Genomic DNA, 72,089 nt, shown 5'->3' with positions numbered 1-72,089 from the left:
AGAGAACTTAGAGACCTCTACAAGTCAAATTAACTATGGAGTATTAGAGATCTCGATAAGCCAATATAATTATCGAGATGTCAAGTCCTTTATATGCCTAACTGGAGATCTCGAGGTAAAATCTCAAAGTACTACTTGTAGACTAGTTCAATATCCTAGATTAACAATCAACAACCAATCCAACCAGTTGGATTTGAACGAGATACGTCCTAAGTCCAATCATGTATGAGGATTTAGGAATAACTTTTATGTAATCTGTTTTGATTTCATTGATATTAATAAAAGACTTGTTTTGTTTTTATTGCGGGCTCTATCTATTTTAAGTGTTTAAATAAGATATACCACAGTTTAGAGTAAAGCTTTTTATGGATTGTGATGAGATCATAATAATGAGACCTAAAAGTTGATAACTCTAAACTTAAATAGTTCCTGGTCGTAGGATTACTAACTGGTAATTAATAATCCGCAAAGATCGGTACATACAATGCTTGCTTCATTATGAAGGATGTCTGTTCTCATAGACATTTGTGTGGTGACACTATAGCTAGTATGTAGGTGCTTATTATAGAATAAGTTCACTGAACATGACTCACACAGCTGAACAACTGATGGAGTTCACTCACGTGTCAGCAGTTGTTCACATAGTGATAGTTGTACAAGTATCCTTAGACTTGAGGTCATCATAGTCATCTTGTGTACACTGAACTATGCTTTGGTTTAGTTCTTAGTCTCCAGGGACAATTATAAGGGCTCTACTGGGTATAAGAATTTGTACACGAAGATAGTGTATGATCAATAAAGGATCTACCCCTTCCAGTGAAGGAAGAGAATGTTCAATGCTGATCCACTTATGCTAGTTCAGGAATCTCTAGCCAGAGTGAATGAAATTAGAAAGGAGTTTCTAATTTACATTAAATAGAACTAAGCATAGTGAATGGGAAAGCAAGCGATTAAATAAGATAGGCTTGACACAAGTTTCATGCCTTGTATTTAATCGTGACATTGCAGGGTAGAAGGAATTGATTGTACGATAACTACTCACTGAATAGGTTCTTGGTATTCTAAGCAGCAAATTCGTATTATCCGGATAATCGCGATATGCTGAGAAGTATCCCTCACGATGTAGAATAAATATGATTAATTAATTAATCATATTTAATGAATTAGAGAATTTATATAAATAATGATAAAATAATTTTATTATTATTTATTTCTACTACCGGCTTAATATTGAACCTACAGGGTCACACCATAAAAGAGAATGATTTAATGGTGGAGGAATTAATTAATAATGGATGATAATTATTTATTTATGAAATAATTAATTAATTGGCAAATTTAATAATTGATTAAATGAGATTTAATTGGTTAAAAATTAATTAATAAAAGTTCTTAATATTATTAATTAAGAATTTAATTTTTGGAAATTAAATCAAGAGAGAGAATTATTTCTAAAGTGTTTAGAAAAAGGATTAATAATTAAAAGGTGTTTTAATTATTAGTAAGAATAATAAAGGGTTAATAATAATAATATTTTATGGAAAAAATTTCAGCTGAAAATTTTACCTATAAATATACTATTATAAATCCTATTTTTACCTCAACCTAAAAAATTTACAAAACCCTAATTCTCTCCACCTCCTCCTTCATTATATCGATTTCTTGGTGTATACCGGTGGAGTGCTTCACACTTGAGGAGCAGCTGCTAAGGATCTCCACTCGTTGTTCTTGGATCGCTTTTAAAGGTTAGAAATCGATCCCATATGTTTTAATCATGATTTGTATACTTTTATTTGGATTTTATATCAAGAAAATTGTTTTACCATGCTTCTGTGATAGATAAAATCCTACAATGGTATCAGAGCATAGGTTGTATGCATATAGATCTGTGAAAAAAATTTCAGAATTTTATGTGCTTGTATGAATTAATTATGATTTTTACAAGTTATATCATGGATTAATTATGATTGATTAGAAATTGTTTCTCAGAATTATTTTGACTGTAGATCTGGGTTCTACAAGTGTTATAGATCGTCTGGGTATTTTTTTCATAATTTTATGATGTATGGATTAATTGTTATAAATTTTTGAAGTTGTTTTAATTAAATTCGTAAATAAATATATATATATATATATATATATATATATATAATCTGTTAGTATATATATATATGTTTATGCTGTTATGTTTTTAAAAGAAGAGCACTGTTAGTCTGCATTGATTGGTGAGGCACAGCCTCCAATGGAGAAATCGGCAGCAGTACAAAGGCGGCGGGGACAGTCTGAAACGGGCAGAGGAGCGCGCGTCTGGCATGCGCGCGTGGGGCACACGCGCTCCTGTGTCACGCGCAGTGCGTGTCAAACACGCGCGGGTCAACGGTCAGCCCTGTGCTGACGTCATCAGATGACGTTATACTGACGTCAGCTTAGGGTTTAGGGCGCGTGAAGCGCGTGTGCGCGTGGGGCGCGTGGACGAAAGTCAGACACGCGCCTGACAGCGCGTGTGCGCGTTATGGCGCGTGGGTTTGCTTCTTCGGGCGCGTGTGGGCGCGTGCTTGGTCATAATGAGGCGTGCTTGGTACCGTTGGATTCGTCTTTTCGAGACGCATCTAATAGTATATTATATGATATTTTCTGAAATTGTTTCGAACTGTTTATAGCTAACAGTAGTGTTTTAAAGCTGTTTTTGACTATTTTAATTGCTTTTAAATGCCTCATGTGATACATAGAGATGTATAATGCTTAGACCAATATGCTACATGATGTAACATGCCTACCTTTACGTTTATTCATGCTTATATATGTGATATATGCTTAGTTTATCATGCGATGATAGATTTGGGTGAACTTAATTAACATAAGGCGTTTATTAGACAATCTAGTATAGTGAAATTGTTTCATGACCTTAATATAAATATTATGAATACGATCATGAGATTCTTGTGTTTATGAAACACGTAATTGAATATGAATTTTCAATATTGAGAAAAAGGATGATTCTGTCAACAACAGATTTCTATCTGTAAGAAAGGGTTATTAAGTGACGCCTCTTGACAATGCTCCACCCGATCTGGGAATCATCTGATTATCAATTATTGATTTGAAATATTTAATTTTAAAAGGATGAATCTCTTTATAATATGATTATGATTGTAACGTAATATAATCCCTCTAAAATTAAATAATATCAAGTAGTAATTGGCCAATGACACAACGGGCTTGTGTCGGTCATAGCCTTCCAACATGATAGAAAGTGGTTCTTATTTTTAAATCATTGTCATTTCGTGCTACAGCCGAGGACTTTGATTTCGAAATAAAAAATACTTGTCTATTACATAGAGATGTGTACATTGAATTAGAATCTAAAGGTCGTTACGTGCTACAGCCGTGGGCCGTTGGAGACTGATTTAATTGTACGAAATGTTGGGTTAGACTTGACTTGGAATATTGAGTTTGTCGTGCTACAGTCGTGACTCAATTATTCAAGAGGCTAAAGTTATATTAGGGAATAACATAAGATGTAATTGAAAAGAGTTGTCTTCCTATTGAACATCACATGACGTTTCGTGCTACAGCCGAGGTTGTGTGATGGAATGTAGGATCTCTATTCCCACTAGCATTATGAATGCTTAATTTTCACTTAGGGGTTGTATAAATTAGATAAACTAGTGGGAGCCACTTATGAATAAAGACCCGATTCATATAGTGTTTTGAAATGAAATAGAATATTTGCTAAGTGTTGTTATGTGTTTATCATTTACAGATTTACTATATTCGTTATGTCTTCTGCACTATCACTCCGGAGCATTCTAGATGCTCACAAGTTGACTGGTCCTAATTTAGCTGTTTGCTTTCACTGTAACAAGTTGGGGCACTGGAAGAGGAACTGCAAGGTTTACCTTGCAGAATTGAAGAAGAAGAAGGGTAGTGAGATTACCGCTTCTGATTCAGGCATGTTCATGATCGAAGTTAATATGTCACTAGGTCAAATTTCTACTTGGGTATTATATACCGCCTGTAGTTTTCATATTTGCAATTCGTTGCAAGGACTAAAGGGAAGTAGGACTCTTGAAAAAGATGAGGTGATTCTACGTATGGGTAATGGAGCAAGGGTTGCGGCCATATCTGTAGGATCATTTAGTTTACATATGCCTACGGGCAAGACTATTATTTTGAATAATTGTTATTACGTTCCCTCTATTGTGAGAAATATTGTTTCTATTCCTATGTTGGATATGGATGGTTTTTCATTTATAATTAAGAATAATGAATGTTCTATTCTTAGAGATAATGTTCTTTATGGACGTGGAATTTTAAATAATGGTCTGTATGTATGTGACGTAGAGCATGATTTACTTCAGATTGCAAACTAACAAAAGAAAACGAGATAATGAAAATTTGACCTATTTATGGCACTGTAGGCTAGATCATATTAGTGAAAATAGACTGCGGACATTGCATAAGGAAGGGTTAGTTGACCCCTTTGATTTTGAATCATATCCTACATGCGAGTCTTGTCTATTGGGTAAAATGACCAAATCTCCATTTAGTGGACATGGAGAGAGGGCTGCAGATTTGCTAGGATTGGTACACACAGATGTATGTGGACCAATGTCTACGCAAGCCATGGGTTGATTTTCATACTTCATTACTTTCATAGATGATAAATCTAGATTCAGATATGTGTATTTGATGAAACACAAGTCTGAAGCCTTTGAAAAGTTCAAAGAATATAAATATAAAGCGGAGAAACAAACCAAACACAGTATTATAACTCTTCGATCAGATCGAGGTGGTGAATACTTGAATGGAGAGTTTCTAGATTATCTCAAAGAAAATGGTATAGTCTCCCAATGGACTCCTCCATATACTCCACAGTTGAATGGGGTATCTGAAAGGAGAAATCGAACTTTGTTAGACATGGTTCGGTCCATGATGAGCTATGCGAATCTTCCAGTATTTCTATGGGGTTATGCATTGGAAATCTCAGCATATTTACTGAATAAGGTGCCTTCCAAATCTGTTCCTCAAACTCTATATGAGATATGGAAAGAAAGGAAACTGAGTCTTAAACACGTTAAGATTTGGGGATGTCCAACTTATGTCAAGAAAGTTGACCCAGATAAGCTGGAATCTCGATCCGTAAAATGTAATTTTGTGGGAAATTCTAAAGAGACTTTGGGGTATTACTTTTACACCGATCATCGGGTGTTTGTCTCCAGACATGCTACCTTCTTGGAAAAGCAGTTTATCCTTGAAGGAAACAGTGGGAGCAAAATTAAACTTGATGAAGTTCAAGAAGCACAAACTACTACGGATCAAGTGGAAATACCTGTTCAGACTGAACAACCTTCTGTGGAACAGCCCATTCGTAGGACAGGGAGAGTGTCTCGCCAACCTGAGAGGTATTATGGCCTTGTCATTGAGAATGGCAATGAGTTGTCAATCATTGATGATGACGACCCTGTGACCTATAATGAGGCTATGAGTAGTGTTGACTCAGAGAAATGACATAGTGCCATGAAATTCGAAATGGAATCTATGTATACCAACCAAGTATGGACTCTGGTTGAGGCGCTTGAAGGTGTTAAGCCTATTGGGTGCAAGTGGGTATAAAAAAGAAAGATTGGAGTAGATGGCCAGGTGGAGACCTATAAGGCCAGGCTCGTGGCAAAAGGATTCAAACAAAGGCAATGGATTGACTTTGATGAAACTTTTTCGCCTGTAGCCCTGTTTAAATCAATTCGGATTTTGTTTGCGATTGCTGCTTACTACGACTATGAGATCTGGAAAATGGACGTGAAAACGGCCTTCCTCAATGGGGAACTTGAGGAGGAAGTGTATATGACACAGCCAGAGGATTTTCTTTCCAAGGGAAATGAACACCTAGTGTGTAAGCTGTTGCGAACCATATATGGTTTAAGGCAAACTTCTCGTAGATGGAACATCCGTTTTGATGAGACAATCAAAGAGTTTGGTTTTATCAAAAACATAGATGAACCATGTGTCTACAAGAAGGTTAGTGGGAGCGCGGTAACATTTTTTGTATTGTATGTAGATGACATACTTCTTATAGGAAATGATATACCGATGCTGCAATCAGTCAAAGTATGGCTATCAAAGAACTTCACCATGAAGGACTTGGGAGAAGCATCCTACATTCTCGGTATGAATATCTATAGAGATAGATCTAGAAAAATGACAGGTGTTACCCAAGGTACATACATCCAGAAAGTGCTTAAAATGTTTAGCATGGAAAACTCCAAAAGAGGTCTTATATCGATGAGCCATGGAGTGTCCCTTTCCGAAAAAATGCCTCTTAAGACACCTGAGGAAAGAGAGCGTATGAGTAAGATTCCTTATGCTTCAGCAATAGGATCTATCATGTACGCGATGTTGTGTACAAGGCCTGATGTTGCTTATTCAATTAGTGTGATGAGCAGATATCAGTCCAATCCAGGTGAAGACCACTGGAAAGCAGTGAAAAACATCCTTAAGTAGTTGCGAAGGACTCAAGACATTTTTCTTATTTTTGGTGGTGAATCTGAGTTGAAAATAGAGGGTTATATTGACTCTAGTTTTCAATCATAAAGTGATAGCAAATCCATGTCAGGGTACGTGTTTACTCTGAATGGTGGTGCGATTAGTTGGAAGAGTTCCAAACAGTCTACAACGGCTGACTCCACAGCGGAAGCAGAATATATAGCTGCAAGTGAGGCTGCAAAAGAAGCCGTTTGGATGAGGAAATTTGTTTCTGAGTTGGGAGTTGTTCCTAGCGTTGAAGAGCCTATTGTGTTGTATTGTGATAACAACGCAGCAATAGCACAAGCCAAGGAACCTAGGTCTCATAAAATTCCAAACATGTCCTGCGGCACTTTCATCTGATTAGGGAGATTGTTGAAAGAGGAGATGTCAACGTCGAGAGAGTTGACACACATAACAACGTAGCAGACCCACTCACAAAGCCACTTTCTCAAAGTCACTTTGATCGTCATAAAGACAAGATGGGTATTAGATACCGGAGTGATTGGCTTTAGCACAAGTGGGAGATTGAAAGAGATATGTCCTAAGTCCAATCATGTATAAGGATTTAGGAATAACTTTTATGTATCTGTTTTGATTTCATTGATATTAATAAAAGACTTGTTTTGTTTTTATTGCGGGCTCTATCTATTTTAAGTGTTTAAATAAGATATACCACAGTTTAGAGTAAAGCTTTTTATGGATTGTGATGAGATCATAATAATGAGACCTAAAAGATGATAACTCTAAACTTAAATAGTTCCTGGTCGTAGGATTACTAACTGGTAATTAATAATCCGCAAAGATCGGTACATACTATGCTTGCTTCATTATGAAGGATGTCTGTTCTCATAGATATTTATGTGGTGACACTATAGTTAGTATGTAGGTGCTTCTTATAGAATAAGTTCACTGAACATGACTCACACAGCTGAACAACTGATGGAGTTCACTCACGTGTCAGCAGTTGTTCACATAGTGATAGTTGTACAAGTATCCTTAGACTTGAGGTCATCATAGTCATCTTGTGTACACTGAACTATGCTTTGGTTTAGTTCTTAGTCTCCGGGGACAATTATAAGGGCTCTACTAGGTATAGGAATTTGTACACGAAAATAGTGTATGATCAATAAAGGATATACCCCTTCCAGTGAAGGAAGAGAATGTTCAATGCTGATCCACTTATGCTAGTTCAGGAATCTCTGGCCAGAGTGAATGAAATTAGAAAGGAGTTTCTAATTTACATTAAATAGAACTAAGCATAATGAATGGGAAAGCAAGCGATTAAATAAGATAGGCTTGACACAAGTTCCATGCCTTATATTTAATCGTGACATTGCAGGGTAGATGGAATTGATTGTACGGTAACTACTCACTGAATAGGTTCTTGGTATTCTAAGCAGTGAATTCGTATTATCCGGATAGTCGCGATATGTTGAGAAGTATCTCTCACGATGTAGAATAAATATGATTAATTAATTAATCATATTTAATGAATTAGAGAATTTATATAAATAATGATAAAATAGTTTTATTATTATTTATTTCTACTACTGGCTTAATATTGAACCTACAGGGTCACACCATAAAAGAGAATGATTTAATGGTGGAGGAATTAATTAATAATGGCTGATAATTATTTATTTATGAAATAAATAATTAATTGGCAAATTTAATAATTGATTAAATAAGATTTAATTGATTATAAATTAATTAAGAAAAGTTCTTAATATTATTAATTAAGAATTTAATTTGTGGAAATTAAATCAAGAGAGAGAATTATTTCTAAAGTGTTTAGAAAAAGGATTAATAATTAAAAGGTGTTTTAATTATTAGTGAGAATAATAAAGGGTTAAAACCCTATTTTTGCCTCAACCTAAAAAATTTACAAAACCCTAATTCTCTCCACCTCCTCCTCCTTCATTATATCGATTTCTTGGTGGATACCGTGGAGTGCTTCACACTTGAAGAGCAGCTGCTAAGGATCTCCGCTCGTTGTTCTTGGATCGCTTTTAAAGGTTAGAAATCGATCCCATATGTTTTAATCACGATTTGTATGCTTTTATTTGGATTTTATATCAAGAAAATTATTTTACCATGCTTCTGTGATAGATAAAATCCTACATGATTGACAAGTTTACAAAAAGAAGCGAGTGTGCAAGATCAAAAAAGGCTACTAAAGAAGCTCAAAAGAAGATTGAGAAGCCTGCTACTGAAACTGAAAAGATATTGAATGATGAAAAGGAAGAGAAGCCTGAGTGGAAAATAGAAAAAAGAATAAAGGTGTGAGCTGGTCGGAGGGCAAGTAAAATTTCAGAGGAGAAGAGTGAGCCATCTCAATCTGTTCCTTCAACTCAATCAACTATTCCCAAAGAGGAACCAGTTGAAACCAAGGTATATCCCGAGGTAAACTATCATGGTGAACCAATAATTCCTAAAGAAGAACCTATGGATTGGGAGAGTTTACCAATCCTTGATTTGAACATCCTCTTACCAACCAAGAAAAGAAAACCAAGAAAGAAGAAGAAGCCCACCCTATCTCCACTAAAAGCCATCTGAAAACCACAGAAGCCTATTGTCAACAAAAATGATCAACTATTCATCTGTAGCATCAAAGAATTCTCTGTTATTGAGCTCTATTTGGAAGAATTAGAAAAAGTGAGAGGAATTGATGTTACCACCAAACTTCTAGAGAGATTGATTTTCAGATACAAGGGTGGTTATAAGAGGATATGGCCATTCTATAGGATTCTTGAGGAAAGCTACAGTGTCTTAACCAAGCTATTTACTATAATGAAGAATGACTTTGGATTCACAAAGTTTGCTAAATCATAAATACTCGGGAAAATAACTCAAATCAGACAAAGCTGGAGAGATCCTAATGCACTACCAAATGTTCTAACCATTCCAAAGACTGGAGATAAGGTGCACATAAAACCTTACCGGATCATAGAGTTTAGAGATGAGAAGTGTATCAGAAGATGATTTGTTATTTTATATATGTCTCAAGTGCACGGTGTCTGTTGTTAGCAGATACTAGCAAGTACGGTTCGAATCCACAAGGAGACATACTCTATCAATTTCGACTCAATTACTATAGATTATTTCAAGAGCAAAAAGATTGTGTGAATAATATTTTACTAGATAAGAACTAAAACTAAATTAACACTAAAATAATAGATATTAAGCAAAGAATTAAAAAGCTAGGGCAATTAGGTCCACCATGCTCACACAATAATCGGCTTCTAAGCTAAAGCCACTAAAGTGGTCACACAACTAGAGTTTGTCAATCTCTCTTGGGTATTAACACTCTCGGAATATGCTTACACATTAATAACTTTTGATAATTCAATTAATCAGGCAATTAAAGCAATGTTAATCTCTCCCAAGCATTAACGCTCAAAGAATCCAATGATGCTCCAGCTCTCAAATTCAATTATGCTAATGTATGTGTGCCTCTAGTGAGTAAAATCTCCCGATCTATTACTCCTATTGCATTCAATTAATTCATGATATCAGACGATTACATAAATTAATAAAACATAATCAATTAGAATTAACCATAATAAATCGAACTACTGTGAAGATCATGCCAAGATTATAGTGCAAACATGGCTTCCCCTTAATGCCCTAGAAATGACTACTCGCTAATAATTACACAAGTAAAACAACTAAGAAAATAAAGAAGCATAATTGAACTAATAATAACATGTAAGAAAATCAGATAAGAAAACCTGTAACATTCAATCTTGTCACAAGACCAAAATCTATGACTTTCTTCTCTGTATATAAAACCCTAACTCCTCCTACTCTACATAATACGTATCTAATATTATTTTAAACTAATAATAAAATTTTGTTCCTCTTCTAATAATAGAAGTATTTAATTATTCTAATCAAATTACAAGTGAGAGTTCTAAACCGAATTGGATTCTGTAATAAAAATTCATAGCTGTCTGTTCACTGCAGTTTTTTTGGGATTCTACATATAGATTCTCCTTAATGGAACATCTCTGAATTAAAGACAATTATGTGGGCTTCGCGTGGACTATAAGATTGTCAGAAACGGACTTCTAGAACTCAAGATACGACCCAAACAGTATTTGCAGCCCGTGTAGTCCAATATTACGAATTTTCTTCTATTTTTACACCAAAATAGGACTTTTTGCTCCAAATCCTTCCAAGTATAGAATTTCCTTGTAATCTGCAATAAAAAATCAAAACCTATTTAATAAATATCCAAATCAGTGCAAAACATAATAAATATGAGGACAAAAATCATCTAAAATATATATAAAAATATACCTTATCAGAAGATTTTTCAGAATTGAATACCAGCTCAAACTCTCAAGGAGATGCAGGAGATGCTGGATGTAAATGAAGAAAATGAAGCTGAGTTTTACAGACAACTTCAATTCTAGATTGAGGAAAATAATGAGAAGTTGGGAAGGAAAATAAGGGAATTAAGGAAAAGAAAATAATTTGCTCAGACTAGAGAAACACCTTGATAATGACATGTAAACTTCTTATAACCTTCTTTGCACATTTCTATTATAATGAAGCACTTTTTAAATTGTCAACTTTTCAATATATTATCCTTATAGGGTGTTTTGTTATCATCAATTCAACCTGAATTTATGTATATAATTCCATTAGACATAAATTGGGGGAGATTGTTAGAAATATATTGTAGTCTTGATGATAACTCACCAAAACACCTTAAGTAGAATTATTAAGTGTCATTTAGAAGCCTTCAACGGATAACCACGGTCTGTCTATCTGTTGAAGGAGTAGCTTATATTAATAAGTGTGTAGCACATTCTGTACACTATGATAACTGAGGGATTTGAGAGTTATAGTGATTTATAAGTCATGTTGACTACTAGAAAGATATACAAAATAGGTGGGCTAAGTGTAGATATAAAATGCCTTGTAATTTTGTATAAGTGAAAGAGTATCAACTGCTAAGGAAACATCATCAACTGCTAAACTACAAGCTTCAACAGATGACTCAATATGCATTCAACGGAGAAGCTAGTCAAGAGGTCCTCAACTGATACCAGATAAAGTTTCGGCTAAGAAGAAAGCTTCAATGGATGACATTAGTATAGTGTCAATGTATGACAATAATTAAGCTTCAACGGATGATCAATAAGATAGCAGTTGATAGTGACTTGACAGAGGCTTACAGAGTCACATGAGTTGATAATGCACAAAAGGAATGTGCCAGCCTGCTTTCAGGTTATAGAAGAAAGTGAAGCATTTTCATTTTCATGCAAAACAAGGTCGTTCAAAGATACTATATCTTACTTGGATTGCATTGGACAGAGAGATGAAGAAGCATGTGCATGGATCTAGCTGTTAGGACTTTTATTCTTGTTTATTGCACATGTAAACTTGGTTCAATATAAATCAAGTGTAGCAAGTATTTAAAAAAACAAGTAAGAACTCAAGAGTTTAGCAAGTTATATCTCTAGAAAGACTCTCAAGTTCAAAGTTGTAAGAAAATACTTGTAAGCAGATGTGTGCAAATTGAATCACAAAGATTTCTTCAAATAAACATCTCCGGTGGAAAGACAAATCCACCAGAAAGTTTTTAAACATAATGTTTATTTACTTTGTGTGAGTAGAATACTTCAAAAGCTTTATCTGCATTCTTTCTTATTCAAAAACACAATTGTATATTCTATAAAAAGTTTTTCACAAAAAAAAGAAACCAGAATTTCATTCAACCCCATTCTGTAATTTTGTTGTTGTATTATTGGGAAATAACATATTTCCTATCACATGATCATCCCGGTGAGGTGCTGATCCCATCCTGTATATCTCTCCATATGTTGTGTTTTATTTAATTTATAAAATATAAAACTATGGAAAGGAAACCGACATGCTTACCTAATGCTTTCCAAACCTAGTCGACTGATATCAAAGAAAACATAAGTGAAATGAAGTCAAGTGTCAAATAGCTACCCGACGGATGATCAACAAAGCTACCCGACAGATGATCAACAACGCAACCCGACGGATGACAAGCATGTACCCGACGGATGATCAATTCAAACATCTGTTGATAGTTACAACACAGTCACATGCGTTGGGTGTTTACAAAAGGAATGTGGGAGCCTGTTTAACAGGAAATGAAGAACAAAGAAGCATTACCATTTCCATGCAAGCTAAGAAGATTTTCAAAGATGTTGGAATAGAGTAGTGAAGCAGCATGGAGTTTGACTTGATAGTTTTGTTTTATTATCATGTCTTATTACCATGCAAACTTGGTGATATATAAACCAAGTGTAGCTATTGAAACAAATAACTAAGCAAACACTTTTAGAAGTGAAATAGAAAAGGCTGTAACTGTTAAGAATTTCTCTGTAGTTTATTTGTTCAGTTGTAAAGCAGTTGTGAGACAACTTGTTCTTCACAGAGTTCTTAAATCGATATATATATATATATATATATATATATATATATATATATATATATATATATATATCTGGTGGATACTTTCAAATCCACCAGAAATTTTTAAAAGCTTGTGTTTTTATTACTTTGTGTTTTTGATTCATTTAACTTGTTATTCCGCACCTTGCAAATCAAAACACTTATATATATATATATATAGTTTGAGTTAGAACATTTTATAGTTCAAGAAAAAGTTCACTAGAATTACATTCAACCCCCCCTTTTGTAATTCTTGCTGCATTGTTAGGGACTAACAATTGGTATCAGAGCAAGCTCTTGAAGCACAAAGAGTTTAAAGATCACAACAAACAACAAGATGAACAAGAAGGATGTTGGAGTCAAGATTCCTTTTCCGGACAAAGAGAATTACCATCACTAGAAGGTAAAGATGCATCTTCATTTACTTTCTCAAGATGAGGCCTATGTGGATTGCATAGAGAGAGGTCCTCATGTACCAATGAGAGCTGCAACTGGAAATGAGCCATCAGTTCCCAAGCCAAGGCATGAATTTTCAGATCCTGATATTGAACAAGTCAGGAAAGTCAAGAAGGCCATGAATATTATGTTCAATGGAGTTGATGGTGACATGTTCGATAACATCATCAACTGCAAGAAAACCAAGGAAGTTTGGGATACCATTCAAATAATCCGTGATGGCACTGAACAAGTTAGAGAAAACAAGATGCAGTTACTAATTCAGCAATATGAGCATTTCCACTATGAAGAAGGTGAAACTCTCACTGATATCTTTAGTAGATTTCAAAAGCTGCTAAATGCTCTGAAGCTGCATGGAAGAGTCTACCAAACCAAAGATTCTAACCTCAAATTCCCGAGATCCCTTCCAAAAGAATGGAAACCAATGACAGTCTCCTTGAGAAATTCACAAGAATACAAGGAGTTTACACTGGAGAGACTGTATGACATTTTAAAGACTTATGAGCTTGAAATTGAGCAAGATGAAAGAATGGAGAAAGGGAGAAAGAAAGGAGGGTCCATTGCACTGGTTGCTGAGTTAGAGAAAGAGAAGGAGATGAAGATAGAAGCTGTTGAGTCCACTTCAAAGGTCTGTGAAAACAAGGGCAAGGGGCGGGTAGCAGAAAATGAAGATTCTGTGAGCCAAGATGATAGGGATGACATTGATGAACATCTTGCATTTCTTTCTAGAAGATTTGCCAAGCTCAAGTTCAAAAAGAACTTTGGAGCAGCTAATCCAAATAAAAACATGGTGGATAAATCAAAATTCAAGTGTTTCAAATGTGGCTTGGCAGGGCACTTTGCCAATAAGTGTAGAAAGCCAGATTCCAGCAAGAAGAAGTTTGAGCTTGTGGATTATAAATAGAAGTATTTTAAGTTGCTCAAACAAAAGGAAAGAGCTTTTATTACACAAGAAAATGACTGGGCAGCAGATGGTTTGGATGAGGATGAAGATGTCAGCTATGTCAATCTAGCCCTAATGGCCAAGTCCGATGAAAGAGAGACAAGTTCTTCAAGTAATCAGGTAATCACCACTAACCTTGCACATTAATCTAAAGCTGAGTGTAATGATGCAATAAATGATATGTCTATAAAATTATATCATTTGAGTGTTACACTTAAGTTCCTCACTAAGGAAAATGCTAAAATCAAAGAAAATAATTTGTTTTTAAGTGAGAGGAATAATGTTCTAGAGTCTCAGTTTATTGAATTTGAAAAATTGAGAATAGAATGTAAGATTTCTAAGTAGGAATTAACTGAGTCCTTGAAGAAAGAAGAAATTTTGAAGAAGTAGCTTGAACGAGAACATGAGGTGATTAAGGCATGGAAATCATCTAGAGATGTCCATGCTCAAATCACCAAAGTTCAAGGTATTGAGTCCTTCTGTGATGCAGCCTGGTAAAAGAGTAAAAAGAAGCTGGAATCCAATTTGGTTGAAGGATTGCTAACAGATACTCGACGGATGATGAGAGTCATCCGTCGGATATCAAAAAGGTTATCCGTTGAGTGACATAAATCCTCATCCGTCGGCTGTGAGCAAACCTGTGAGTAAAGCCAAACTTGCCAAGTTAAATGAAAAATATGGATCAGTTTCCAAAAACTTTATTTCAGGAGAATCTAGTCAAGTGAAGAAGGAGAAGAAAGTAAATGGGAAAGTAGGAATTGACAGACTAGAAAAGATTGAGGTTAAAACAGAGGCTAAAAAGAAAAACAATAGAAATGGGAAAGTAGGAATTAACAAACATAACAACTACACAAATGCCATTTAGCATGCCATACTGGAATAACATGTTTGCAAATAGCATGCCATTTCCTGTTAATCAAAATGTGCATGATAATTCTATTTTAATGAATGGTTTCAAAGGTCCAACTCGGATGACTAAGGATGAATCTGATATCCCCAAGTCAAATAAGATCAAACCTAAGAAACAGAAGAAGAATGCTAACAAGGCTGGACCCAAGGAAACTTGGGTACCAAAATCAACTTGATTGGGTTTTAATGTGTGCAGGGAAACAGAAAGAAACTGTGGTACTTGGATAGTGGTTGTTCAAGACACATGACTGGAGATTCTACCCTGCTCATAGAGTTCAAGGAGAGAGCTGGCCCAAGTATTACTTTTGGAGATGACATCAAGGGTTATACTGTGAGATATGACTTGATTTCAAAATACAATGTCATCATTGAGGAGGTTGCCTTAGTGGATGGTCTCAAGCATAATTTGTTAAGTATCAGTCAGCGTTGTGATAAAGGCAATTTAGTAACCTTCAATACAGAAGCCTGTGTTGTGACAAACAAAAGAAGCAACAAAGTGGTTCTCGCTGGAGTGAGAAAAGGAAATGTGTACCTAGCTGACTTCAACTCATCTAATGCATAATTTGTTACTTGTCTTCTCAGTAAATCAAGTCAAGATGAAAGTTGGCTATGGCACAAGAAGCTATCCCATCTGAACTTCAAGAACATGAATGAGCTTGTAAAGAAAGAACTGGTTAGAGTATTCCTCAAGTGGAGTTTTCTAATGATGGACTGTGTGATGCTTGCCAAAAGGGAAAGCAGATCAAAGCAGCATTCAGAAAGAAGCTTGATTCAACAATTAAAGAACCTTTGCAACTGCTACATATGGATTTGTTTGGACCAGTCAATGTGTTGTCCATCTCAAGGAAATGATTTTTCCTAGTAATTGTAGATGATTTCTCAAAGTTCTCTTGGACATATTTCCTAAAGTCTAAAGATGAGGCTAGTGAAATCATCATCAATCACATAAGACAAGTCAACAATCATCCTGATTTCAAAGTTAGAAGAATCAGGAGTGACAATGGAACTGAGTTTAAGAATTCTATTATGAGAGTATTTTGTGAAGAGAATGGGATTATGCATGAGTTTTCAGCAGCAAGAACTCCACAACAAAATGGAGTAGTCATAAAGAAAGAACATATCACTTATTGAAGCTGCAAGGACAATGCTTGAATAATCAAAGTTACCAACATACTTCTGGGCTGAAGCTGTAAATACTGCATGCTACACTCAGAATATTTCTTTGGTTAATCAAGCAAAATGCATGACTCCCTACCAATTGTTCAAGAACAAGAAGCCAACTCTAAATTTTCTTCATGTCTTTGGCTGTAAATGTTATATCTTGAGAAATCAAACTGATCAAAATGGGAAGTTTGATGCTAAAGCAGATGAAGGAATTTTTGTTGGATATGCTGTTGGTAAAGCATACAGAGTCTACAATCTGAGAACCAACATTGTTATGAAATCAATACATGTTGTGTTTGATGATAAAAAGATTGAAGGACTGCAAGATGGAGATTACTATGAGAGCCTCAAATTTGACAATATGGAGATGGTTAGTGATGACAGTGATGATGAAAGTGATCAAGAAACTACAACTAAGGATAGTGCAGAAAAATCTACAACCAATAAAGCTAATAACTCAACATCCATCGAGTTACAAAATGCTTCATCCGTCGACAGACAATCTGCATCATCCATCAGGAGACAATCAACTTCATCCGTCGGAACTCAAAATACACCATCCGTCGGGTCATCAAAAGATGCTGAAAGTCAGAATAGATTATTTACAGAAAATTCCCCTTTCTCAAATCATAGATTCACAAACTCAGGGGGAGTTTCTAATAATCAAAACTCAATCTCACATCAAGACAATAATGAGGCCTCTTCATCTAGAGCTAATATACCTCAACAAAGAGAATGGACAAAGGATCATCCCTTTGAGCTCATCATTGGTGATGTATCTTCTAGAGTTCAAACAAGGAGAGCAACTCAAGAAGAATGTCTATATAGAAGTTTCCTATCTAAGGAAGAACCAAAGAAGGTAGAAGAAGCTTTGTTGGATCCTGATTGGATTTTAGCTATGTAGGAGGAGCTAAACCAATTTGAAAGGAACAATGTTTGGAAGCTGGTACCCAAGCCTAAAGGAAAGAATCCAATAGACACCAAATGGGTATTCAGAAACAAGATGGATGAAAATGGCATATTAATCAGGAACAAAGCTAGATTGGTTATTAAGGGCTATTGTCAACAAGAAGGAATAGATTTTGATGAAACCTTTGTTCCTGTTGTAAGACTTGAAGCCATCAGAATCTTCTTAGCCTATGCAGCCCATGCCAATTTTAAGGTCTATCAAATGGATGTCAAGAGTGCTTTTCTAAATGGAGATTTGGAGGAGGAGCCTCCTGGTTTTGAAGATCCAAATCTACCTGATCATGTATACTATCTTTTGAAAGCACTCTATGGATTGAAGCAAGCACCTAGAGCCTGGTATGACACTTTGTCAAAGTTTCTTTTAGAGAATCACTTCACTAGAGGTACTGTAGACAAAAATTTATTCTTTAGAAATGTTAATGACTCTAGCATACTTGTTCAAATTTATGTAGATGACATTATTTTTGGCTCTATAGATGAAAAACTTTGCAAAAAGTTTGCCAAATTGATGCAAAGTAAGTATGAAATGAACATGATGGGAGAACTAACTTACTTTCTTGGTTTCCAAGTTAAGCAAGTTAGTGATGGAATATTCATTCGTCAAACTAAATACATTTATGATCTTTTAAAGAAGTTTGAACTAATGGATTGCACATCTGCAAAAACTCTCATGGCCACTGCAACTAAACTTGAATTAAACACTACTGAAAAGTCTGTGGATATTTCAAGTTATAGAGGCATGGTTGGCTCACTTCTATACTTAACAGCCAGTAGGCCAAATATAATGTTTGCTACATATTTTTGTGCTATATTTCAGGCTGATCCTAGAAAATCTCATTTAATTTCTATTAATAGAATTTTCAGATATCTCAAAGGTACACCAAAACTTGGCATTTGGTACCCTAGAGATTCTGGTTTTCATCTAACTGGTTATTCAGATGCAGATTATGCAGGTTGTAGAATTTATAGAAAAAGTACAACAGGAACCTGTCAATTTCTAGGAAACAAGCTTGTGTCCCGGTTCAGTAAAAAGCAAAATTCAGTTTCTACTTCTACAGTAGAAGCAGAATATATTGCTGCTGGCAGTTGCTGTGCACAGATTTTGTGGATAAAAAACCAATTGCTAGACTATGGTCTGCAAGTGGAAAAAATTCTCATTTTCTGTGATAACACAAGTGCAATTGCCATCACTGAGAATTCGGTACAACATTCAAGAACAAAGCACATAGACATCAAGTACCACTTCATAAGGGAACATGTAATGAATGGTACTGTAGAACTACATTTTGTTCCAAGTGAAAAACAGCTTGCAGATATATTTACCAAGCCACTGGATGAATCCACCTTTTCAAGGTTGGTAAGTGAGTTAGGTATGCTTAATTACTCTTGAATCTTTTCAGATATTTTGCAAGTTGTAATGCAGCCAAAAATTTAATTAATTTTTCAGTCCTGGATGAAGTTTTGGCTAAGTTAAAATTTACATCCCGACTGATGATCATTATCCATCGAGTTTGATCATCCGTCGGAATACTATTTGTTAATAAAATCAATTACTTTTCTGGAATTTTTTTTAACTCAACGGATAACTGTTTATCCTCATCCGTCGAATTGTTTAAATCCTAGCCGTTAATTTTCTGAACATTATTCATCGAGTATACTTACAGTTTGTAAGTATAACACGACGGATAATTGATGAAATTTTTACAGTTTATCTTTTTAAACGGCTATTTTGGGCAATTTTTATTGGTCACTTTATTTTACTTTATTATTTTTGACAGTTATTTTAGAGATAGTATAAAAGCAAAATTCATTTTCATTTCTTTTCTTTTATCATTCTCAATTCATCTGCTCTAATTTCTTTCTTTCTCAAAAGCAATTACCCTCTCTCTCTCTCTCTCTGCAACTTTTACTCTCTAACAATGACACCAGTCATCAAAATCATGTCTTAAACTGGCTTTATCTATGAGAAGAACAATTTCACGGATCTAGTGAACAAGGGGATTCAACAGTCTGGCGACTACCACAAAATGATGGATTTTGTGCAAGGCTGTAAGCTCAAATATGCCATGTTGGAGTCTCCCACTATCTACTGTGAGGTTGTGGAGGAAATATGGACGACTGCAGTGTACAACTCAACTGACAAGACCATCACTTTCACTATTAAAGGTAAGGAATTATGTGTTAATAGTGACATTATTAAAGCATGCTTTAAGAATCCTGATAATACTGTCACTACTCCACACACAGACACTGATATTGTTAACATGTTAAACTACACGGGTTATGCACTCAGCATCTCTAAATAGTGAAATTAGGAGATTGGGTCTTAGGAAAGAATGGAGTTATCTGTGTGATGTAGTTACTAAAGTATTTTCTGGTAAAATTAGCAACTTTGATTCTGTTAATATCTCCATGCCCAATATGCTCTACATGCTAGTAACAGATAAATACTTCAATTTTAGTGATCTAGTCTTGTTTGAGTTGGGGTTTAAGTTAGGGGAGCTTAATAAGAGGGGTAAGAATGTTTATTATGCTAGATTTTTCATGATGCTTGCTAACCACCTCTCTGAGGATATTGTGCTTGAGAACCCAACCAACAAGTTAGATTGTTGGGTTCAAGAAAGAAGAATTATTGCAGATCTCAATAGAGCAGATCACCACAAAGAGGTGCCACTCTTCTACTTTCCAGTAATGGAGGCACCTCAGGTAAGTGAGGTAATTTCAACTGTCTCTACTCTTCCAACCTCAACCATTTCTTTATCTTCTAGTATAGCAGTGGCATCTGTGTCAATGACTAGACAAATGCCTACCCAAGCTACCAAAACCAAAGTTTCAAAACCAAAGACAAAAAAAGCCCCCTCTGGTGTCTCTCAAAAGATGCCAGTTATAAAATCCACTAATCACAAAGAGGGGAGTGCGAAGGTAGGAAAGACAGGTGAGGGACAGGGTGAAAATCAAAGAAGCCCTAAGGATAAGGATGGTGAGCATAGTGTACCCAAACCAAGCCACACCACAGTTTCCCAACAAACTGTGGTTGTCAATAAGGATAAAAGCTCAATTCTAGTTTCATCCTCCCAAAATGATGTAACTTTTGAAACAAGCTCTCAACTAGGAGCACATAACAAAAGGGGTAGGGACACAAGTTCACCACAAACCTACACAAGAAAGAAGAAATCTAAAACCCTTGGGGATGCACAGGGTACACACACAGTGCAAACTGGAGATAAAGATCCAGTCACTGCACCATCTCAAAGTCAAATTGATGTTGCTCCAATAAATGTGGGGTCACAGCCAAAATCTGTACAAATTGAAACACCTCAAATACCAAATTCTCCCACACAATCTTTGGATGTTGACATGATTCAAACATCACAACCATATTCTCCATCTTTAACTCTGTTGGAGAAGCCAAAAATCCATACAAGTGAGCATCATCTTCTAGATGATTTGTTGGCTCACTTGCCATTTCTTTTTGAGACTGTTGAGTCATATGTGCCAAAATTTTCATCAATCTGCACAGAATCCAAAATAGTCTCCATTCCAAACTCATTCATTTCTACTCACTCGATGGATATTGTTCATCCGTCGAGTAGCGATTGTATCCTGACGGATGTGCCTAACAGCAGTCATCCGTCGGATAGTCAAATTACTACCCCTATGGATATTTCTCATCCGTCGGGTGTCTCTGTATAACTCCAAAGTTCAACTATAGTTACAAGTGATGATGACTTAGTAATTGTGCAATCACTATTAGGATCAAGGGAAGGTAGTGACATGAGTGAGAGTCTGGGTTGCTCCCAGGAAAAAGGAGAGAAAAAGAGTGATCCAATGCAGTCCATTTCTTCAGGACTGGCAAAAGTGAGTGTGGGGAGTTCCACCTTAGATGGTGAAGGTGAGGGTGTGAGAGTGGGGAGCCAAGGTGAGACCTTGATGCAAGAAAAGAGAGATAATGAGAGAAATGCAGGTACAGGAGACATAAGGGTGGATGTCATTATAAGTGAGTCAATGAATGTCCAGGATGCAGACAGGGAGGGACTATATCAGCAAACTCAAGCTGTTATAGATTCTACCTCCTTAGATGCTGAGATATTTACTCATCCTATTCCAGCATATCAACTTCTAGCTGGACAGGGCAATGACAATGCAGAAAGGATGCTAAACTTGGTGTACACCACACAGTCCATGCAAAGAGCTAAGGATGCCATCACAGCTTTGCCTTCAACAGCTGGTGATGTTGATTATGAGACTGGTGGTTCAGAAGAATTCTTTGGAGGTGAGGGTGGAGATGGTGAAGAAGAGCCATTGGATATAGGGGGAGAAGTAGGCCCTAGTTCAAGATCAGGCATGCCATCTTGGGCATTTTCAAAGCAGTGTGATGAACACTATTTCAAGGCAACTCTCATCCAACTCATCAGCCAAACACAGTCTGCACTTCAATCATCCACAAATGCTAGCACCAAGAAACTTCTGCAAGTACATCTTGCATCTCTCCAACTACATAAAATATCAGGCTACCAACAAAGTTAAAATGTCTCCCTCATCAAAAATGAAGTTGATCAACTTAAGAAAGACATGTCTGACAAGTTGGAAGCTAGACTTCCGGAGACAACAATGATAGACATCAAAAGACAGCTCAAGAAAAACTCTGATCTTGCAACCAAGGTGGATTCCTTGGACAAAAGAATGGTTGCTATGAAAGCTTCTCTTACAGCAATCCATCTACACCAAGCACAACAAATAGACTTGCTTCAGAAACTGGTGGCTGCACAAACCTCCTCCTCTACTCAGCTTGATGATAATAAAAAGGGGGAGAAAGAGAATTCTAGGAGTGAGGGGGAGCAAAAAGTGCTTACCATTCAAGTAGGTAAAACAATTGTGCCAACAATTGCTTTCACAAAGCCACCAGCTAAAGATAACATTGATCTGATAAATGAAGCAACAACCACTTTGAGAGCAGCTGAGAAGAAGCATTTTAGTACAATCAACTGGGAGAAAATAAATGAGGATATTCAAAAGAAATTTGGTCTAGCAAAGAAGCCAGAAAAATCAGTCATTCATCACTCTCAAGTCAAGCAAATTTATGTGAATGAAATGAGCATGAACTATCTGGAAAAAGGCCAGACATCCTGCATCAAATCCCCAAAGGCGGATCTAATCATGAAGCCAAAGGTGAACTACCCAAAATCTTCACTAAAGAACCTTTTGGACACAGTGTATGAGACACCAAAGCCTGATGAGAAGAAACTGTTGTCAAGATCTATTGCATTCTACAAGGATCCAGCTGATTCAGCATTGAAAATGAGAATTGCCAAAGTTTTCAGAAATGGTAAGGAAATTTGTGTGGTGGCTAGACACCCTCAATTTGCTGAAGCAAAAAGGGAAGAAAAGGCAAGATTGAAGCAAGAAAAGAAGCAAGCTGCTCTAGATGCTAAAAAGCTCAAACAAAAGAAGGAGCAGGCTGCTATCTTGGCCAAGTTGCAAGCTGTGAAACCCACACAACAAATTCCTGAACAACCATCCGAAACCACTGAATCTAAGGATCTGAAAATGCAAGAAGAATCACAGCAGAAAAGAAGGTTTAGATACAAACTTCACTCCAAGAGAAAAGTGAACTTTGATGAAGAAGGATTGGAAGATCAGTTTCCCAAGAAGTCTACTTCTACAACAACTCAAACATCCATGCCCTCTGTGGCACATGAAGAATTCAAGATAGATCCATCCAAGAATTTCCATGGTGAACCTATCATTCCAAAGGATGAGCTAATAGACTGGGATAGTCTACCAATTCCTGAACTCAATCTACCTCATTTCATGAAGCCAAAGAAGACAAAGCCCAGAGCAGTCAAGAAAGTGAAGCCCTCAACTCTCAGATCCAAGTCCCTAACCAAAGCTCAAACCAAGGTCAATAAGGGAGATATCATGCACATCTGTGACATCAAGGAATTCTCTGACCTAAACCTCTCTCTAGATGAACTGGAAGAAGTTAGAGGCATTGATACTTACAGGAATCTACCTGAAAGGTTAGTATTCAAGTACAAGAGAGGAAAAGAGATATCATGGCCACTTCACAGGATTCTTCAAGAGAGCCAATCTGTACTGATAAAAGTTTATTCATCCTTTAAAAAGAACTTTGGATTCAATGTGACAACTAGAAGATTAGTTCTAAAGAAGATTGAAGAACTGAGGAGTATTAGAGCCAAGGATGCACTCCCAAAGACTTTAACTATTCCTTACACAGGGAGTAGAGTGCATCTAAGACCCTACTGGCTGATGAAATTCATGGATGATAAGGGACTTAGAAGATTCTTCAGATTAGAAGACCAGTTGAGCATCTCTAGCAATGAGACTCATCTGGAAATGCAAGAAATGCTAGATCTCTCAGAATCTGATGAACTTGAATTCCACAGACAACTCCAAAATTAAATAGAAGAAAACAACAAGAGGCTTGGGAAGAAATCCAGACAATCAAGGAAATAGATCATTTTGCTCAGACTAGAGGAGCACCTTGAAAATGATTCTGAGCAAATTTTTGAACACTTTGTCTTGTAAATTTTTCAGTAAATAATGCAGCACTTTTTAGTTTTATCTACTATCTTTTGAGTCTGTATTTTTAGAGTGTTTTGTTATCATCAAGTTTCTCTTAATTTATGGCTACAATTCTAGTAGGCATAAATTGGGGGAGATTGTTGGGAATATGTTGTGAACTTGATGATTACATTAACAAAACACCTTAGTAGATTTAACTTAGTCAAAAATGTAGCACTCGACGGATGATCAGATATAGTCCCGACGGATGACTCAATATAGTCCCGACGGATGATGATTTGACATCCATCAAGTGAGTAGTTTATGTAACAATAAGTATTGTAACACATTTTTGTGAACAACTTTGTATAGATCCTGTAGTAGCATATGCGTCATGTTGACTATTATTAGATATGCAGAATAGGCTGATTAATTGTAAATATAAGATGTCTTGTAATTCTGCATAAGTGAAATGAAGTCAAGTGTCAAATAGCTACCCGACGGATGATCAACAAAGCTACCCGACAGATGATCAACAAGGAAACCCGACGGATGACAAGTATGTACCCGACAGATGATCAATTCAAACATCTGTTGACAGTGACAACACAGTCACATGCGTTGTGTGTTTACAAAAGGAATGTGGGAGCCTGTTTAACAGGAAATGAAGAACAAAGAAGCATTACCATTTCCATGCAAGCTAAGAAGATTTTCAAAGATGCTGGAATAGAGTAGTGAAGCAGCAGTTTGACTTGATAGTTTTGTTTTATTATCCTGTCTTATTACCATGTAAACTTGGTGATATATAAGCCAAATGTAGCTAGTGAAACAAATAACTAAGCAAACACTTTTATAAGAGAAATAGAAAAGGCTGTAACTGTTAAGAATTTCGCTGTAGTTTGTTTGTTCACTTGTAAAGCAGCTGTGAGACAACTTGTTCTTCACAGAGTTCTTAAATCGATATATATATATAGGGAAATTATCCACAGTCAACTTGGCTGGGATACACTAGCCGCAATATTACATTGCGAGCTGCCGCAATGTTTCATTGCGGAGGGTGAGTGCACCCGCAATGAAACAATGCGGCTGCTGTATCCCATCCAACGGTGGCTGGGGATCACTTCCCATATATATATATATATATATGGTGGATACTTTTAAATCCCTCAAAAAGTTTTAAAAACTTGTGTTTTTATTACTTTGTGTTTTTTATTCACTTAACTTGTTATTCCGCACCTTGCAAATCAAAATACTTATATATATATATAGTTTGAGTTAGAACATTTTATATATAGTTTGAGTTAGAACATTTTATAGTTCAAGAAAAAGTTTACTAGAATTACATTCAACTCCCTTCTGTAATTCTTGCTGCATTGTTAGGGACTAACATTAATGATATTTTAGATGTTAATTAATGTAATGAATATGTTTTTAGCTAATTAAGTATATAATTCTATTATTGTTTAAGTGTAGTAAAATAAATTAGCTTTGATTTAATTAATTTATTAGATATAATATAAATAGTTATTCATGTTTAAATATTAAATTTAAGAATAAAGAGTTTAATATGATATTTGCTTATTATAATATGTAAAAGTTAAATTGGATCAAAATTTGGATCAGGCTGTCGGATTTCATTAGAAATTTGGATCACAGTTGGTGATCCGAATTTGATTTTGGATGAAAACTAATTGGAGATGGTCTAAAAAATTATAATTTTGATTATTATGTTGAAAGATACGTATTTTTTTATGTGTCTGCCATATTGCGTAAATCATATATAATACTCCACTTTGAATTTCCTATTATGTATTACTAAACTGAAAATTACTTATTTCACCTATTAAAGTTGGTCAAATAATACAAAACTACCATTTTTGTTACATTTGCTTTAAAAATGGTTAAACTTGACACTCCCCCTAATTAATTTTTAACGATGATGGATTCCTGAATTCACAAAAGTCCCTCGATTAAAATAAGTCACATTTATGAATTTTAGTATTTAGTATGTGCTCGCACACCAGACAAATTCTTAAAAAATATGATAAATAATGACAATATCTAAATACATTAAAAACTTTAAATCAATCCCTTTTTTCCATTTTCTACAAGTTAATTGCATAAAAATCTCGATTTAAATTATAAATATTTACTTATATACTTTTGCACATTTTTTTTGAAAACATACTTTCGAATATTTGTAAATTATTTATCTAGTATATCCACTTTCGCACATTTATTAATTTGATATACACCAAAATCTTTATAAATGAATAATATTGTGTTTCATATATTTTATTAATTTATCAAAATTATTAAATTATCGAGATACATCATAGATCTTTCTGATCTGCCTGTAATCATTATAGCAAAGTCCAAAAATTTGTATAAAAAATATTAATGTTCTCTATATATTGAAAATGAAAATAAAAAAAGGGTTGCTAAAATGCGCATAAGTTGTGTTTGGGCAGCGACCAAATAGAAAAGCTCAGGCATCCCAAATTATGAGGGCCGTCGTTCAACGAGTTGCTTCGGCCAGCGTGGAGGTATGTCCACTTTCACTCTCTACATATCCTTACAGCCCCAAAATTTTATTAGCCTTTATAAGCGTAAGATAGCATTTTTCAGGTGGAGGGGCGCACAGTATCATCAATCGGACCTGGCCTTCTCGTACTCGTCGGCATTCACGACTCCGACGTTGACTCTGATGCTGACTATATGTATGCCACTTACATTCAATTGTTTAATACCATTATTTATATATTATAATTATAAAAAATAAAATTAAAAGAAGTCTGTTAAATAATTTATTTTTATTTTTATTTTATTTACAGATGTCGTAAGGTGTTGAACATGAGATTGTTCCCTAATGACACAGCTGGAAAATCTTGGGATCGAAATGTATGTCCCAAACTAACTGCATTGTATTTTTCTTATTTTATTTGCTTATCGATTATTTTATTGTTTTAGAACAAGTGGTTGATTTTATCTAGTGGAATTGCAGGTTATGCAAATGAATTATGAAGTTCTTTTAGGTATGTGAGTTGTTTAATTTTTATTTGTAACTGTGATTGCATGGTTTGCGGTTTAGTCTTATTGGGAAATAGGGTGGATGTGTTGATTGAGTTGAGGAGTTGTGATACTGTTTGTGTTGTGCAGTTAGTCAGTTTACATTATATGGGATACTCAAAGGAAACAAACCGGATTTTCATCTTGCGATGTCGCCCGGTAGAGCCAAACCTTTTTATAATTCAGTGGTTGAAAGGTTTGGGAAAGCTTACAGAACTGATGCAGTTAAAGGTATTGACTTTAGTTTTCTTGTTTTTAATCTTGAGTGTAAGTTCCTATTTAATCGTCTGGCATCGGCAAATTGGGAACTGAGACTTTCATTTATTTACATCTGTTTAGGTTCTTACCTTGTTATATTCCTGTTCTGTTATATCTGTAACGTGAAATCTCAAAGCCTAGTTGATGGAAAACGAGGTTAATGATTCACATATATTCAGTTTCAGAATAGGGGAGAGTGCATCAGGGTATAAGTAAGCAGCGTAGGATTTTTAAAACAAGTTAGATGAATGATGATTAAAATTTCTGAATTATGTGTATTTCTATTTTCAAACCAAACGTGGGGTGAGCTTGCAAGGTCATTTCTGAATCAGCTGGACGGTCATATTTCCACAACTAGAGTGTATACTGACTAACAAGTGAACACATTAAGTTTTTATGTTTTACCTTACATAAAGTGCATGATAGCACAAGAATACTTTCTTTGGAGGGGAGGGAGTGGAATGAGAAAGAAATTAAATGATTTTTTTAGCCATAGTGAAGGTGAAAGAAAGGATCAAAGGAAAACTGAAACAACAAAATATGAGATTTGTGAAGAAATTGAGTAGAAGTAGGAACGAGACATTTATCTCCTTATATGCGGGATTGAGCTCTACTCTAAATTTGTATGTAGAAAATGGGGAAAGGGAGGCAACTGTGACTATTAACATACGAAATAGTACAAATTTCATTTTGTTCCTACTAAATTTCTGTCCTCTAGCCAAACTAAGCAAAATTGTATAACTCTTACCCGTATACAGTCTTACTTGGACTTGGGGTGTCCGGTCTACTAAGCGACCATACGTTTCCATTTCTTCAACTATAATTAAGGCCAAGTATCTTTCCCTTAGGCCTTGATCAAGTGTTCGTGTCATGTCCTATAGCTCATCTTAAATGTATCATGTAAACTTGGCAAAAGGTGTATAATATGTTAAAAAAACATTATTCTAGATTCAGGTGGAATGATTTACTCATATTACTTCGTGCATGTATTTGTATGCTCAAGTTTGTATTAATTCTATTTCTTTTTTTTCCACTGTTTTCCACAGATGGTATATTTGGAGCAATGATGAAGGTGAGATTCTTAATCCATGTTTTCGTTTTTTATATGATATATTCTTTAGTGTTTGCTGTGTCAACATCATCTAGTCGAACGGACAATTGACGAATCTTAACTGTTTTTTCTGAATGTGAAGGTTAACCTGGTCAATGATGGTCCAGTTACAATGCATCTTGATTCCTCTCAATCGTCCAAGTGAGTTGTGTTTACCGCAGTAAACTTCATCTAACCTTTAGCATTGGAAATATTCACTTATCTTACTTAACAATAATTTTATACTTTAATCAAAGGTCGTAAAAATCTTTCATCACTTCAGGAATGGTAATAATGAAGCAGCAAGAGCAAGACAGGAGACAAGTTAGCCTTAAAGCAAGAGATTAGTAACTTTCTTTCAGCCTGGAGGTACATGCAATGCGGACATCTTCGATGACTAACTTGTTGTCAAAAAATATTATTTTGGCATATCGACAGAGCATTTCTGTTTTATGGTATACGGAATGTCATTTATCAATCTAATTTGATTGTATATCGTTTCAATTTCTCCTTTTTATACTTGGTGATCTGCTTTGGGGACAATACAATCTATAAAGACACTTTAATTCCGACATCCTTGTTATAAGTCTTTAGTAGTTATTATCATATGTTGGCAGAGCCGTGCATCTCAACCCATAGAGTATCCTGGATACTCTTTTCTCGTATTTTTGGTTTTTATGGTGTAATGGTGTATAACTGTTGGAAATAATAAGATCAAATGAGCAGGACTTGAAAACAGTCACAGATTCATAAAGGGCCAGCAGCTTTGCTCAAGCTGTAATGTACTATGAAAAATGTATCTGGAAATTGGGGCCACTAAAATTCTACAAAAAGCTTTCACTTAACCTTGTCAAAATTGGATGGAGGAGTTTGACCGCAAAAAGTAGTAGCTGCTTCAGGAATTTGACGTTTGTCTAGAGGGTGATTGTTACTGTAACTCTGCAAGTAATTCTTCCTCTTCGAAAGGCAGATTCTCTATGCGTGACATATATTGCAACTGAAGAGAAACGTCGAAGAACACCAAAAACAGTTAACTGAATGTGAATGCAGTGGTGTACTTAATTCTCCCTTTTCAAATTCAAAAGAAAGCATCTCAATTCGCCATATATGTCAAATTAATTGAAGAACACGAAAAATTGAATTTAAATGAGCTACTTGTTTGAATTTTAGTGCCTGTAAATGCATTGTTCTATAATGGCTATTTTGGCAAAAATCATTCCGTTGCCGGGACTTGAACCCGGGTCTCTCGGGTGAGAGCCGAGTATCCTGACCAACTAGACTACAACGGATGATGTTATGAATTAGTTAAAACTACATACTATTAACCAGATATTACTAACTTGATATATAATTTCGAGTACATTGTTCATATGATTAAATAGGGTTAATGTTTCTAAAGTTACCTTTAGATACATTTTTCTCTTTTTAAATTTAGTGAAATTTAGAACTAAACATGGGATTACAGCAAACAGTCACATTTTAATGCTAAAGTAATTGTACACAACCGTTCGATTTTTCCCTAACAATAAATGAATATAAACAATATATTATGCACAAATTAATAAAAGTGAATTTGTCGTAAGTAGTGGGGTGAACATATCACCTCCCATGTTTTTTCTTCTCAATTTGAATGCACATACAACTACAAATTCTTTTTAAATTTGGGATTTCTACACTTATTCACAGTGTTTTGGGAGTTTGGAGTTTTGGGTGTTTTAAGTTTTTTCTTGATTAAATTTGGGAGTTTGGAGTTAATTAAGAAAACAGAATGCAAACAAAGTCTTGTCTTTTGACATGGTTTGATATGTTAGTTTGAAGAGCGTCAGTTTTGTCTTTTTTCTTATCATTTCATTGTTTTTCTTTCAAAGCTATGGCATCGTCTAGTAGTATCATTGATGCTATGAATAATATCACGCTGGAAGACGAGGAGGAAGATGTTTTGGCTTTTGAGATTGGAGGAACAAAAGGGAATAATCAAGGTTTTACAAACTTCGATGCTAAACTATGTGTGGTGGCTCGTTTCTTGACAGAAGGTCGAGTGGATTTTCAAGCAATGCAGCAGACATTAGCGGCTTTATGGAAACCTGGGAGAGGGGTTTACATGAAGGAGTTGGATACAAACTTATATCTATTTCAGTTTTATCACGAGCTGGATGTAAAGCGTATATTGGAGGGGAGCCCGTGATCTTTTAATAGGAGAACATTGGTCATGGCACGTATGAAGGAAGGAGAGAACCCAGGTGATGTTAGTTTGAATACTATGGATTTATGGATCCAAATACATGATCTTAAACCAGGTTTCATGTCTGAGAATGTCATAATGGAGGTTGGAAATTTTATCGGCAAGTATGTTGAGTCATGTAAGTCAAATTTTAAGGAAGTTTGGCGTGGTTATATGCGTGTGCGTGTATCTCTTGATCTTTCAAAACCATTAAAAAGGCGAATGAAGGTGAGGAAATCAGGGGATGAATGGTTCTGGATTACGTTTAAATATGAGAATGTTCCTACATTCTGTTTTATTTGTGGCTTTCTTGGGCATTCTGATAAATTCTGTTCTCGATTATTTGATACTCCTGAGCATGAGATAGTTAAGCCCTATGGCGTATGGATGCGTGCTCCGCTCAGAAGTCAGGTTAAGCCAATAGGTGCAAAGTGGCTTCGTAGTGGCAGTGATGAAGATCCATGGAACACGGGAAAAGAAGGTGAGAGGATGAATTCAGTTTCAGAAGGCAACAATCATATCCCGAAATCTTCTCCACAAACTATGCAGGTTGATACAGCTGGGGGATTGAGTGGAGGGAAAATTCAAACTACAACAGAAGGCGTGAATTTAGGGATAGGAGGGGATAATATAACTGATCCCATAATACAAGGAAGTACATCAATAATAATTGATTCGAAAAAAAGGAGAACAGATGATGGGTTGGGCCATAATAATGGGATGGGCCGGAGCACAGAAATGAGTAAGGAGTCTGATGGAGAGGATGACATGTTTGTAGAAAATGGCCCAGTAAATGTTATCGATCCAAAAAACGTCAAAGAGGCGGGTACTCAAGGGGGTACTCGCCTAGCATTATGAGTGTTATAAGCTGGAATTGCCATGGGCTTGGGACACCATGGGCTTTTCAATTCCTTAAAGAAATAACGTCCCAAAAGAAGCCGAATTTTATTTTCTTATGTGAGATCTTGTGTAATAAAAATAGAGTGGAAGTAGCAAGGAATGCGTTGAATTTTGAGGGGGCATTTACTGTCGAAACGCAGGGGCATAGTGGAGGTATTACTTTTCTGTGGAGGTATAATGACGAGGTTCGTTTGCAGACTTATAGTAAGAATCATATTGACCTGGTGGTTAAGAACAGAGGTGGTCATGAGTTCAGATTAACAGGAGTATACGGTGAGCCAGATAGGAGAAAAAGGAGGAAAACGTGGGACTTGATCCGGTCATTAGCTACTGGCAACAGTCTTCCCTGGGTTTTGATTGGGGATATGAACAATGTGCTGTCTCAAGATGATAAAAGAGGAGGAAGGCCTTATCCGCAGTGGTTAATTCAGGGCTTTAAAGAAGTGTTGGATGATTGTGGCCTTGTTGATATGAATATGAGTGGGTATCCATTTACATGGGAGAAGGGTTATGGTACGGAGAACTGGATCGAGGTCAGATTGGATCGAGCATTAGCTTCGGAGAATTTTTTCAATTTATTTAAAAATGCAAAGCTTATAAATTTGGAAACGACAACGTCTGATCATTGTCCTTTGTTGCTTGATCCCTGTGAGAATGTTGTATTGCGTTCTGTCAAACCTTTCCGCTTTGAGAATGCATGGTTGAGGGAACCGATGTGTAAACAAATTATGGAGGAAGCTTGGCACAATGCTTCTGGTATGTCCTTTTTTGATAAGCTGTTGGTGTGTTCTCAAAAGCTGTCAATATGGGGTCAGGATATTACAGGGAGTTTTCGAAAAAGAATAAATCAAAGCAAGCATATATTGAAAACTCTTAAGGGCAGGAGAGATGCTCATTCTGTTGCATTGTGTAGAGTAGAGAAAACGAAACTTGCAGAGGTGTATGCTCAGCAGGAGGTGTTTTGGAGGCAAAGATCAAAGCAACTTTGGCTTCGCGAAGGGGATCAAAACAGCAAATTTTTCCATAAGGCCACGAAAAAAAGGAGAAGAGTTAATCATATCTCGACTTTGATAGATGCTTCAGGAGATAGAGTTGGTTGGGGTACAGGGCTAGAGGAAACTATGGTGGACTATTTCAATACCATCTTTAAGGCATCGAGTACAGAATGGAGTGAGATTTTGAGCTGTATATCGACTAAGGTTTCTCAATTTCAAAATGAGATGATGTTGGCACCAATAGAAGAAGAGGAAGTAAAGCAGGCTTTGTTTCATATGCACCCTGATAAGTCTCCTGGCCCGGACGGCATGAGTCCGGGATTTTATCAGAAATTTTGGCCCATCGTTGGTAATGATATTGTGCAAATGGTGAGGAATTTTTTTGTTGATGGTGTTCTGTCGAGCAATTTGACCAGTACAAACATTTCCTTGGTTCCGAAGAGAAATGACCCACAGACTATGGCTGATCTACGTCCGATTTCGCTCTGTAACGTGGTGTATAAGATTATTTCAAAAGTTCTGGCCAATAGAGTGAAGTCTAGTCTTGATGGGATTATATCGAATACTCAAAGTGCGTTTATCCCTGGCCGTCTAATTTCAGACAACATAATGGTGGCTCATGAGATTATGCATTTTATGAGGAGAAAGACAACTGGAAAAGAGGGGTGGATGGCTTTGAAGTTAGATATGAGTAAGGCCTATGATCGCGTGGAGTGGGATTTTTTGAGAGCTGTTTTACTGAAGTTGGGTTTTGATCAAAAGTTGGTTGGTCTCTTTATGTCATGTGTTGTTTCAGCCAACTACCAAATAGCTCATGCAGGTCGAATTTTTGGTTCTATAATCCCTCAACGGGGTATAAGGCAAGGAGACCCGTTATCTTCATATTTGTTCCTGATTTGTATTGAAGGCTTTACTGCGTTGATTCAGGATTATGAACGGAGACAATTGATCAAGGGTATAAAGGTAGCTCGTACAGCCCCTTCTATTTCTCATATGTTTTTTGCTGATGATAGTTTCATTTTTTGTAAAGCAACGAGTAGAAGTGCTGAAAATGTATTGCAAATGCTAAGGATTTTTGAAAAGGCTTCAGGTCAGCAGATCAATGTGGTTAAGTCATCTGTTTTCTTCAGTAGAAATACAAATGGAGAGGTTAAAGAGAGTCTGCTCAATCAGTTGCAATTTCAGGAAGCAGGGGAAAACAGTCTCTACTTGGGTCTTCCGAGTTTGATGCACAGAAAGAAGACAGCCATGTTTGGTTTTATTAAAAATAGATTGCAAGAGAAAGTTCAAGGGTGGGATAAGACGGTGTTATCGAAAGGGGGTAAAGAAATACTTTTGAAGACAGTGGCTCAGTCTATGCCCAATTATGCTATGAGCGTCTTCCTGCTGCCAATTAAATTATGTCATGACATTGAAAGAATTATGTGTAGATTCTGGTGGAGGGCTAGTAGTAGTAGGGAGAAGTCTATACATTGGATGAGTTGGGAGAAAATGAGTAGGAAGAAGAGTATAGGAGGTCTGGGGTTTCGGTGCATATGGGATTTTAATGTCGCATTGCTGGGAAAGCAGAGTTGGAGGTTAATCAATTATCCTCAGTTGTTGGTAAGTAGAGTATATAAATCACGGTATTATCCAGATGGATCATTCTTTAGTGCTAAACCAGGTGGTAATCCTAGTTATGTGTGGCGGAATTTGGTGGAGACCCAAGCTCTTATGAAGGAAGGTTTAGTTTGCAAAGTTGGTCGAGGAGATAGTATTCTTGTTCTGAACGATCCTTGGTTGCCAGATACGCTTAATCCGTATGTCATTTCAAGTAGTGAAGCTTTGCAGAATGCCAGAGTTTCGAATCTGATGGATTTATCTACGAACCAATGGGATCAAGACCTTATAAAAGATGTGTTTGAGGAAAGAGATGCAAATTTAATCCGGTCTATTCCAATAGGTTCTGATGAGGCTGATTCATGGTATTGGAAATTCGAAAAAATGGGGGGCTATTCAGTGAAAAGTGCTTATGGGTTTATAAGAGACAGCAAGGAGAATAGTCATATTGATGATAATTTTGGTTTCTGGAGACGATTGTGGAACTTGAAGATCCCACCGAAAATTAAGCATTTTTTGTGGAGGGCAATAGTTGGCATTTTACCTACGAAGGATAACCTGGTGCGCAAAAGAGTGGTTGTGGATGTCTGGTGCCCAGTTTGTCAAAATAATGCAGAAACGATCATGCACGTTCTGATTAGCTGTTCTTTCTCAGAGGAGTGTTGGAATTACATGGGATTTCCATCTGTCACTGGTGAGTTTCTTTCGTTTTCAAATTGGTTTAAAGAAGTGCTGCAGAAAAGAAGAAAAACTGAGATCCAGTTAATTACATTGGTCTGCTGGATGTTATGGAAGAATCGCAATGACCTAGTGTGGAACCAGCGCGGATTGAAGGCGAGTGAAGTAGTTGAATCAGCAAAATCTGTCCTTGATCAATGGAGGAGTGTTCAAGATAAGACTTTTGACATCTATTTGGGTTACATGACTCAAGACGATGGTCATGAACACTGGAAGTTACCACAGCAGAATAGAATCAAGGTAAACACTGATGCGGCTATCTTTGAAAGCTCGACCAGTTTTAGTTATGCGTTCGTGGCTAGGGACAATGCTGGACGGTTGATCGAGGCTAGATCGAGATGTATGCAGGGTAGAGTGGCTCCAGAGTTAGCAGAGGCTATTGGTATTAGAGAAGCATTAAGCTGGATAAAGGAATCGAATCAGTCAGGTGTGGAAGTAGAGTCTGATTGTCTGCAAGTAATTCAGGCAATTAGATCTTCAGTCGCGAGTTTCTCATACTTGGGGAGAGTGGTGGAGGAATGTCGTGCTTTGTTAGCTAGTTTAAAAGCAAGTAATGTGCTTATTCGTTTTGTGAAACGTTCAGCGAATAGAGTGTCTCACTATTTGGCGAGATATAGCTGTTCTGTAGCTGACCGTATTTGGAGATTCGGAGATGTCCATTCCGAATTTCAACATGTACTTTTGAGTGATTTGAAGTTTTAATAAAATCATTCTTTTCTTGGCAAATAAAGAAAACAGAATGCAACATATGGGCTTTCCGAGCCCATGGGTCAGATGTTGAACTTTGCTCAGCAACCAGGCCCTAGTGAAGTTTACAATTTAAGCCCAAAACATCAACTTCAAATTTTGTGCGGTGTCCCAAAATTATATATACAAATTTAATTTAAATTAAATAATATATTTAAGATATATTTTAAGATATATTTTACTTGTATAACATATATGTACTCAAAGACTCCAATGGAATAGGGACTCCATACAACCTAACTCATTATTTATAAACTATAACTTAAATACTCCGTAATAAAGTATAATTAACCTTTATGACAATTAAATATTTAGAATCCAGATTATTGCCTAAATAAATTACATTTTTATTTTCTTCTTAAAGAAACTTCAAATAATGAGGCATCTCCCGTCTTAAATTTTAAATATTTAACAAAAAAATCAAAGTACAGTTTTTAAAAAGTAATAAAAATTTGAATAAAAATGCATGCACAGCCGAAGCAAGGAATAGAAACAACATAAACAACTCATCAAGAAATTGTAAAGGAGGCATTTTGATTGTATAAATAATATTTGGTGTGCACCCATATATCCAGAGTGTACACATATTAGCTCCCAACAATATTAGGAAAAGAGGAGTTAAGGAGCAGGCTAATTAGCCATTGTACTGATGTATCTGCACTAAATGTATGAAATTTTGAGGACACGCATGACTATTAATTTCTACAAATTAAACCGAGCATGCAGGTTCTTGTATGTACGTATGCACGCTTACAGATGTATCTGCACTAAATGTATGAAAGTTTGAGTACATTTGTACGCGCATGGCTATTAATTTCCACAGATTAAACGGAGCATGCATGTTGTATGTACGTGGGCACGCTTACTTGTTCACTGATTCCCAGGATTCTGATTTGTAGTATCTTAGAATGTGACTTCTCTGTAGGACCGTTTACAACAAATCGAGCCGAGTTTTGAACGAAGTTTAGGAATAAAGTATACGAAATGCAAAAGTATCGTTGAGTAATGTTCAGTGCGTGCTAGTCGTACTAAGGGCTTCACTGTCAATTCTATCACTACACTGATTCGAAGGAGAAGCTATGACCTCCATGCTTATACGAACTTTTGTTGAAACAGTTAGGGTGCATCAATTCATGTACGTAGCTAGGTTTGATTTTACATACTTTCTTGTTTCAACTAGCTCTTGTATCACCCTATTTTTTCTTTACTTAGTCACTTGGTTTATGAAAGTGAAGATAAAAAGAGAGCTGTTTATATTTGTCAGACCAAAGCATGATCAAGAAAACATATGTATACATATTTTCGAAATTTATTAATAGTAACAAATACATGCACACTGATCCACAGCCAGGTGCTTAACAGTATCAGCAGGAACTATTTTCCCTGAAGGATGAGATCCAATGTCGGGGAGAGAGCTAGGAACCAAAGATAATAGGTTCTCTCAGTTGGATGTACAGAATCGAAGAATACATAATCAGAAACATTGGGGCACAGTCTTGAACTTGGATTGCACAAAAACGATACTTCCACTAATCCACTTCCACAACAACCAGTATCAACCTTATCAAAACCTGCGAACATTAATCAAACAATTAACTATTCAACTTAATTATGCTTACGTACTTATATCTAGCTGTAGGACATGTGATGAGGCATGTTAATATGTGTATCAACTTACCAAATTTATTTGGATTTTGGTAAATATCCATAGACGTTTGATATATGCTAACATAATAGATCTTGGAGTCGACCCTTTCCATTTCCTTAAGTTTTTGTTCAACAATTTCATTAAAAACTCGCGCAGCTTCAGATAATCTAGAAATGCATTGCCGTTTTAGAAACTTGTCAACAGGATTTGAATTTAAGGTTATTATAAGAGGAAAGCATCCAGTCGGAGATAAACCCAGCATCACTATTTTACCAGCTCCAAGGTCCATCAAATCCTTTTATTTAAAACACCAAAATGATATGAAGGAAAATTTATGCAGTAAATTAATAATTAACTTAAATATACATAGCTAGACATATGTTTATAGATATTTGGCAGTATGTTTAAAATACTGACCTGTATAAACTGTTGAATTTGTTGGACTAAAAATTGGTAGTATCTAGCAATTGAGTAACTGTATCTTCTAAATTTTGAGGGACCATAATAATTGAACATAAGATCGTATGTACCTGCGCTGATTACATAAACAGCATTCTTTATCAGAGTATGGGTTCTTTCTTTCCCCATTTGAACTTCAACTCTTGGTTTATACTCTCTGAAGTACTCCATTTGTTTTGGCATTGAGATTACGCCACCCTGCGGATGTAGACAACATTAAAATATTCAGGCCAAAATTCAGAATGTATCTGTATAATCTCTGTGGATTCCGAACGTAGTAGAAAATAAAACTTGGAGTAATATTGTAGACGAAAAGGAATGAGAAATGATATAAGAAAGATACGAACGAGTAATGTTGGAGTAAGAGGGTCGAATCCAGAGGCACCAGAGGCAAAACTAACACCAGTGAGCAGTTCCTCCATACTAAGCTTTGGGTCCAGATATGGTGGCACGTAGTCTTTCATACCAGCATACGATGCTGTTTCCAAAAGTTCATTACATTAAATATCAATCTCTGATAACATAGCATACATATACACATAGCAATTTGGTTGCGAATGATATAATACCTGCATAATCGGTTATAAGGCGACCATTGGTTAATCTTCCGGTGGGAGTCTGATTTACGAAATCATTGCCGTACGGTGGGAAGTTGCCTCTTGATATAATCGGAATGTAGTTATTGTTTCCTGGATCAACAAAGGAATCTCCAAATACAAAAATGGCCAAATTGCTCGAATTAAAACCCGGGGCTTGTTTTTGAGCTAATGACAGCAAAATGAGCTTAAGTGAATCAGGAAACAGAGAAAGTATACATAAGGACCTACCATTGCTACATTATTAATCATATTAACTTAAGCATATATATAGATAAATAATCTATGGACTCCGTGCGCTTTCTACCCTATTAATGGAAGAGTAATTTTAGAGGTCCCAAAAATAATTCACAAAAAATTTCTACAAAATGAGGTGTTGATTTATGATTGTTGAATTGCTCAGCAATGTAATAGATCCTAAGTGTTTTAATATAAGTCCCACTAATTAACACATAACATGTATATTTTTGGAATTATTTTGGAAATTATTTTTTACCTCCAACTCTATTCCCTGTAACAACCTAGTAGCACCAACCTAGTAGCACCAACATGATATTCAAAAGTGATTGTTTGTTTTACCCTACAATCACATCTTACATCAGTTAAAATGTGATATTTGAAATGTAATTTTAGTTTTATCATACAATGGAGTTTTTTGACTAATCGATTGCCAATTATTTAGATCAACATATTATTCATTCACATATATATATATATAAAATTATGAAATACAAACTAAAATTAAAATACAAACTTAGAACTAATCTAAGCCATTAGATCTATCTAATCTAATGACCCCCTAAATCACACCACCCAACTACCCTGCACCCTCCCAATCCCAATTTCAGCTTTTCCTCTCCGTTTTTAATTTAATATTTCCTGTCAAACCGTAATTTTTTTTTAAAATCCGATTTCACTGTATTTTTCTACATCTCTCAACGATCGATTTACATACTATATGTGTTATATTTTGAATTAATTTTAAAAAAATTATTTGGTTTTTAGTTTCTATTCTAAATTGATTTTTATTGGAGTAGCCCCTATATATATATTCTCTTTTTGTATATTATTTGTTCCGCATCAGTCCTATCTCGACTTGTAACAGGGACCCTTGCACAATACAACTTCTTGTAGAAAATTTTCGATTATAGGTCTATGTATTATTTCAGCATAAAGACACTATATATATGCGCTACTTCTCTGGTATCATTGTTGGGCTTTGCTGCTAAACAGACCTAATTCCAAATTAATATGATATTGTTCACTTTGAGTCGAGCCCTTAAGGGTTTATTTTTGGACAACTCCCAAAAAACCTCATACCAATGGAGTTAACTGGCTGCTTATACTCCTCCCACAAACGATGTGAAACAACTTCTAACAATCCCCCCTTCACATATCGGGCTCGACACCTGTCGAATCTTGCCACCTGATTGTGTGATCTGCTCCCCCAGACCCATACATGAATTATTCTGGCTTTCTGACTCCCCCTAGACTTATACTGGAAAGCCCACCTGCCTTTTTCTTGAGCCTATACTGGGTAGCCCATCTTCCTCTGGCTAGGTACATTCCGAAAGCCCAACTAAGATTGTTCTGTACCGTTTATAATCATAACTCTGATACCACTTGTTGGGCTTTGCTGCTAAGCAGACCTAACTCCACATTGGTATGATATTGTCCGCTTTGGGCCGAGCCCTCACGGGTTTGTTTTTGAGTAACTCCCAAAATGCCTCATACTAATGTAGTTAACTGACTGCTTATATGCTAGCAATCTACCCCTCCCACAAATGACGCGGGACAACTCCTAACAGTCAGATTGTTCTGGATTAAATAAAGCATCACTATAATTTCGCTAATATGAATGGTTCATTTATCTTCAGCCGAATCTTGATAGGATCCTCCGTCGAGTCAGGGACCTCTTTTCCTACGGAAATTAAATTTTTAATGAAATTGGGTGGAGTTCTGACAAAGTTGTAAAGAACTAACGATGATTTTACTTGGACGTGGATGAGGTCATTTTTAGACTATAACAAGGGGTCAAGTATCCTAAACCAGGCCTTGACCAAGTGTCAATGTCATGTGGTATATCACATTATAGATATACCATGTAAACTTGGCAAAAGGTGTCAATATCATATATAATATGTGTAAACTTGGAACCATTTACGAGTAAGTATTACGAAAATGTTTAAGCAACCGAGCGAACGCGTGAACGATTAAATAAACGTAACGCACTAACTAAACCATGGTAAGGAAGTAACCATGGTTACTTCATCAAATAGTGAGCTAACCATAGGATGATCAAGCTAGCTAGCAAAATAGTGTGCTAAGGAAGCTAATCATGTAGTTTAGCTTGTAACCTAGCAAGCTATTAAGATTTGTCCCTAAGATTTGCAACAAAGAATCAACCTAGAATGCTATACTAGGAAGAATAAAATCAATTGCAAGATATCACCCCATCTTCCTAGAAGCAACCTAGCAAATCAACCAAGCTAAGCAACCAAGAGGAGTATAAATACCCCCCATCATAATTGCTTCCATTCGACAATTTAAAGAAAAAAATGGAAATTCAAATTCAAAAACTCAAGTTCTAGCTCTTGTAAAATCATCCAATTAATTCTCAAGCCTCCTAGCAATTAAACTAAGGTAAGAAAATTCTTTCATCTCTTTTTATCAAGGTTTGATGGGTGAAATAAAATCAAGAAACTCACTAGTGAATAGTGTGTATAGTAACCTCTCTTTGGTTTCTTGATTTCAATGGTGGTTTTAGGTTCCAAAAATCACACCAATCACTTCTAAGCCTCCACCATCCTCAAAAAACCATCTCAAGATTTTAAGAAAGGTAAAAATCTTTGACCCAACTTTATTTAAGATTCATTTTTAAGATCCATTTAGTATGTGGTAGTAAACCTAGTGTAATGAGTGTTATTGATGAAATCTTGATGATTAAGTTAAGTAGATTTAAGGTTGGTTGTTGTTGCCTCACGAACATGATGTTCTTGAGAGGAGTTTGTGTGTTGATGATGATATGATGATTGTTGGTGGTTTGTGTTAAGAGTTAGGGCGTAAACGAACCCCCAATCGTAAATGTAACTTCGTTAAAACCAACAAATCGTAACTTTAAGTTTCTGCAGAAAGTCCCAAAGTTGTAAACTATAGTTTCTTGAAAAATTTTCCTAGGATAGAAAATATTATAAGGATCGTTTAGGCGCTTAAATCGCTTGATTCCGATTTACGGATCAAAAGTTATGGCCATTTTACTAAAAGTGATTTACGCGACAAAAACTGCTACGAATTACAAACTTTGAAAATATAAAGGATAGACTTAAAAGTGTTCATAAATCATGAAATTTTTACAGAGAGTAACATATTGAGTTTCCTAACAGCCATAAAAATTTCAAGTGAAAATAATGATTTCTCAAATTTATAAAAATATCGGATCCAAGACCGCGCGAGTAGAAACCGTAAGAATCCATAAGCGGAGCCGACGACGATAATAAGAACGAACCTAAGATACTTAGAAAAATGAAGCGACCATGATGTGAATAAGGACTTAAAAGGATAATAAGGGTAATATAAGTTGAGAGGGTGCATAATAAGTAGCGCATGAGTGCGAGTTGCCGTAAATTAGAACGGAACCTAACGAAATGAAATGTGTTTATGGTTATAGATTTCCGAGCGGAACCTAGAGCTTCCTCCACCTCGAGATACCCAGGCAAGTTTACGAACCCAACTCCATTTTTACTGTTGTGTTGTGAAAGGATTGTTTTACTATCATTGCATAAATACCATGCTTGCCATGATACGTAGTTGTTGAAATTTCGCATAATGTAGCGATGTTGTACGATAAAGTATATATCGTGAAATGTTATTTCGCTTTAAGCGTGACGTATTATATAAGACCGAGAGTCGGTCAGGATTTAAGATAAAACCCGGGAATCATTCCGGCGATATTATAGGACGGTTATAAGTCCATAGTAGTACGTTTTTAAAGGGACTCATCGTCCACTTACGAAACATTAAAACACCTCGAACTTTTATTAAAACGATTTCCCAACGATCATATTCCCTCAACTATATTTTATTGTTCGAATAATAAATACTATATACTTATTCCTTATTATGAGAGTAGTATACTCCAACGATTATTTATTTCAAACCGGATTAATCACTATAGATTATTAATTAAGGAGACACAAACTAGTTGAGGAATATTATTTTAAATATTCTTTTAGAGAGTAAACCCATTCGAGGTTTAATTATTTATCGACTATTATTTAATTAATTATTATTCTTAAAGGGTTCATTATTGATTTAAAAATCATAGATCCTGATTTAAAATATACTTTCTGATTTCAGGATATCATTCGAATAATTTCAGATCATCGGTGAATAATATCCCGACCTATTTAATATTTTGAATATAGTTTCAAGGAGAAACTTTCCCCCCTTATTAATTATCTGTTGACAACGGTCAACTCACATCCTTAGTACTTCCTCCGAAATTCTCGGAAGTACGTATATACATATATATACACTTATATCTTAGAGAGATAAGCTGTTTCTATCAACAAGCAAAACGCTTGGGGAACTTCGATGTGGTTCGAGTTCTCGAGATTGATAGAATTCTTTTAAAGGACAAGGGAGGGGTAGACTCTGGTACTATGTGTGCTAGATGGACTACCAAAGGTACCGCAGGTGAAGGTACTCAGTGTACTCAGGAACTTGTGAAGTATGTGTATACCCGGAAATGGGACACGTAGCCCGAATGCGGCAAGGGTGATAACCGGGATACGAAGGTGTCGTCCTTCTACTAGTAGAAAAGGTTACTATTATCGTATTACGACTGATCATCGTATATGGTGGCTCCAACGAGTGTCCTAATTCTTCCAATTAGAATTGTGATGCAATACCGTAACCCAAGCCTAGGTGCTGGGATAACTATTAAGGTATTCGCAGGATATTAAAATCCCTTAAAGAATTGTTTTCATATAAAGGTGTGTATCACCAAGGAAAACTATTTTTGAATAAAACATAAATATCATATATGATGTTATCATACAGTCATTTTCATACTATACATTATTATGCTGGGCATTATAGCTGACACTTGTTTTCTTAAATTGACACAACACAACAGTGAATCAAGATGCTTGCCATGAGAACCACAGCCAGAAAACAGGTAGGAAATGGCCAGCTGTTCCGTAGATTGTTTGGTGCTGTACCACGGGTAGTCAGAATAAGCTGGATTAGTTTTCAGTTGTTTATAGTTCGACTTATTTATAAGTATGACTTATGTAAGGTAAGAAACAAGAAACGTATATTTGGCCGGCGGACTAGCCTTACTTAAAGGTCACTCCCCGGTAAGATTAATTACTTTTGGGTTGTAATAAATATCACTTGATGGTTGACAATTACTCTAGTTATGATGGTTCGTTTCCGAGACAATAACCTGTAAGTGTGTGTGTGATAAGTGTGGGGTCGTGAAGTGTGAGTATTTATATATTGTAGTGAGAGTTGTGTGAGTTTAGATGGCGTGGCCTCCGAGACTCCTGACCCCGGGTTTTGGGGCGCTACAGAGACAATACAACTTATGTGTAAAGAATATTTTATTCTTTCTAGCGCATCCTTTTTAAAACTTTTGAGTTATCATTTTTTTGGCAGAGGTGTGCATCTAATCTTGTCAAATTGAATACAAGTAGTAGCTGTTGTTGGGTTTGTGGATTCGATTAATTAAAACCATGAAAATAGACTATTCAGATTCAGATTAGTTTATGGATCAATCTACTTTTCAGATTTGGACTATAATTTTGATTTAGGCCTAGTTTCTTCTCTTATAAATACTCATGTAATTGTAAAATCATAACACAACAAATTATGAGAGATCAATACAAAATTAGTGCGACTTATGGAGTAGGAATTTCTGAACCATGTAAATCTTTGTCTTGTGTGATTTTGGTTTTATTTTCTTGTTCTTGTTTATTCGATTTGGGTTTTGCTTTTGTTGTTGTATACTCAACAACTGGTATCAAGAGCCTAGGTTTTCAGGCGAGTGAGAGTGATGGCAGAAGACGGGAAGGTAAAGATCGACAAATTTGATGTCAAAGATTATGGGTTTTGAAAGATGCAAATTGAGGATTATTTGTATAAATAAAAAACTACACCACTGGAAGAGAAGAAACCAACTTCAATGAAGGATGAAGACTGGAAGCTATTGGACAGGCAGGCTCTGGGGGTTGTCAGGTTGACTTTGGCAAAGAATGTTGCATACAATATCGTCAAGGAAACGACAACTTATGGTTTGATCAAGGCTTTGTCAAACATGTATGAGAAGTCGTCTGCTTCAAATAAGGTGTATTTAATTCTCTTGTTAGTTGCCACGAGATTGAATGAAGGAGATTATGTTGCTGATCATGTGAATAAATTTAATTCTATCCTATCAAGATTGGCATCGGTGGATATTAAATTGGATGATGAAGTACATGCCTTGTTGTTGGCATCCTCATTACCAGATAGTTGGTCAGGATTTGTCACTGCTATACGCAATTCATCTGGGAGTGGTTAAATGACTTTTGATGGAGTCCGATTCGATTCTTGGATAAGATATTCGTAGGAGAAACTCAGAAGAGTCGTCTGGTTCCTTGTTGAGTGCTGAGAGTAGAGGCAGAAAGTTCAAAAACGGGCATAATAAGGGGCGTAGTAGATCGAAGTCACAGAAGAGAGGACAATCCAAAGATCGCAAGGATATTGTTTGTTGGAATTGTCAGAAGAAGGGTCGTTTCAGAAATTAGTGCACGGCTCCCGCGGCTCCTAGAGGAAAGAGTAAAGAGGATAATTGAGCTAACGTAGTTGAAGAAGTGGTGGAGGACGATGCTTTGATTTGTTGTGCTGAATGTTCGGTTGAATCTGTTAGTGTGTATGCCCTGGAGACAACACTAATATGTTTATGTTATGAGACATTTGGATTATTAATTATGATTCTATGGATTATTTTTTAGTAATTTATTATATCTTTATTTTTTGTGATAAAATGTTAGATTAAATAAATATCCTTGGAATATGATATGTAAATCTATATCTCTAAGTACGTGACTTAGAAATGAGATTAAGAGAATAATATTCCTTTTTCTTAATGGTCCCTAGTCAAGTATTATTGTTAAGTGACGATAATAAATACATTGAGACTAGTGTGTTTGTTGACTGATGATCACATCTCATTGATCATAGGTGTGGTGATATTAAAGTCAAAACACATGCACATGTATTAGATACATGGTGCTGGATTGACCCGTTGTGAGATACTACATGTTTATAGTATCATAAGTTAATCTCACAGTATTAATGATGTATTGGTCCTTAGACCTGAAATCATTATATTTATATAAGAGAATTAATATACTTTGATACTATTGAAAGTTATCCTTGACCGGATAATAATAAAAGTAGGCATTGGGTATATTATGAATCGTATGAGAAATATGATTGATCTAGATGGGATTTAGCCCTCCTATATTAAAGGAGTGATATTATTGTCCTCTTGATTGAGTAAGACTATAAAATGCATAACCGTGCTCAAATACTGATTTGTTTAATAGTTTACTCATTGATCAATGAAACAAGGATTAAACGTTAACACAGGATGACACAATGCATGCCTCAAGTTTGATCTATAAAATAAGGCTAAATGGATTATATTACATTGTACATTATTCACGAAAGGTTTAATTGAATCACCAATTATTATTATTACTTGGGGAGCAATGATGTATTACTAGATACCACTCATTGCTTATAATTTTATTATTAGAAAATAAAATTATTGCCAACGTAATAATAACCTAAAGGGTCACACAAAAAGAACGTTTAAAACGGAATGTTATTGAAATTAAGAATTCAAATATTTTATTATTATTAATTCGAATTTAATTACTAAATTAATTAAGTGAGACTTGATTAATTGTATATATATATATTAGAATTCGAATTTAATAATAATATAAACCCGAAATCAGAATGGGTCATTTTTCAGAAGCCCATTAGGTTTAGGATTAGGCTTTAATCCTCTCTCCCCTATATATACATTAAGATATATATTTTTAGGGTTACTTGTCACATTACATTTTTGAGAAAAAACCCTAGCAGCTCTACATCTTAAAGAGGCTAGAGAGAAAGAGAGAGAGGAAGAGGCAACCAAATCGGCTAGTACCGGCTCCGGTGATCGTTGAACGAACGGACGTTCGTGTGGATACTTTGGAGAGCAGATCTTCGCAAGAAGGGCTGCTGTGGTTCATCAAGATCAGGTCTTCCATTAAAATGAGAAGGAAAGCTTTATTTAAGGTACATGATCCTATTCTTCATAATTATCCAGTCATTATACATAGATCATGTGGTAGGGATTCAAAAATTTTGTTTTCCGTTGAGTTTTACATGCCTGAATCCCTAACAATGGTATCAGAGCTATGTGTATAATGGGATGATTTGGTTATGTGTTTGACAGTTTTTTAATATATTAAGCATGAATCAGATCTGCCATGTATGTATATTGATACCGTTTATATGTGAGATTTAATATACATACTGTTATGTTGAATAATGATCAAACTGTTATATAGAGTTTTCTGTATATTTACGTGATGTGTATGTATATGATGATACTAGCACGTTATATTTTGCCATGACTGATTAGTATGCGATTTGTATGTTATGCTTGATTTATGGTTTATAAATAGTGATATAAACTGTTGTCCAGATGGTGTATTGATATGACCTGTAGTTCTGAAATTGAGATATATGTATAAGACTAGTTTTTCGTTGATGCACAGAACTGAGTATCCGTTGATGAATTTATCCGTTGATGGATTTATCCGTTGAAGTACAATATGATTTATCCGTTGATGGATTTATCCGTTAAAGTATAATGTGCTTTATTTTTTGAAGTATAATATGATTTATCCGTTGATGGATTTATCCGTTGAAGTATAATGTGCATTATCCGTTGAAACTGCATATGATGCAGTAGTGGAGGAGACTGGTACATATATGATATGTAGTTCTGAAATTGAGATTTTCTGTACAAGACTGGTCTCTCGAAAAAAAAATATTCTTTTTTCGAGCTGACCTAGCAGCTCGACCCCAGCCTGGGGCTGCCGCCCCCGACCCCCGCTATATTGTTTTTCAATTTCTTTATTTGTTTACTTGAGCATGGTGCTGGTTATGGCCTTAAGACCTTTAGATTAAAGTTTATGGTTTTAGTTTTATAAATACGACTTGCATGTCATTTTCATTATTCTTGTAACTATTTAACCTCGAATGTAACTCGAGTTTTATTATGTGAGTACATTAGTATAGGTTGTTTTAATGTAATGTACTTTTAGAAGGGGTGATCCAAGAGGAGAAGCAACAATCGAGACAAGAAGAATGAAGACTGTAATTGTATTTATATTTTCACCATAGATTGACCTTTATCCTTTCATTAGCTTGAGAGGATCACATAGGATAAAGGCCATAACCAAGCACGTTTATATACCGTACTTAACATATTGATGTATGAATGTATGTATAGAATAGTTAATGATGCATGCTTTAATTAGATTAATCATGCATGAATGTATATATTAGATACGTCACCCATGCCATGCCTGCTAAACAAGATAAAATATGTAATGACTTAAGATTTTAAAATTTATAAACGATTATGAAATTATCGTGTTTATGAAACAGGGAATAAAATACGAATCTTCTTTATTTCCGACATTGGGCAATTTTGTCAAAAACGGGTTCATTGAACTTATAAGGTTGTGGGTTTTAAGCGAGACCGATGTGACTCCCTCACTACCTGGAAATCAAACCATTGACGAGTATTGATTTGAAGTATCTTATTCAAGGAAAAATTGGGAATCTCTTTATGATGCGATCATGATCGTTATAATACTAACAAAACCCTAATGTTTATATTAAGTTGTTTAGATGCCTTCCATTATATCCAACGTGTTAACCCCTTGATCGATAAGGAGCGGGTTCGCCAGAGAAAAGTACTCCCATCTATCGTGGGACGGCGTGTTGAAGTATAAAATATTTTTGGACCTTTGGGGTTTAACTTAACTAAGTTACCATAATAGGATTGTGAACTTAGAGGCATAGAGTTTGGTGAGATTTATTGGATAAATAAGAATAAATGTTGTTCCACTAAACTATCCAAGAGTTATATAGTTAATATAATTGACAAATTTTGTCTACTTAAATAATCTTATTTTGGGAGAAAATACAAAGCTGACCTAAGATATGATGAAATATGGATCTTGGCTCACTAGAAAGTATATAAAAGATATTCTTTTCGAATTAATAGTTAGGGCTATTAATTTGATAAAAAAAGTGGGAGATATATATTTTGAATATATATGAATAATCACTTGAACATAATTTAATAATCATCTGTAGACTGATTTATCTTATGCATTTTTAAACATTGTAGATAACTAATGGCAAACAATTCATACAACTTCTTTGTGCGATAAGTCCTTGCATAGGATAAGCTGACATGAACAAACATCCTTGACTAGCAGAGGAACTTGAGGATTGTCCTCAAACAAGAGTGCAAGCTCTATATAATAGATAATCCTCGCCCTGCACCTCTCCCTGAAGGAGCATCCCGTGCTCAACATATTGTTTATCAGAAACATATTGACGATGACACAGATGTTCAATGTCTCATGTTAGCGACCATGAGTGTTGAACTTCAGAAACAACATAAGAATATAGATTCTTATGATATGACTGAGCACCTTAAACATATATTTGAAGGACAGGCTCGTCAGGAGAGGTTTGATACTTTCAAGTCGTTGAACGTATGTAAGCAAGGAAAACGTGATCCGGTTGGACCGCATGTTATAAGGATGATAGGGTATATTAAGTACCTTGCCAAATTGGGTGCCCCGATTGCCATGGAGCACCAGATTGATCTAATTTTGCAATCTTTAAATAACAAATATTCTCAATTTTTGATGAATTATAATATGAATGAGATAAATAAGAACCCCACCGAATTGTTGGCTATGTTGAAAACTGTTGAGACCAACATTCAGAAGGCGTCGCCTGCTCCCATGTTGATGGTAAATAAGGGGAAGGCCAAAGGAAAGGGTAAATGGAAAGGTAAGATTAAGATGGGATCTAAATCTTATGCCAATCCGAAACCTGATCCGACCAAGGCTTTGAAGCCTAAAGGTGGTGTTCCAAAGGTTGGTGATTGTCACTATTTCAAGAAACCAGGTCATTGGAAGAGAAACTGTCATGCTTATTTGGAGGATCTGAAGAAGAAGAAGGATGCTGTTGCTGCTTCTGATTCAGGTATTTATGTTATAGAAGTCAATTTGTCTAGGTCTACATCTTGGGTATTAGATATTTAATGTGGTTCTCATATTTGTATAAATATGCAGGAAATGTAGGAAAGTAGGACATTGGCGAAGGAAGAAGTCGACCTACGAGTTGGCAATGGAGCAAAGGTTGCTGCTTAAGCTGTAGGGACTTATCATTTATCATTTACCACTGGGCTTGTTTTAGAACTAGATAACTATTTTTACGTGCTTGTGATTTGCAGAAAGATTATTTCGGTTTATTGTTTGGATAAAAAAGGTTTTTCATTTTTGATTCAGGATAATAGTTGTTCCTTTTCATTGAATAATGTTACCTATGGGGTTGCACGTTTGTTTAATGGTTTATATGTTCTTGATTTAAATAATCCTGTCTATAACATAAATAATGATAATAAATGTATTAAGATGAAAGACTCAAATCAAACATACCTTTGGCATTGTCGTTTAGGTCACATAAATGAGAAATGTATTTCCAAATTACATCAAGATGGTTACTTAAATATATTGATTATGAATCATACGAAGAATGCAAATCTTGTCTCATTGGTAAAATGGCTAAAACTCCTTTTACTGGATAAGGTGAAAGGGCCACCGAACGATTAGGACTTATAATAGTGATGTATGTGGTCCAATGTGTACGACGACAAGAGGTGGCTTTTACTACTTCATTACATTTACTAACGATTTCAGTAGATATGGATATGCGTATCTTTTGAAGAACAAATCCAGTTTTTTTGAAAAATTCAAAGAATACAAGGCCAAAGTGGAAAAGCAAACAAGGGAGTATAAAAGTTCTATGATCACATTGTAGAGGAGAATACTTAAGCCTCGATTTTAAAAGTTTCTTGAAGGAGTATGGTATCGTATCACGACTTACTCCTCCTGGAACGCCTCAATGGAATGGAGTTTCTGAGAGGAGAAATCGTACCTTGTTGGACATGGTGCGATCGATGATGAGTCTAGCAGATCTTTCAATAAGTTTCTGGGGTTATGCTCTAGTGTTAGGTCCCAATGTGTTTGTAGAAGGGGGGGTTGAATACAAACAGTACCGAATAATCGAATTAAATGCGGAATAAAAATGTGAAACAAAATTCAAGTTAAATAAGAATATTATTAAACTTGAAAAGTGTTACAACAACTGTATCGATTACAAGGAATTAATCTCAAATTAATTATCACAAATCTAGAATAAATTCGACATGAACTTTTTCTATTTTTGTAATAAAAAGATTCAAATGCTAAACGCAATTTGAGATTAAGTTCTAGGGATTTTGATCCGCTAGATAGTTACACAAGAACATGATAAAGATTTCTAGTGGTTTGGATTTAACTTTACAAACTAGAAATTGATGATCTTGAATTAGCAGAGAAAATGAAATATTGCTTCTGCTTCTTTTCTTTTTGCCGTGTTCTTGGTTTTGTTGACTTGTGTTCCGGATGAAATGAATGTCTGCTGCTTCTGTTTCTTATTAATTCATTCAACATAATTGAATTGAACTGGCAATACAATCCTGAGCTCAACAAGACAATCCCAACAGCTAGCAAGACTTTCGGTAGGACTATCAAATGAACTAGAAAGACTATCAGAATGAACTAGCAAGACAATCCTCCTCTCAGTGTAACTTTCGGTGAGACTATTGAAAATGGCTTGGAAAGACTTTTGGTATGACAATCCAATTGTCATACCAGTTCAAATATTTGTCTTGCTGATTTAATCTTGAATATTAATTCAAAATCATTTCTGAAAAATGCATAATATTAATTCAGAATTAATTAACCAATTAATTCAATTAATCAATAAATTAATCTTTACAGATATAATTTATTTTCTTAATTAAATTATATGACTTAATTAATTAATAGAGAATTAATACTAATCTTGAGCAGCAACCATTCTTCTACAAATCTTCTGAAAATCACTGAAAATTATGAATCAATTCCACCACTTCAATGTTGACACTCGATGTACTGTCTGGTTCATGAGTGACTAACTTCCGTGACGTTTCTTCATGTCTTGACTTTGATACTTGATTTTCTTCAGATTAAATCCTTGTAATTATCTGATACCCTGACGAGATCTCTGTCACTTGATTAAATCCACAATCTTGATTTGCATCACTGAGGCTTGATCAATTTCTTGAACTTCTTCCAGTGAATTAAGTCCTCAAGTCTGTAGATGAACCTTGTTTCTGAATCCTCTGACAGATGTTACTTTGCGAGATCTCTTCGACGGTAGATCCACTATTTACTTATTACATTCTTATTTGAGTTGAGTTAAATCCTCGAATATACAAATAGGCTATGACATATGCCTTACAATCTCCCCCTATTTGTTTGTTAGACAATAACACACAAATACCTAGAGGATAACTCAACTAACAAATAAGAAAAAGATATAAACAGAAATGCAAAGTAAATAGCAGAAAAGTTCTGGATGACATTTAACCTTTTCCAGATTCCAAATAAATGTTCCTCTAGACTGAACATATCTTCAAGTAGTTTCATCTTTTTTTTGTACAACCACATTTCCTTTTGAGAAGCCCATATCTCTCTTGCTTCTCCCCCTATGAGAATCAACTGATTAAAGAAGATCACCTTCGTTTACCACCTCTCCCGTACAATAAGATCCGCAGATAAAAACCAATGGTACTCCCCTTTTAGAAAACAGCTTCTTCCCTTACTAGAAAATCACATTGTGTTTACCACCTCTCCCGTACAATAGGATCCGTAGTTACAAACAATAATGGTGTGGTGTAGTGTACATGTTTGATCTTTTTCTTCCTCCCTGCTATTTCTCCCCCTTAGTTGAGGAATCCTCCAAACTATTACTTAAGCTTTTATCTCCCCCTTAAAGAAGGAATGTATGCCGTCGTCTGAAGGAGTTCTCATATTTCACTTGGTTGGAAAAGAAATAACAAGTAGTTTCTCTTTCTTTCTCACTGTGAGTGTGTGATTCTGTTTAGTGTACCTCACATGTGTTTCACTCTTCTCTCCACTCGTGTTTACACTCATTCTCACAAGTGTATCACTCTTCTCTCATAGCTCCATAATCCAGCTGTACCTGCAAGGAAAATCACCTTAGCCATCCTTAAGGAGGTCACAGATGGTGCAATGGGAGTTCGCAAATACCCATCCTTGTTAAACTCGTCAGATGAATCTGAGTCATAATCTACAAGTTGCTATTTTCCCTTTTAGGGTTCCAGATTTGAATTCTGGGAAGGTAAACAATGATCCAACGAATTTAGCATAAAGATCAAAGTTCCCTTCTAATGTCTGTGAAGATATTTCCTTGTGACTCATCAGGTAATATCTGAATCATTGTCAACAAGTTGCCGATCTGCACCTATGTCAGATCCACTATCCGCAGATACATCCAGGGGATTTAAGCCTGGGGAGGTAGACACTGACCACTGACATATAGCTTTTGGATCAGTATCCTCTCCTAACACCTGTAAAGGCAATTGGTCCATTAACGAACCTTGAACAATCGAATCTGACCTTAAAATGGTCGAAACTCTTGTTTCCGTCAACTCATCCTTTGTGTGTGTAACCTTTCCTTGTGCATCAAGAATTGTTTATGTTTAAAGTGGTGACACTACATTGGATACCCTGGCCGACAGGCAAATTTCAATAGACGCACCCTGTTGAGAGAATGAATCTAGTAACTGTTTATGTGCCTTTTCAGCCATTACATCTTTTTGAGAAGATGTATGGGGGCTAGCAGTTGTCTCGGTTTAAATACTACTCATCTATGTAGGAGACAGAGCTACTGGGTTGACTACAGAACCTTCCTTATGTGGTGCACTAAGGCACTATCTCCCTCACGCTCATTCATACTACATTTAGTGGTAAGAGAGTGTTGGTTGGTTCTGTTTTTGTGTTTGTCTTTACAGTCTGGGATAGATGTTGTGGGTTTTCAACCTCATGACTGTCCATGAAAGAAAGTCATTGGAGACTGAACCTGTATCACAGAACATATGGCAATAGAGAGATAAAATGTACTTAAGATATATAATTAATGAAAATTATACATTTAATCTTTTGAGAGAAATGATGTAAAATAGTGATTTCAAAGGATTTTACATGAAATAAGAAATCACTAATATAGAAAGAAGTTTGAGTTCAATGATAACATTACCAGCTTACAAACAACCATATCCCTCAGATAAACCTTTGCTGTTATCTCCAAAGGTAACCAGGGGGCCAGCTTTCTCAACCATAATTGATAGCAGGGCTCTATCTCCGGTCATATGTCTTGATGATCCACTGTCAAGAATCCATACTACCGGTTCCACCTGTTTAATGCCCTGCACTACAAATGGATTAGACCTTCTTCGGAACCCAAACTTGGTTGGGCCCGGCATACTTGTAGAATTGTCCTTTGTCAGGCAAAACAATATTTTTAACTTTAATGGTCTCAACTTTCTCAATGACTGAACATTTGACCTTATAAACAGCCTTAACAAATTTCTGTTTAGGTTTAGGCACAAATGTCTCCTTTCTAGCCTTAGAAGGACTAGCAGTCTTAGACCTATCATGCTTCTTGTTATTCACATACTGACGAGGAGTAGTCTTATCACTAGAAACATGCTTACCATTAAAATAAGCATACATCAAATTAAAAACACAAGACATACAATTAGCAACACCACATGCTTTATGAGAGTGATTAACAACAGGCAATTTATGCATGGTAGACATGGAATTTTTGTTATCCAACTCATGTGTGTCTGAGTTAGTCTCAGTTGCTTTCACAACTTTGACTGGAACTTTCGACACACTTGACACGGAAACAACCTTCTCATTAGCATGATCTTCAGCATGTATTTTTTCTTGAATAACAGAAGAGGTCGCATCAAATGGTTCAGCAATTGATGCTTTATAGAGGGGTTCATCAACACCCTTAAGCACATGAGGTACTTCCCTACCTTTAGCACATACATGAGGAGGGGAGTTTATGCCTAATTCTCCAATAGCAACATTGTAATCATAACCTATTCCAGATGTTTGATTAACAGCTTGCTTACTGTAGAACTCTTTAGCCTTCGAACAAGAATTGAAGTAGGCTCTAACCTTAGTCTCAAGACCGGTGATCTTGTCTTTGAGAATAGTTTCGAGTTTTCTATAATAGTCAACTCTATTCTCTAGAAAAGGTACTTGTTCTTTTAAATTGTCTTGATTAATGTGCACAAGTCTTAATTCATTGACCTCTTTCTCAAGGTCTTTGATCTGTAAACTTAACAGTTCATTATCACGACGAGCACAATCTAAGTTACCTCCTAGATGATAAACTAATTCAGCATCAGTATATTTTACCAATTTTCTTGACGATGAAGCTTTTCCATCAATAGCCATAAGAGCAAGATTCCCTTCTTCTTCATCTTCACTATCAGTATCATCCCAGCTTCTTCCCTTTACCAGATAAGCCCTTTCAGAGTTACTCTTCTGATTTGAATCATAAGAGTTCTTCCTTACTTGCTTTGGCTTCCTACATTCTGTGGCAAAATGTCCCAACTCATTGCAATTATAGCATCTAATGGTGCTTCGATCAACCATCCCTGTTTTGTATCCACCACTGCTGGTGTTAGAGGATGAAGATCCACCTTTCTGGAATTTGTTGTAGTTGGACTTGTACTTGAACTTGGGATTTCTCTTGAATCTGACATTGGAGAATCTCTTGACAATTTGGGCCATTGACTCATCTTCCAATTACTCCAGCTCTTCCAAGGAATAAAAATCATCACTGGATTGATTCGTAGTAGGAGGATCATATTATGCTACTAACACATTTTCCTCAGCCTTGGAAAACTGTACCATTCTCTCCGACTGTTGAGATTGTTGTTGTTGTTGACCTTCAGCTACAAGAGCAGTAGATGTGCTGATCATTCTATCTTTCCCGTAGACTTCCTTCTGCTGAATCTGCTCCAACTCATAGGTTTTTAACACACCATAGAGTCTATCTAAAGAAATCTCACTCAGATCTCTAGCTTCTCTAATGGCAGTGATTCTATGTTCAAGATGAGTTGGCAGTGTTAAAAGGAATTTTTGTTGACCTCCCTGATTGAATAATATTTTCCATTTATGTTCAGGTTGTTGATCAACGCATTGTACCTCTCAAACACTTCAGTAATTCCTTCTCCTGGATTGGATTTAAAGTGTTCATACTCAGAGGTTAGGATCTTCAACTTGTTCTCCCTAACTTCCTCTGTGCCTTCATTAATCACCTCAATAGTTTCCCACATGTGTTTGGAATTTTTACAGTTCATCACATGTCTGTTCATCAAGGGATCAAGGGAATCAATTAATATTAATTGAAGGCTGGCATCCAAGGAGGCTTCTTCCTTTTCAGCAGGAGTAAAATCTTCAGGCTCTTTTACATAGGTTCTAGCTTTGGTAATTACAACATCATCTACTATCACCTCTGATTCAATAACCATCAGAGTTTTTAGACCCTTCTTTAACAAGTTCAGATATTTGGGATTTGCCACTTGTAAAAACAAGAGCATCTTCTTCTTCCACATGATACAATTTTCTTTATCAAATAGTGGAATTTTAACGGTTCCAACTTTTTGTGAAGTCATTATGAATTTTTGAATAAATAAAAATTCAAGGAGTTGAAAAAATCACAAAAGTCTAGGATCTTGATTTGTTCGTTAATCAGAAGGCTCTGATACCAATTGTTAGGTCCCAATGTGTTTGTAGAAGGGGGGTTGAATACAAACAGTACCGAATAATCGAATTAAATGCGGAATAAAAATGTGAAACAAAATTCAAGTTAAATAAGAATATTATTAAACTTGAAAGGTGTTACAACAACTGTATCGATTACAAGGAATTAATCTCAAATTAATTATCACAAATCTAGAATAAATTCGACATGAACTTTTTCTATTTTTGTAATAAAAAGATTCAAATGCTAAACGCAATTTGAGATTAAGTTCTAGGGATTTTGATCCGCTAGATAGTTACACAAGAACAAGATAAAGATTTCTAGTGGTTTGGATTTAACTTTACAAACTAGAAATTAATGATCTTGAATTAGCAGAGAAAATGAAATATTGCTTCTGCTTCTTTTCTTTTTGCTGTGTTCTTGGTTTTGTTGACTTGTGTTCCGGATGAAATGAATGTCTGCTGCTTCTGTTTCTACCGAGAATAAAGTGTTTGTGGCTCAAACGCTGTATTTTTTGAAAGAGAGTTACTTTCCAAGAAAATAAGTGGGAGAACTATAGATCTCGATGAAGATCGAGTTGTACAAAATAACATTGAACCAGAGTTGGAAAGTGGGCAGGAAGTACATCAAGATGTTCCTTCTCCAGAAACACAGTTCATTCGTAGATCTAGTAGGGCTCGTTATGAGCCAGAGAGATATTATAGATTTGTCTTGACTCAAGATGATGATTTAATTCTCATAGACAATGATGAGACTCTTACCTACCAATAAGCTATGAACAGTCCAGACTCCGAGAGATGGCTAGAGGCCATGAAATTCGAAATGGAATCCATGTATCAAAATAAAGTATGGACTTTAGTTGATCCACCTGAAGGGGTAAACCCTATAAGGTGCAAGTGGGTTTTCAAGAAGAAAACTGACATGGATGGTAAAGTACAAACCTATAAAGCACGATTAGTGGCAACAGGTTTCAAAAAAATTCATGGTATAGAATATGATGAGACTTTTTCATCAGTTTCTATGTTCAAGTCCATCAGGATTTTACTAGCAATAGCTGCTTACTACGACTATGAGATTTGACAAATGGATGTCAAAACCGCTTTCTTAAATGGAAGCCTTGAAGAGGATGTATACATGATTAAACCTGAGGGTTTTGTCGATCCCAAGTTGGCTAAGATGGTCTATAAGTTTCTTCGATCTATTTATGGATTGAAGCAAGCCTCAAGGAGATGGAATCGTTGTTTTGATGAAACAATCATAGAATTTGGCTTTATTTAAAACGAAGATGAACCATGTGTTTACAAGAAGGTTAGTGGGAGCCATGTGGCATTCCTAGTACTATATGTAGATGACATATTACTAATAGGGAATGACATATCTTCTCTACAGGCTATTAAGACTTGGTTAGGAAATAGTTTCTCGATGAAGGACTTAGGCGATGATACCTATATATTAGGGATCAAGATCTATATAGATAGATCAAGGAAATTAATTGGCCCAAGTCAAAGTACATACATTGATAAAGTATTGCATCGTTTTGGGATGCAAGAGGCAAAAAAGGATATATCCCAATGTCTCATGGGATATTGATCGCAAAAGATAACTGTTCTAAATCATTAGATGATAAGGGCTGTATGAGAAAAGTTCCATATGCTTCGGCAATTGGATCTATAATGTATGTGATGATATGTACTCATCCTAATATTTCGTAGCCTTGAGCATGTCGAGCAGATACCAGTCTAATCCAGGTGAGGGTCACTGGACAACTGTCAAGAATATTCTTAAGTACTTAAAGAGGACTAAAGATGCATTCTTGGTGTATGAAGGAGATGGGAAGCTGGTTATAAAGGGTTACTCTGATGCTAGATTGCAAACAGACAGAGACGATTCGAGATCTCATTCAGGTTTTGTGTTTTTCCTTAATGGAGGTGCTGTAATCTGGAAGAGTTCAAAGCAAGAGACAATAGCTGATTCTACAATGGAAGCTGAGTATATTACTACCAGTGAAGCAGCCAAGGAGGCTGTTTGGATACAGAAATTCATAACGGGACTTAGTGTGGTTCCATCCATCACATATCCAATTGATCTTTACTGTGATAATAATGGAGCCATTCTGCAGGCTAAAGAACCAAGGTCACATTCCCGGGCAAAGCATATACTAAGGAGATATCACCTTCTTCAAGAGATTAATGAAAGAGGAGATATACATATATATATATAAAGTGCATACTGATGATAATGTTGCAGACCCACTGACTAAGACTTTGTCACAGTAAAAGCATGAAGGTCATACTAGTTCCATGGGTATTAGATACATGGGTGATTGGCTCTAGTGCACGTGGGAGATTTTTAGTGTGTGTGCCCTAGAGACAACATTAATATGTTTATGTTATGAGACATTTGGATTATTAATTATGATTCTATGGATTATTCTTTATTATTATATCTTTATTTTATGCGATAAAATGTTAGATTAATAAATGTCCATTGAATATGATATGTAAATCTATATCTATAAGTATGTGACTTAGAAGAGATTATGAGAATAGTATTGATATTCCTAAAGGTCCCTAGTCAAGTATTATTGTTAAGGGATGATAATAAATACATTGAGACTATTGTGTTTCTTGACTGATGATCACATCTCATTGATCATAGGTATGGTAATACTAAAGTCAAAACACAGGCACATGTATTAGATACATGGTGCTGGATTGACCCGTTGTGAGATACTACATGTTTATAGTGTCATAAGTTAATCTCACAGTGATAATGGTGTACCGGTCCTTAGACCTGAAATCATTATATTTCTATACGAGAATTAATATACTTTGATACTACTGAAAGTTATCCTTGACCGGGTAATAATAAAAGTAGACATTGGGTATATTATGAATTGTATGAGAAATATGAATGATCTAGATGGGATTTAGGCCTCCTATATTAAAGGAGTGATATTATTGGCCTATTGATTGAGTAAGACTATAAATTGCATGGCCATGCTCAAATACTGATTTGTTTATTAGGTTAATTATTGATCCAGGAAACAAGGATTAAACATTAACAGAGGATGACACATTACATGCCTCGAGTTTGATCTATAATATATGTCACACCCCGACTTAACAATATATATAATACAAATTATTACAATAACTAACAAAAGAAAGTAAATACATCTGAATCCAAGATCTTACAGTTTAGGGTTTGGAACAACCCAACACTATTAACTATTATAACATGATTTTTTAATATCGAGTCCTCACACAAAACGATCACTTAATCTACCTGAGCTCGAACATACGCATCGGTATCACAAGTCTTACACGCTGTCTGCTTGAATCTAACCATATATGCTAGATGTAATATCAAGATGAAAGCAAGTAGTGAGCCAAATGCTCAACAAGTGCTATACAAAACAATACATAAATCAACATAAAGGAATTAACAACGTGAAGGAAGAGCTAATAATAACAAGAAATAAACTTTTGGGTGATGGCATCATTTATTTGTAACAAAACCATTCAAAATCATTTCTTTATCAAAAACCATTTTATGACGCTACGGATTACAGCCGGTGATCGGCCACGAAGTAATCCCGAACCTCACTGGGTTCTAGAACATTAATGGGATCCCTAGGCAACTTTTAAGCCTACAAATTAAGAGCGGAAAGGACTTGCGTCTTAGTCCAGATCCACTATCTAAAGAAAATTATTTGTCCCCCTTTGGGACTGAAAATTAAATTCTAACTTTTTATTTTATTAAAAACTGATGCCAAGTGACGGTTAATTTCTTAAACAGTGAGCATCTTTATCAAGGGTTCTAGATCAACTTTGTAGCACATGGAATAGGTCCACTAAATTTTAAGGCCATGATCAACTAGACTATACTTTATCAAGGGAATTGCAAGGTTTCTATATACAAGGATTTTGACAAGGAGATTTAGCAAGGATATCGGATAGTATGAAGGAACAAAGTCAAACTAGGTCCAAGGTAATGTTTCCAGATAAGACATAGGTATTAAAATATAAAGAAAGTGATCATTAATGGTTCCAGATAAGATTTAGGTATTAAAATATAGAGAAAGTGAGCATCAGCTCAAGGTACGACGTGGTATCATGCTTTAGGGTAAGGATAGGGTTATCAAATAATTATGAACAATCGTTAAGGAACAACTGACTTTTAGGTATCAAGACAAGGTTACTGGGTATAACTTGCACATGGTTCAACATCATAGTTACTTTGGTATACTAGCACGACAAGACTTTCGATTTACTTGCATAACAATCTTCAAGTAAAGTTTAACTACTTGCAATAAATACTAGAGGGTTCATGTCATTTTCATATAATACAAAGATAGATTTGAAACCACTTGGTTCATGTATATCAATGTGAATTAGAATACTCGCATCATATATAAGAACTAGTTATCGCACACTTGCAGTGTAAACAAAAAGATAGGTTGAATCACTTGCCTTGAGAAAGGCTTGACTTGACTGGCAGGTAGGAGCAACTGGAAGCTTTACTCGACTTTATTGGCAAGTTTACCCTCATCTCGAGATCCTACAAAAATAATAATAACCTCATTATAATATGTTCTCACCAACTCAACCTATTTGCAAACCGAAATTAAACATAATGGCACTTAGGCCTATATACACACATATTTACAAACACCTTATAAGTATATTAATACACAGAGCCACTTATGCTCACATACCATATTTAATTACAAAATACTATAACACATACTATATTGGATCACTAAGCTTGGATGATCTCACTCCACTTACCTAAGTCTCTTGGTCGCTAAACTAGACAAAACTCCAAATTTTGGCCTCCTAACTCGAAGTGCCTTTACTAAACCATCCAATTCCTATTGACCCTGACTTGGGCCTTTCACTCTATTGGATTTAAGATTTCTTTCAAATCTGGTGGTCAACCAAATCTTCACTCATAAGTATTCTAAAACTATGTGATAAGTGAATGTGCTCATTATAGTAAATTTCAGGATGCCATTTATGGTTTCTTGGGTGCTTATGACACTCTTACACTTTAAGTTTACCTCTAAAACTTCTACACTAGACTCTTCTGATCATAAGTCAACTCCCAAACTTGTTGTGGCTCAAAGGCCTAGCTTGGGCCTCCCTAGGCCTAAGCTTAAAGTCCACATTTCCCCTTTTTTCTGGGAAGATGAGGGTTCTGATTTGAACTAACTAATGACACATGATTCTAATTCAAATCCTATGAACTATGACTGGAAAAACTCCTCTGACACTCCCTCTAACTATGGACCAACAGGGCCTAATGAGGGCCTACCTATGACATGGTCAAAACTTCCCATTTCTAAGTTGTAACAAAACTGTCCCCTGCTGGACAGATTTTGTGTTTCCACTCGTGCACCTAACCAAACGACTTACAAACCTCTAACAAACACCTAAAACCTAATGTATACTCCTAGTGCTAGTTACTGGTGACTTGGGCCACAAAGTGCACAACAATGACAAGCTCAAATCTCACTCTAAATCTCATGGTACCAAACTGATTTTCTGCAGAATCTAATGCTCTCCTTTCACCATGATTCTCACTTGACAAACTCAACCAAACATTAACCAAAAACCCAAACCAAACCTCAAACAAGGATATCTACTGAACTAACTCCCCTACACTCGATATTGGCTTAGTGGAGATCATCCTTACCTAAGGTGCAACATAGCAAAAATAAAAGTTAACACACTACACTAATTACAAGTCATCAAATTTTCGAAAATAACAACTTATATCCTTTATATATATTCGAATTAAAATCACATATCAAGGAGAAAAAATCCAAAATCAATATCTTAACTCAACTGAAATTAAAGCCTATTAACAATTATCAATCCAAATGATCAAGAACTTTCGAAAATCATGAGTTGATTCCATGCATGCATGCCTTCGAATTTTACAAGCCAAAATCATATGATTTCCATAATAAATTTTATCATAAAATCAACATGCAAGCCTAACATAGACTATAACTAAATGATCACTTAGCATGCAAAGGGTTTTATCAAGTTTTTACTACAAAATTATGCTATTATCACAAAACACACAAAAATTGAACAAGGCAACAAAACACCATCCATTCGGCTCCTAACAAGTCATGGCCGAATGGATTAGGGTGAAAACAACATTTGCATAAGTGTAACACACTCATGTCTAGCCATTCTCATCCCTATGATAATATAACTCATGGTAAAAACCTTAGATTCACAAGAATCAAAAGTGTTCACTTTGAGTTTAACAAAACACCACCATGCAAGGTCAAAACATAGGTTTTTCACCCTAAACTTTTTGGATTATGAATGATCAAGATATATGAAGTAACATTTACTTGAATGAAAGATAGATGCTTGAATGAAAAATGAAGAAAAATAGGGGGTGGGGCTTCAGCTATGGGAAGGCCGAGAGGGAGGAGCCGAGAGGGGGAGGGAGGAGAAAAAGGGGAGGGTGAAGTGGTGGAGTGAAAATGAAGTGATCATGATACTTGTGCTTGTTTTTATGCTTTTGATTTGACTAAATGTGAGTGGAATTAGTAATTGACAAGAGTAACCTTCTAGAAAAAGTTGGGTAAATTTGCATGTAAGGACAAAGAGGTAATTTGGCTAGCAAAATGAGAGTTAGTGGGGTTGGAATTGTCTTTTTATCCCTTCAAGTTGAATTGGTGGGTATTTGCATGCAAGGGTATTCATGCAAATCGCTAATTACTAAACAAATAATTTTCAAAGATTTACTTTTATAAAATAAAATAAACATTCAAAAATTATAAAAATTGTACCATAAAATAACTTGGATTTTTAGAAATTTTATGAAATTAATTTTGTGATTTGAGAATGAAATAATTTTTAAAAGATAATTTTCCATGGTAAAGAATATTCTTTATAAATAAAAAATATAAGCAATTAATAAAATTTTCGCTTTGAGAAATTTAAATTTTAAATAAACCAATTTATAATGCAGTAAATTCCATTCACACAAATGTACAATCAATAAGTATATTTATAATCGACTCTAATATTATACAGAGTTCGCAAATAATATTACACAAAATGCCGGTCGTAACATCCTCTCCCCCTTAAAGGATTCTGTCCTCAGAATCTAAGAGAGCATATGAGGATACCGGTAACGCATATCAGACTCTAACTCCCAAGTTGACTCTTCGACCTTGGGGTTCCTCCAAAGTACTTTTACTAACTTCACCGACTTATTTCTAAGACTCTTTGCTTGCCATTCGAGTATTTTGACAGGTTGCTCCACAAATGACAGGTCTGCCTAAATTTCTATAGGTTCATATTCTATCACATGGTTGGCATCATGATTGTACTTCTTAAGTAATGACACATGAAACATATTATGCACATGCTGATACTGAGGCGGTAAGGCTAACACATAAGCCACCTTCCCCACTTGACTCAAAATTTCAAAAGGACCAATATATCTAGGCGCTAACTTCCCTTTCTTACCAAATCTAGATAATCCTTTCCTCAGTGACACTCTCAGCAAAACGACTTCACCCACTTGGAGTCTGACATCCTTACGCGTTGGATCCGCATACCTTCTTTGCCTATCTTGAGCAGCAAGTAACCTCTTCTGAATTAATTTGACTATCTCATGCAATTATTGTACCAATTCTGGGCCTAGAATCTTTCCTTCTCCCACTTCATCCCAACTAGTTGGTGATCTGCATTTCCGTCCGTATAAATCTTCGTATGGTGGCATGCCAATACTGGAGTGATAGCTGTTATTATAGAAGAATTCTACCAATGGCAGGTGGTCGTCCCAACTTCCCGTAAAATCAATTGCACAATTGCGCAACATGTCTTTGATTGTTTGAATTGTCCTTTCGCTTTGACCGTCAGTCTGCGGATGATACGCCGTACTCATGTTTAACTTCGTGCCAAGACTTGCTTGAAATTGCTTCCAGAATCTCGAGTTAAATCGGGGATCTCTGTTTGAAACTATTGATACAGTTACGCCATGTCTTAATACAATTTCACGCACATATAGATGGACCAATCTGTCCAATGAAGACTTCTCATTAATTGGAAGAAAATGCGCCGACTTCGTAAGGCGATCAACTATAACCCATATAGCGTCATGTCCGGATTTCATTCGCGGTAGTTGTGATGACGGAGAATTTTGTGACGTAATTAATTGAATAAATTGTGATTTATGTGGAGTGATTATAATTATGTGATTAAGTGTTGATTAATTGCCTTTACTGTATATTAGTATCTAGGAGCGTAAATAGAAGCATTCCAATTTAAAGAGTCAGCTTAGGAATAAACTGTGTTGTCGGGCCGTCAAGTAGAACGGAACCCGTCCTAAAAAGGGATTAAAGTATTTAAAATGTGTTATTATGTGAAATGAAATGCTTGAGTAAAGTATTGCTTTCTAGTGACATGTTGGTCGATAATGATATTATAAAGCGTAATTGAAACGCTGAGCGTCGGGCCGTCAGGCTGAGCGTGACCCGGTACGCGTAGAAAGGAATAATATTAAAGAAGGATAATTTTTATGATCAGACATGAGTTGTGATGTGTTCGTATGTGTGCTTGCTTGTCTGTATGCATGATTACGTGATCTGTTGATATTTTTATGGATTTAAGGGAATTATTTGATTTAAATAAGGTTTATTTAACCTTCGCACATTTTTATAAAATTATCTGAGTAAGATAAAGGCATGAAATTTTGTTCTTTTATCTTCAAAATAGTCCTAGAGACTTTCTAAAAATGATGGAAGGATTTATTTGGTGATCGTTGTATTTTAAATTGATTTTTATGTGCTAAAATGCTATATTTAGTACGAACTTGTAAAAAACATATAAAATCAACCGTGCGCTCAAAATCTTATTATGAGTAATGGTTGGAAAGCTAATTTCGAGATCTACATCTTAAAATTTTCATTCACAATAATTTTCGACTTTCCGAGAGGGATATATCCAATATTCAATATCTATCTTATTTGAGTAAAAAGAGAAGGTAAATCAAACATAAAAAGGGGGATTAGTAAATTACTAAAATACCCCTGACCTCTAAGCATATATAAACTCATTTCCTCCTCCTTTTCTTTTCCACCCGGCCACTTTCTCTCATTCTCTCATTCTCTCATTTTTCTCTCATCTCTCTCTCTCACTCTCGAAGCTCTCTCTTCTCTCTCTTTTTTTCCTCTCGGTATATTGTCTCTCTCTCTCTCTCTCTCTAATTCTTTGAAATCCTCCATGAATCTTCATCTTTGTTCCATACATGAGCTTCAATTTATGTGCATGTATGTGTTTATGCTTGCATGCGAAGTGCGTGTGTGTGTTTAGGTTCGGTTTTGAGCCGAGACCCGGGTTTTGCTTGATCAATACTTGTTTATGTGATTTTTATGATGAAATCATATTGCATGTAGTGTTGCTGCATTTTTTTAAGTGAATCATAGGTTTTATGGTTGGATACCCTCGAATGAGGGCACCACCGTGAAACCACCGCCACCGGTGATGAACTCCGGTGAACCGGTGGTGAGTGATGATGTAATCACTGAGCTCTACTACACCAAATACTTATTTTTGATTGATTACATGTGTTATTCTTGAAAACCCCGAATGGTTTTGATCTTTGAAGTTATGGATTTGATTTTTGTTGAATAAGTGATTATGGATTGTTAGTAGAATGGCTAATGGTCTAAAAGAAGTGAAATTGTTATTGCATGATAATTTTTGGTTCGGCATTTGTACTAATAAAAAGGGAATCGGATATTGTGACTTGATTCTTAGTGTAAACCAAGCTTAATTAGTGAGAATGTGATTGCATGTTGGTTTAAAAGAAGAATTAGTGATGTATGTCATTGTTTGGTCCTTAAATTGTGATTTAAAACTTTGCATGTCAAGATTGATCTTTGCATGTGTGTTTTCTTGAAAACCCGAATGGGTCTTATGGTTAAAAAGATAATTAAGTTGATTTTGTGAGTTTACATGCTAATTATATTAGTTCCTAGTGATAATTAAAAGGGAAAACTTGGTTGCATGTCAATGATTAGATGATGCTTGTGTTCGAATTTTGATAACTGAAGAAGGTGTTGATTTTTAATTCTTAATGTGATTATGATTCGGTTTTTGGATTAAAAAGAATGAAGCTTAATTGCGTAAGAGACTCTTGTAATTTGCATGTTACCAAAAGAGGTTTATTTGTGTTTGATTATGAATAATTGAGATTGAGTACGCTTGGTTGTGTTTTTGTGTTTATAGCCATATGGAATATAAGTATAAAAACGATTGATTTGGTTCCATTACTTTGCTAAGTGATTGCATGTGAAATTCTAGGAGATATGTGATTTATTTGTTTGTTGGATGGTTGTTGTGGTTCGAATTAAGGAGTAAAAGAAAAAGGGAATTAAGTTGTTTGATATTAAAGAACTATAAGGTAAAGTTATGATCGTAAAGATTTAGTTGTGAATAAATCGTGTACTCGTATGAGTTATGATAGTATGATTTGAAGAATAGTTAAGGTTAAGCAAGTATAAGTTGATTGTTGAGTATATAAAGATATAAAGGCTATGAGAAAGGGATGTGTTATGTGCTATGTGCATATGTGTATAAGCTATACTCGTATATTGAGTCAAGAGTATAATCGAGCTATCGTATTGAGTGATCGTTCCAGGAACGAGAGTTGAGAAACTGATTAAGGTTTTGGTTTTTATTGTAGATTCAGAGCGTGAGGGCATTCAAACTAGGAAAGGGAAGGGTATACTAGGTGGCAGTAGTTCAACCTTCAGGAAAACGAATTCAGGCAAGTAACTCTCATTACTTGTGTAAATGGTTATAGAGAGGATATTGTTCATGCCATGTAGAGTATTGAACTGTTAAAAGAATGAACCCCTGTTATAGATTTGAGATACCCTGTCTTTGATCTTGTAAAACTGTTATTGATAAGCTCACTGATTCAACCCTTTGGTAACCTATCTTTCCTATTCAAATTATTTGTTATACCGTGAACTGTTATAAACCCTATAAGTACCTTTACGAATCCCTTGTAATGATGCTATATTTCTTGATCACCATATTCCCTATCGATCCTTGAAACTGTTTGATTCTTCTAACTTAAGTACCTTGTTATCATTGATTCAAGATCCCTAAAATTGCACCTTGCTTATCCTTGATTCATTTCCTTAACTTTGATTTCTTGAAATTGGATTTAAAAATGAGTTTCGACTTGAAAGAGTCCGAATGATTTCATATTCTTCGTAATGATAAAATAAATTTAGAAAATCTACTTTTTCCAACTCAAGGTTTTCCAAACGAATTTTTTATGGATTGGTTTGGGACGTAAGAGGCTAGTGGGACTAGTCCAGTCATAGTAAGAGGCTAGCGGGGCTAGTCCATTTTAAGGCTGAAATTATGCCATTTGGTACCTTAAAGACCGGATGGAGGTCGATACGGGCTGATCACCCGTATTATAATGAAATGAAAGATAAAGTGGTCCAATCAAGGTTCCATATTGAATTTTAAAAAGGAATTGAAATTTCCTACTCAGTAATTGGTTCTTTGAAAATGAAATGGTTTATATTGCTTTGAAAATAGTTGATTGTGATATTGTGCAGCTTATAACTCGTGAACCATGATTTTTATTCTGTTGATCATATAATTGATTTCATATAATGAAAAGATTGTCGCTTTCCTTTTTGAAAAATCTGTTTTGATCCTTTAATGATTTGTGATGAATGTCGGCTTTCACCCTGCTTTGAGCCTTGTTCCTTGAAAGCCCCAAATTTTTTTCCTTCATAACCCTTTCATAACCCGAAAGATAGAAATCTGCCACCTAGAACTGATAAAGTAGAATGCCCTGAGATTGGTAAAGTATATTGTAGATTTTATATCGTAGAACCGCTTTATAGTTACTTGCTGAGTTTTATACTCATATGTTTTGTTTTAATCTAACCATGGCAGTTAAGCAAAAAGATGGCCAGGCTTAGGCGCACTGCTCGTAAGAGCGTACCTGGTGGTCCCTATCGTGTTGAGGGCTTTCGGTTGCCAGAGTAGGTAGTGATGTTTTTGAGTGAGAAAGCGCTTAGCCAGAGAGTTGTAAAGATACAATGGGTTATCTATCGGTTCCAAGCTGGGATCGACTATGTATATTTAATATTATTTTGGGGTTGTAAGTTATATTTTATGATTGGTAGTTGTAATCTTGTCTCATACTTTATCCTGTTTGATCCTGTTAGTAGCTAATCGGGGTTTATGCTTATTTAATTAGTAGATTAATGGTGTGTGGGTCCTCATTTCCTAACCCCGAGATTGAGGGCGTCACAAGTTGGTATCAGAGCTACAGGATCTAGTCCTTGAGACAAGTTGCGACTTAAAAAGGGTATTTTGGGTATATATATTTAAATCACGAGAGAGTTCGACTCATATAGAGTTGAGTTAGTGTGGCGCCCTCCAAACCCGGGTCAGAAGTTTGGGGTCCACACACACCTTTTTTATAATCTGATTATAACAATAATAAAGATAACAATAATATGCAGTGACCCTACTTACCAACTACCACGGATCGCAACAGGTTAAAGTATGCACACAAGCCAACCACACTTACTTATATTACAAACCGTTCAAATCCCAACTATCCAACTCAGAACTGAGTATTAAACATTATTACAAACTTTTACAAACTTATATTATTCCAAAAGAAGCCTACTAGATTAGCTCGATCAACCTGAACCCCTAGCTCTCACGCTGGACTGGGGATCCTCGGTACCAACAGGTTCCTTCTTAACTGGAAAAGAACATAAACAACATCGCACAAACGAGCTAACTAGCTCAGCAAGTCACAATGACAAAACTGAGAATAATGATCATCAGGGAAATATGTTTATGATATCAAGTGAACAATGGATTATGATTTAGAATTGGATATTATATTTTCATTTAAAAAAAATCAAGGTTAGGCTTCTGATCAGTCACGCACTAACCCCGAGCAAAGCACACAACACTGCTCTAACTAATAGATCCAAGGCACACATTGGCCTAACTTGACCATTATATGGTTTGACCACGAATCTGGTCCACAATTTGATAAAAACAATCCAATTCTAACATAATAACAAAATAAACAGTAATAAACAATAAATAACATCATTAATAACATTGGACGTTCAATAATGAAAATGGTTTCAATCTGTGTAAAGATCAATATGGCATTTCCAAAGCTTGGCTGTTAGGTAATGAAAGAATTGGATAACAAAGGAATCAACATTTCAGGTTCCAAGGATTTGGTCTTTCAAAATATAAGACATAATGTTTTGAATGTGTAAGCAATCTGGTTCAGTGTTTAATATTTAGTTTGTATGTATTTGTGGAGTAGTATCGTATATTTGAGGTTCGTATTTGGGTATACAACAATCAATGGTCTAGAAAGAATCAGGTTTACGGCTCAAGATCAATAACTGGAATCAAGGTTTAGGGTTCAGTGCTTCAAAGCACTTGCAATATAAAATAGGAATATCAATCACTACAATATCTCGAGAAAGTTCAGAACACTTGCCTGATACTAGCTTACTCTAATGCACTCGCTTTCAAGCACCACTGTTTTACTCCTCGACTACCTGTTTTCCTTTTCTACGCCTTGCCTCTTCTGCTCACATATCATAATCATCTATCAATATTCAACTCATACGATTTTTATTCCACACATACTTCTATCTACCCTTCGTTTCACCCAAATCCGATTAACGGATTGAAAGTTACGCAATAAACAAGTAAACATCGAATATACAAACCGACAGTTAACCAACAAATCACATATATCACATAACACATCACATAATCAATGTTATATCATTTATAAAGAAGTCTCGGGTCATAAATAGACTTTCGGATATTTAAAATGATTTTAAAACATTTTTCAGAATTAAAACGGGTCGTTGGATCAATTTCGGTGTAATAAACAGGGTTCGGTTGGCCCATTTTGGCTTTAAAACAATTTTATAATAATTATCGAGCCTTGAAAATAATTTAGAATAATATTTTAAAGCTCGAAACTATTTTTCGGAATTTTTAAATCATCTTTAAATAATTAAATCTAATTAAATAATTTAATAAAATCAATTAATAATTAATTAAATCAATTAATCAATTAATTTTCGAATTAATTGACTAATTAATCAATTAAAAATTAACTGAAATTAATTAAATAATTAATTCAGATTTAATTTTGAATTAAAAATATTTTTTGGAATTAAAATAATAATTTTCAGAATTTTCAGAAATTAAAACGAATTTTTATAATAAAAATAAATAGGAAATATGATTTTTGAATATTTTTAAAACAGGAATCCTAAATTTGCAAACTCTGGAAACTTCAGGGACCAAACTGCATCGTCCCCAAAAGTCCAGGTACCAAACTGCAATTTTACATCCCTCGTCGCCGGAAAATACAGGGGTGGCCGGAGAACACGATTCTGGCACCCTCACCTCACCACAAGCTCCAGATCACAAATACAGACAACCAGGAACTTATTCATGCAATCAAATCATTCAAATAAACCCAGACTTGGCCGGAAATTGGCCAAGAACATCGCCGGTTTCCGGCGAACTTCGGAAATTTTCAAAACACAACTCCCTTCGATTCAGACATCCTCTGTTAACGAGCTATATACCAATCGATTGCAAATTTCATAAGGAACATAATCCACTATAAATCAACAGCTAATAACCCCTAAATCAAAAAGCCCCAAATTTCAATTGAAAACATTCATACGGGTTATAAACCCTAATTTTGAAATTCGAGAATTAAACCCACTTTTGAGCATGTTATTGAACTCCAAATCAGACGTATGACATATGAAAATCATCAGGAAAACAAGCTCTACAACATGCAATCATCAAATCATATAAACAATCATCCGAACAAAAATTCATATTTTTAATAAAAATAATTCGAAAATAAATAGATTTTCAGAAAATAAACCTTGATTTCTGCAGTGATTTGGAACACAGAATCTGATAAAACACCTCAAGACCTTTGGATTGAGTACTCGAGCTTTGAAAACAGAGATCTAACACCTTCGTTTTGCTGTTTGATTCTTGGAAGATTATATGAATATAAGGTTTTTCTCTGGAAAATTATATAATTAACTGTCTGCAAATGATTTTGATACGAAATAAAATACGGAAAAAGGCTATTTATAATTACGGAAAATTAGTATCCCGTTGGATCATTCCGGATATAAAATGACACGTTTATTTGTAAAAACTGATCCAAACGGTATCGGTTTTCGGGACAGTTATCCAAACCAGTACAATTTGTACTGCGGTCTTGGTCTCAGCGCCTGGTTACACGTACTACGAGGTGATAATTGGGATAGTTTAATAAAAAGCTCTCGTTTATCGAAAATACGAGTTTTATTGATTTACCGAAACGAATATTGTATCGAAAATGTTGCGCCGGGACCCGCGCAGGACAAACCGTACGCCGGATCGAAAAAGTCGAAACATGGAATATGCTCGGAATATTAAAATTAGGTTATGAAGGAGTTCTCGGAAGAGTTTCGGGTTCCAAAAACGTAACAACAGATGACGTCGGTTGGTTCCCGTTTTTATAAAATAGATTTTAAATACCCGAAAAAAGATTTTATAAATTTCATATGATCCTTATAAATTCATAAATCAACATAAAAATAATTAGGAAGATATGACAATTATCTATATTTTATTTTGGACATATAAAAATTAAAATACTCAATTAATAATATTTTTAAATATCCAAACATATTTAACACTTAACAAT

The 72,089-nt window shown here is 35.5% G+C and overlaps 2 protein-coding genes and 1 non-coding gene across 4 annotated transcripts; 1 reads left to right on the top strand and 2 right to left on the bottom strand.

Annotated features, from left to right (window-relative positions):
- Positions 1-26,320: 26,320 nt before the first annotated feature.
- Positions 26,321-28,920, top strand: LOC141670536 (uncharacterized). 2 transcript variants are annotated; one of them, XM_074476430.1, is made up of 8 exons: positions 26,321-26,475; positions 26,558-26,649; positions 26,764-26,830; positions 26,934-26,964; positions 27,089-27,229; positions 28,303-28,328; positions 28,450-28,508; positions 28,630-28,920. In XM_074476430.1, the coding sequence occupies exons 1-8, from the start codon at positions 26,434-26,436 to the stop codon at positions 28,673-28,675; spliced, it is 504 nt and encodes a 167-aa protein (XP_074332531.1). In that variant the 5' UTR covers positions 26,321-26,433; the 3' UTR covers positions 28,676-28,920. The 2 variants fall into 2 exon arrangements, with proteins under 2 accessions (XP_074332531.1, XP_074332532.1); XM_074476431.1 differs by having other exon boundaries at positions 28,604-28,920.
- Positions 28,921-29,562: 642 nt separating this feature from the next.
- TRNAE-CUC (transfer RNA glutamic acid (anticodon CUC)) lies at positions 29,563-29,635 on the bottom strand. The gene has a single exon. It is a non-coding gene; the product is annotated as a tRNA-Glu (tRNA).
- A 7,305-nt stretch (positions 29,636-36,940) lies between these two features.
- LOC141673659 (GDSL esterase/lipase At5g45960-like) lies at positions 36,941-39,706 on the bottom strand. The gene is made up of 6 exons (XM_074480405.1): positions 39,609-39,706; positions 38,223-38,485; positions 38,001-38,131; positions 37,725-37,851; positions 37,225-37,361; positions 36,941-37,117 (listed from the first exon to the last, which is right to left on the bottom strand). The coding sequence occupies exons 1-6, from the start codon at positions 39,704-39,706 to the stop codon at positions 37,076-37,078; spliced, it is 798 nt and encodes a 265-aa protein (XP_074336506.1). The 3' UTR covers positions 36,941-37,075.
- Positions 39,707-72,089: the final 32,383 nt, after the last annotated feature.

This window comes from Apium graveolens, chromosome 7 (assembly GCF_009905375.1).
Source record: "Apium graveolens cultivar Ventura chromosome 7, ASM990537v1, whole genome shotgun sequence".
In the NCBI taxonomy this organism is placed as follows: domain Eukaryota; kingdom Viridiplantae; phylum Streptophyta; class Magnoliopsida; order Apiales; family Apiaceae; genus Apium; species Apium graveolens.
Note: the sequence above shows the minus strand (reverse complement) of the source record. Positions and strands in the feature narration are given on the sequence as shown.

What these genes read in the sequence shown, in the direction of transcription:
- LOC141673659 (XM_074480405.1), bottom strand. Translation starts at nt 39,706, where the DNA reads ATGGGTCTGGGGGAGCAGATCACACAATCAGGTGGCAAGATTCGACAG. An exon ending in CTCTTACTCCAACATTACTC is followed by an intron (nt 37,852 to 38,000) that starts GTTCGTATCTTT and finishes CTACATCCGCAG; the next exon opens with GGTGGCGTAATCTCAATGCC. An exon ending in TGTTTATGTAATCAGCGCAG is followed by an intron (nt 37,362 to 37,724) that starts GTACATACGATC and finishes ATGCATTTCTAG; the next exon opens with ATTATCTGAAGCTGCGCGAG.
- LOC141670536 (XM_074476430.1), top strand. Translation starts at nt 26,434, where the DNA reads ATGAGGGCCGTCGTTCAACGAGTTGCTTCGGCCAGCGTGGAG. An exon ending in GAATTATGAAGTTCTTTTAG is followed by an intron (nt 26,965 to 27,088) that starts GTATGTGAGTTG and finishes TGTGTTGTGCAG; the next exon opens with TTAGTCAGTTTACATTATAT. An exon ending in TATTTGGAGCAATGATGAAG is followed by an intron (nt 28,329 to 28,449) that starts GTGAGATTCTTA and finishes CTGAATGTGAAG; the next exon opens with GTTAACCTGGTCAATGATGG.